The 63,112-nt window shown below is 39.7% G+C and overlaps 5 protein-coding genes across 8 annotated transcripts; 4 read left to right on the top strand and 1 right to left on the bottom strand.

The window, feature by feature from the left end:
* The first annotated feature begins 6,037 nt into the window (after positions 1-6,037).
* Positions 6,038-8,574, top strand: LOC132849121 (nuclear factor 7, brain-like). Of its 2 annotated transcripts, XM_060875322.1 has the most exons (4): positions 6,038-6,339; positions 6,435-6,582; positions 6,754-6,780; positions 6,886-8,573. In XM_060875322.1, the coding sequence occupies exons 1-4, from the start codon at positions 6,067-6,069 to the stop codon at positions 7,428-7,430; spliced, it is 993 nt and encodes a 330-aa protein (XP_060731305.1). In that variant the 5' UTR covers positions 6,038-6,066; the 3' UTR covers positions 7,431-8,573. The 2 variants fall into 2 exon arrangements, with proteins under 2 accessions (XP_060731305.1, XP_060731306.1); XM_060875323.1 differs by lacking the exon at positions 6,754-6,780 and having other exon boundaries at positions 6,886-8,574.
* Positions 8,575-9,080: 506 nt separating this feature from the next.
* Positions 9,081-13,320, top strand: LOC132849113 (zinc finger protein RFP-like). Of its 2 annotated transcripts, none has more exons than XM_060875309.1 (7): positions 9,081-9,207; positions 9,788-10,371; positions 10,472-10,567; positions 10,676-10,909; positions 11,005-11,152; positions 11,347-11,373; positions 11,479-13,320. In XM_060875309.1, exons 2-7 carry the CDS (start codon positions 9,790-9,792, stop codon positions 12,009-12,011), a joined length of 1,620 nt encoding a protein of 539 aa, XP_060731292.1. In that variant the 5' UTR covers positions 9,081-9,207; positions 9,788-9,789; the 3' UTR covers positions 12,012-13,320. The 2 variants fall into 2 exon arrangements, with proteins under 2 accessions (XP_060731292.1, XP_060731293.1); XM_060875310.1 differs by having other exon boundaries at positions 9,106-9,214.
* A 3,335-nt stretch (positions 13,321-16,655) lies between these two features.
* Positions 16,656-23,230, top strand: LOC132849115 (zinc finger protein RFP-like). Of its 2 annotated transcripts, none has more exons than XM_060875315.1 (7): positions 16,656-16,759; positions 20,299-20,882; positions 20,989-21,084; positions 21,193-21,426; positions 21,522-21,669; positions 21,846-21,872; positions 21,978-23,230. In XM_060875315.1, exons 2-7 carry the CDS (start codon positions 20,301-20,303, stop codon positions 22,505-22,507), a joined length of 1,617 nt encoding a protein of 538 aa, XP_060731298.1. In that variant the 5' UTR covers positions 16,656-16,759; positions 20,299-20,300; the 3' UTR covers positions 22,508-23,230. The 2 variants fall into 2 exon arrangements, with proteins under 2 accessions (XP_060731298.1, XP_060731297.1); XM_060875314.1 differs by having other exon boundaries at positions 16,659-16,752; positions 20,293-20,882.
* Positions 23,231-26,959: 3,729 nt separating this feature from the next.
* LOC132849267 (uncharacterized) lies at positions 26,960-31,234 on the bottom strand. The gene is made up of 7 exons (XM_060875519.1): positions 31,150-31,234; positions 30,293-30,450; positions 29,852-29,988; positions 29,639-29,735; positions 28,544-28,745; positions 28,158-28,222; positions 26,960-27,301 (listed from the first exon to the last, which is right to left on the bottom strand). Exons 1-7 carry the CDS (start codon positions 31,232-31,234, stop codon positions 26,960-26,962), a joined length of 1,086 nt encoding a protein of 361 aa, XP_060731502.1.
* A 7,504-nt stretch (positions 31,235-38,738) lies between these two features.
* LOC132849111 (E3 ubiquitin-protein ligase TRIM39-like) lies at positions 38,739-41,947 on the top strand. The gene is made up of 7 exons (XM_060875305.1): positions 38,739-38,841; positions 39,431-40,014; positions 40,118-40,213; positions 40,325-40,558; positions 40,654-40,801; positions 40,976-41,002; positions 41,108-41,947. Exons 2-7 carry the CDS (start codon positions 39,433-39,435, stop codon positions 41,650-41,652), a joined length of 1,632 nt encoding a protein of 543 aa, XP_060731288.1. The 5' UTR covers positions 38,739-38,841; positions 39,431-39,432; the 3' UTR covers positions 41,653-41,947.
* The last annotated feature ends 21,165 nt before the right edge of the window (positions 41,948-63,112 follow it).

The raw sequence follows: 63,112 nt of genomic DNA, 5'->3' as shown, positions 1-63,112 counted from the left end.
TATACTGTAGGACTTTTTTGTTTGCAGCTGTGAGACATATTTAAGTCTCACACTCTCCTATATTGTCTTGACATCAACGTGTCAAAGCGGTACAAGAGGCACATCTTCTCTAAGGACCAAGAACCCAGCTGCTGTACAGTTGGGGATCCAGGACAGGATGTCACCTTGTGCGCCAGCACGCCAGGTAAGCGTCTCTGAGCATGTACAGTACACCAAGTACTGTACAGTGGAGTACGTTTATGAATGTATGTTGTTTGTGTCTTGGGATCAGCAATAAAACACACTAATCATCATGCTCTTCTTTCCAGGTTGTTACTGGGGGAAAAGAAAGAGGAAGAAGCAGCCAGGTCTGCAGCCATCTGACGATGGCAAGACTAACATGTGAACCACATCACAGCGTGGTCTGTACAAATGACCATTCACAGGGACCACACTGTGATACCATGTCCCTCATATACTGTGTAGATGCCCACATATGCACCATCTTCATTTCTACCTATAAATGTTTGTATTTCTGTACATTGTGTCATGTGCATAGTGTGTATGGTGAGAATGTAAAGATACATCACATGTGCGCTGTGGCGACCCACATATAAATATACATGTGTTCATATTGTCAATATTTTATAGTGGTTGTCTGTTGTGTTCATTTTTGGTTTAAAAACAATGCTCAAATAAAAGTTACTTTCATTTGTCTTGATTTTAAGTCACCGGGTCAATTTGACAGACTCGTTTCCCAGCACTGTGACTTTCTACATGTATTGTAGAAAGATGTGGCTCAGCGCAATGAATGGTTCCCATCACTACATTGTAGATGTTAAGATCATTACATCTACATGTTAATGGCCTGGCATTGATACAATAGACAAGCCAGGCTTTGTCTGTGACTTAATGGCACCTTGGAATTTGTGTATTGGCTCACAGTGGCTGCACGATGTGTCTCTGTGCCCTGTGAAAGCTGGAATGGGACCTGCTCCCCAACGTGAAATCATTCCCCAGACATGGAGCTTTATGGGATGTTTGGGCTTTGGTTTGGAAACAAAGTGTTGTTCCTGTAAAAACTTTGCCAAGCAAAGTGTTCCAGTGCAACTGTTGTTTCGTCTGTAAATAGTAGGTCATGCCATGTCTCCCCAGACTCCATCCACTGGAGAGCTTACATTAGTCTGGCATTCTTGTTCCGATCCCTTCTCATTGGACTAAAGCGAGTTTTTCCAAAGTTTCCTACGTACAGAGCGAATTGTAGACAAACTTCCTTGGACAGTTGCGACGTGGCTCTTTCTCCTTGAAATGATATCTCACAGTGCTCAGGGACTCTCTGATACCCATGTTTTCAAATCTGTGATCTGTGGCGCTGTTTTTCCATTTGCGTGCATCAGGCGAATCTGTCGGGAGCTGTCTTTATTGGTGCGAGTCATGCTTGCTCTCTGGGTGATTTGATGTAAACAGTAATACATTGAGATACTAGCATAATCCGTTCCAGGGTTTCCCGCAAAAATTTTGTTAGTTAAAGTGACATTACCTCACGGCCAAATGACAGCCGTGATCCGACTCATGACAGATCCCAGATCAGTGAACAGGAGAGCACGCGTGGCATCTTCATCGGAGCTTGGAAGGAAAAGGGTAAATGCTTTTTAAATATTACTTTTGTACATGTTAAATCTACTTTATTATAAATGATTTCTGTGTTAGATACGGTTTTGATACGGCAGAGTTTACTTGATGGTAACGTATTTTGTTAGGACATCCAAATTCCTGCTCTGCTTCTACATTTTGTTTAACTTTGCTGTAAGGTCCATTCAACAGCAAACGAGATTCATTCACAACGAGTATACAACCTTATATAGTTTTTTTTTTTCAAGATTAAATTTAATTTCCTATACTCCTGTACAGCCCATGGTTAGTTTGAAACAAGTGGGAATGTCCACGCCAGCAGTAAGAGTTTTGCAAGCATTCATTTTTGCAGACAAACTGTAACTTATTATTATTATTATTATTATTATTATTATTATTATTATTATTATTTTATTAATTAAACTGTATATAGTTAATAAACTTTTATTATTATTACTGTGACCTGCTGCTTCATTGTATTCTGTGTTCTTTAACTTGTACACTGTTACATGAAATGTTTTCATATTTCACACACATTTAATTGGAAGTAAATTTTTCTGACTGAAGTCAGTGATGCATTTACTGTGATATTTGATACATTTTCATAGAATGCAAGCGTTTTACGTTATGACGAAATCAGCTCCGTATATTAGACATATTAAATATTAGATTTAAGGTTTGCTATTTTAGACTAGACATCCTTTACAAAAATAAGAAAATGTGTATTAATAAAATGAAGGACATTTTATTTAGATCACCTAAATTGCCTCCACATACTTCAGTGTTTCCCATGGGTGGGGTTGGATGCGCATCCCAACTAGCTGGTGTGTTCACAGACATTTTCAACCTCTCCCTTTGTCTGTCTGTGGTCCCATCGTGCTGAAAAAAATCCACCATTGTGCCCATACCAAAGAAAAATAAAATCACATGCCTAAATGACTGGAGGCCAGTTGCTCTCACACCCATCTTCAGCAAGTGCTTTGAGAGACTCATCAGAGAATACATCTGCTCTGTGTTGCCTGCCTCGCTTGATCCGCTACAATTTGCATTTCGTAGCAACCGTTCCACAGATGATGCTATCGCTTTCACCCTACACACTGCTTTCTCCCACCTGGAAAATAAGAACACCTATGTGAGAATGCTGTTTGTGGACTACAGCTCAGCATTTAACATTATAGTGCCTGCCACACTTGTTGTGAAGCTCCAGACTCTGGGACTTAACAGATCTCTGTGCAGCTGGATTCTGGACTTCCTGACAGGCAGGAGTCAGGTGGTAAGAATGGGCAGCAACACTTTCTCCCCACTGATCCTCAACACTGGTGCTCCTCAGGGCTGTGTCCTCAGCCCACTCCTGTACTCCCTGTACACACACGACTGTGCAGCCACACACAGCTCCAACGTCATCGTCAAATTCGCTGATGACACAACGGTGATAGGCCTGATCACTGACAACGATGAGACGGCCTACAGAGAATAGGTGAACACACTGACTACATGGTGTCAGGAGAACCACCTCTCACTCAACATTGACAAGACCAAGAAACTGGTGGTGGATTTCAGGAGACAGAGGAGTGAATACAAACCCATCACCATCAACAAAACACCTGTGGAGCGGGTGAGCAGCTTTAAGTTTCTCGGCGTCAACATCAGCGAGGATCTCACCTGGGCCATACACACTGACGCAGTACTGAAGAAGGCACATCAACACCTCTTCTTCCTGAGACGGCTGAGGAAGTTTGGAATGAGCCCCAGCATCCTCAGAACATTCTACACCTGCACTATAGAGAGCATCCTGACGGGCTGCATCACTGCCTGGTTCGGAAACAGCACAGCTGGCAACCGTAAAGCTCTGAAAAGGGTCGTGCAACAGACAACCTCCCCTCTGGTAAAATAGTCTGGAAAAAGCATCTCCAGCCGGGCCAAGGTCATGGTGCTCCTGGATTTGATGAGGACACAGACTAGTGTGGGGTTAACCTTTTCAGTGACATTTTACAGTATGTGCCTTGGTGGAGGTGTGGAAGGCACTGCTGGACAGCCTTTTTGGCACTGCAGCTCATTAAATGGTCCAGCTCAGTCATCATAGGCTTATCTGTAATTGGTTAGGGTTAGAGCACGTCCTCTTTGCACGGAGGTCTGTGTCCAGATGACGGAAATGTTGAGGTTGGCACGGGGAAGACTCGTTCACTTGTCAATCTCCCCTGCCAGTCATCAGGGTGGCCAAGGCACAGACAAGGGCCTCCATTATTCCTCTGGAGTCTGTCAGCCCAATGGTCTTGCAGTCCTATGGTGGCAGATCTGCGGAGAAGATCATTGGAGACTCTCTTCGCTCTCTTCCCATCTACACAACATGCTGCATCCATAAGGCCAACACACTCTTCACCCTTCTGCCATCTGGAAAAAAGTACCGAAGCATTCGGGCCTTCACGACCAGACTGTGTAACAGTTTCTTCCCGCTAGCCATCCGCATAGTCCCGCATAGCACGATATGCACACACACATACACACACACACACACGCACTGCAATGACCCACACCAAATACACACTCTTCCAATTTACATTCATGATTATAGCACCATCAAATCAAACTGTTTATACACTGTTTTTGCTCTTTGCACATGCTGTCTCACATTTCAGTTGATTGCTGTTTTGCACAATACTTTACAATACGACATGTGACTGCTGCTATAATACTAATGTGTTCATTCCAGTATTTCCACAGACATAATATAGATACGTACAGTATATGCAGTAGGTAGATATAGTATATGTCTTTTGTGTATTGTCTCGTATTTTTGTTTGCACTTTCTTTTTTTGTCTTGCACACTTTGCTCCTAGTTGCACAAATGCACTTTATGTTTTTAAGACTACTTACTAAGTCTTTAACTCTGTCTTTGTTTTATGTAGCACCATGATCCTGGAAAAACGTTGTCTCATTTCACTGTGTACTGCAACAGCTATATATGGTTGAAATGACAATAAAACCTTCCTGACTTGACTTGAAGCAAGAGATCTTGTAGGGTGCAGCAAGTTTAGGGAGTGTTGTCCATACTTTTGTCAGTAGGTTCTGGAAATCAGTGGAAAAAATGTCATATTTCACTTTAATGCTGACAGCAACCCTTTATCTCCCTGTGTGTGCTGTACCTCATGATATTCCCTTTGCTTCTCACTGAGGGTGAGAGGTCTGTGCCACAATAGGGGTGATGAAGCATCGCTGTACGTTTTAGCAACCGGGCAGTAGTTTTGAATCTAGGAGTGTTTTTAGGCTGCTTGTGGGCTAATATGTGGGCTCCACTGTCACAAAGGTAATAATACACAGGTATTAGAATTGTACCATGAGACCGGCCACCATTACATCTTCAGCCAAAGCTCGGCCATATGTATGTAGTGTTGTTCCAGATGGTCTCCAGCTGAGAACTGCTGCTGCTCCTCCACTGGCAGCATTCAAAGTTCATTAACTACCGAACAACCACTTCTATATGCTAGATGATGCATTTGTATGTTGCTCTGGATAAGAGCGTCTGCCAAATGCTGTAAATGTAAATGATGTGGACCTGAAAATTAAATGAAGTGTCACAATTTATTAAACAGGATGGAATCTCTGTGTCTCCTGTGTCAGTCATGGCTTACTCCAGCAGTATCCTGTGTGAAGATCAGCTCCAGTGTCCCATCTGTCTGGATGTGTTCACTGATCCAGTCTCTACTCCGTGTGGACACAACTACTGTATGTTCTGTCTCAAAGAGTTCTGGGACAGCAGTTCACACTGCCAGTGTCCAGTGTGTAAAACCAGTTTCCCAAAAAGACCTGAGTTATGTGTGAATACGTTCATCTCTGCATTTGCTGCTCCATTTAAGAAGTCTTCTGAAGTTCCAGTGGGGAAAAACACGCAATCTCAGGTGTTCTGTGAGGTCTGCTGTGAAAAGAAATGTGCAGCTGTGAAGTCCTGCCTGATCTGTATGGCCTCTTACTGCAAGACTCACCTGGAACCTCGTGAAAGAGTTTCTTAATTAAAGAAACACAAACTGATCGACCCTGTGGAGAACCTCGAGGACACAATCTGTCGGAAACATAAGAGACCCCTGGAGCTGTTCTGTAGAGACGATCAGACGTAAATTCTGTACTGAGACAGAGCACAAAACACACAACACTGTTCCTCTAGAGGAGGAGAGCAGAGAGAAGAAGGTGAGAGACTGAAAATAATAGTAGATAATTAAAAAAATGTTTGCAAATAGATTATAATGAAAAAAGAAAATGGAAGTTTAAACAATGATAAATATTTGTCTTAGATCCAGTTGGGAGAAACACAAGCAGAAGTTCAGCAGATGATCCATGAGCGACTGAAGAAGATTGAGGAAATCAAACACTCTGTAAAACTTAATGAAGTGAGTCTCTTAACTAATATACATCATAGTTCCTTTATAAAAAAACACTTTATTAGAGTCATGATATAATCATATGGAACAGAATGATTTTGTTCAAATTGAATCCTATAAGAAAACCAGACAGAAGGAGAAAACAGACTTTGTGGAAATCTTCAGTAATCTGATGAGCTGCATTGAGAGAAGCCAGGCTGAGCTGTTTAAGGTGATGGAGGAGAAGCAGAAAGCAGCAGAGAGGCAGGCTGAAGAGTTCATTAAAGAGCTGGAGCAGGAAATCACTGAGCTAAAGAGGAGAAACACTGAGCTGGTGCAGCTCTCACACACTGAGGATCACCTCCACCTCCTACAGGTCAGAGTGTCTCTGTTTCTCAATATCAATGCAGCACATGACAGGACAGCAGTCCCCATGCTGAGGGATTTCTCCTCTCTCCTGCTGTACTGTAGATTTACCCGTCACTGTGCAGCCCTCCACACACCCAGGACTGGACTGATCTCACAATTAACACTTATGTGAATGTGGAGACTCTGAGGAGAGCTCTGTCTCAGCTTCAGGAAACTCTAAGGGAGGAAATGGAGGAGATTCCAGAGATCAGTAAGTGTTTAATGATATGAAAGAAAATGTTTTTGTGGAATAGATTAATTATTAAAAATTACTATTATTTCACAATAAATACTTGTTTAAAAAAAAATCTACAATATACCAATCAATGAAGCAAAATAAAATGTTAACAGTTAATTATGTTTAATATCATTTTCCAAACAGAACTGAAGAGAATTCAACAATATGCAGGTTTGTGAGCTCTTATTGATCACATGACTAAATGTATTTAGATTTCTTCACTGTTCCACACTGTGCAGTAATAAAACTGATGTATTCTGTGTTTCTGTCTCTCAGTGGATGTGACTCTGGATCCTGATACAGCTCATCCTGACCTCATCATGTCTGATGATGGGAAACAAGTTACATGTGGAGACAAGAGACAGAAACTCCCTGATAATCCAGAGAGGTTTGATGATTGTGTCTGTGTGTTGGGAAATGAGGGATTCACCTCAGGGAGATTTTACTATGAGGTGCAGGTCAGAGGGAAGACTGAGTGGGATTTAGGAGTGGTCATAGAGTCTGCTAACAGGAAAGGGGAGATTACAATCAGTCCTGTGGATGGATATTGGCTTTTGTGGCTGAGGAATGAGACTGAATATGAGGCTCTGGACTCTCCTTCTGTCTCCCTCTCCTTGAAACAGGCTCCTCAGAAGGTGGGGGTGTTTGTGGATTATGAGGATGGTTTGATCTCCTTCTATGATGTTGATGTAAAATCTCATATCTACTCGTTCACTGGTCAGACTTTCACTGAGAAACTTTATCCATATTTCAGCCCCTGTCCCAATGACGGAGGTAAAAATTCAGCACCATTGGTCATCTGTCCATGTAATCAAATCTAATATATGGTTCTTAAAGTTTATGTATATTTAAAGAGTTTAAATAATCACCACTATATATTTTCTCTCTTTACTATGGGTCAAATGTTATAATGAAAGCTTTTTTTTCTAATCATTAGATGAATAAGTAAAAGTTCAGTTTCTAAGCTTTTGGGCCAAAAATAACATCCACACTGAGTGAACAGTGGATTTATTTAACTGGTATCTCTTGTATAGACAGTTTTACTTTGTGTGAGGAATAACTGATGACTGGACATTGAATTATTGCACAAATCAAATAAACACTTATTCCACTTGTACCACTATTACCACACCTCACTGCTAGTGCTGGTGAATACTCTGTAACTGCTGCCTCCATGTTCACACTTAAAGTTCACTTAAAACCTGTTCCTGAAAAGACATGATTTACTGCTGTGTCCTTACAGCTAAGTTAAATACTTCTGATGGAGCTTTTATTATAACTTCATGTTAAACAAATGGAGGCAGTTTAGAGATTATGACTCATGCCTCAGGTGCCAATAAAGAGGAAACTCTGTTTCTCTGTTTACCCACAATCCATTTTCAATCAGCTTGATGACTAGAGATTTATTTTCAGAAATACCTCAATCGCTCCATTCATTCATGAGGCAGAGTAGATGTTCTCACAGCCGACTTGCTCTCAAACCTCTAACAGCACCTCCTCCACCTGTGCTCCACTCTCAGGTACAACAAACCTGATACTATGTCAGAGAGACAGCGTCTGTCCACTGACCTCAGGGGCCATGGCGTCCCACTCACACTCAACTGGTATCAGTTATATAAATTATAACTTAATAATCACTCTTTTAACTAAAGATAAAGGAAGAAAAAGAACAGGTTAAAGACCAGAGCACTTTTCACATGTTCCCTCAATACTGAGTGTATGACGTCATTGTGAGAGAGAGAGAGAGAGAGAGAGAGAGACACAGCGAGAGTAATGTAATTTATGACATGATCCTTTTTTTAATATTAATTCTTCATATGTTCTTCAGTCACAGCATTTTCTGTACATTCTACTGTTTGTTTAAATAATGAAGAATTTTTAAAAATATTGTTTCCTTATTAAACATAATTCTGTGTCTTGGGCCGTTCTTTGCTTTACTGCTGTATTTCTCTTTTACTGGATCGTAATAGAGTCAGATTTCATAAAAATCTCTAAATCATTCTTACAAAAGTTTGTGGATTTACTTCTGTTCTTTGGCACAGCAACAGAAAAAACAATCATTTACATTTTCTTGGTGTTTAAATAAAATAAAAAAATAATTACATAAAAACACATTTTTTCGGCAACTTTCAAACTTTTTCTTTATATCTTCACTCCTCTTCCCTACTTTTCCACTTCTTTGAGAAAGCCCTAAGTAAGAAAAAATGACAGAGAGTTCAAATAACCTGATAAGTTGTTTTGTTGAGATTGTGTCTCTAATACATTAAGAATATATAAGAACATTGAACTGTCGATGAGTTTATACTTTCCTGATTTGTAAAATTCATTTTATTGCACTGAGCAATAACAAGAAATTAGAAGTATAAGAATAAAGAGGTTGAATAGTTCTGTGCAGGTTATTTGGTGAATATATCCGCCATCTAGTGGCCACAATGTGTAATTGTAATAAGTGAACCTCGGTTAGGGGCGTGGCTTATTACGTCACTCTACAGAAACGAAAGTAAGGTGTGTAAGTTTCCTGATCAGGATTCAACACAGGACACAATCTCCAGTTTGAAGCGTTTGCAGTTTTCCTTCAAGGAGCTAAAACCACAGCAGGTAAAGTGTAAGTGAGCAGGAAAAGTGAAAGACTAACAAAATGATGTTAAATAGACAGTAACTGTATTTTATTTCTGTAAGAATTTTTACACACCGGAAATGAAAATGTGCAACGTAAAATATCATTTAAATTCATTTTATATATATTTTATATAATAGCTTTCAGAGTAACTATAACAGATGATAAAAATGCAGAGAATGTATTTACCAGTGTGTGTTTCTTTGTGTGTGTGTGTGTGTGTGTGTGTGTGTTTGTGTGTGTGTGTGTGTCTGTGTGTGTATTTACACTGTTTTTGTTAATACATTTATCATTATTAAATCTAAACAATATAAATATTATTTATGAATATTAGTTCCTACTGTAACAACTGTTTATAATTTACAACATTATAACGATTACAAAATTATCACTTTTTGGCTGATTACAGTGTAAAGTGTTTTTTTTTTTTTTTTCTTTTTTTTTAACATTACAACACTGAGTATTTTGTTCAGATAATTAAAATGTACACAGTGTGTAAATATTGCAGTGTTTAAAGTTTTCTGTGGTCTAAATCCACTCTCATTGTGTCTCCTGTGTCAGTCATGGCTTCCTCCAGCAGTGTCCTGTGTGAAGATCAGCTCCAGTGTCCCATCTGTCTGGATGTGTTCACTGATCCAGTCTCTACTCCGTGTGGACACAACTACTGTATGATCTGTCTCAAACAGTTCTGGGACAGCAGTTCACACTGCCAGTGTCCAGTGTGTAAAACCAGTTTCCCAAAGAGACCTGAGTTATGTGTGAATACGTTCATCTCTGCACTTGCTGCTCCATTTAAGAAGTCAGTTCAGGTGAAATCCAGCACTGCTACAGAAAAACCCACCCAATCTCAGGTGTTCTGTGACATCTGCTGTGAAAAGAAATGTGCAGCTGTGAAGTCCTGCCTGATCTGTATGGCCTCTTACTGCAAGACTCACCTGGAACCTCATGAAAGAGTTTCTTCATTAAAGAAACACAAACTGATCGACCCTGTGGAGAACCTGGAGGACTACATCTGTCAGAAACATGAGAGACCCCTGGAGCTGTTCTGTAGAGACGACCAGACGTGTGTGTGTCAGTTCTGTACTGAGGGAGAGCACAAAACTCACAACACTGTTCCTCTAGAGGAGGAGAGCAGAGAGAAGAAGGTGAGAGACAGGAAATGAATAATGATAAAAACAAAGATTTCAAATTAATTTCATTGAGTAATATAATGAAATTGTATTCAATGCTAAATGTTTGTATCAGATCCAGTTGGGAAAAACACAAGTAGAAGTTCAGCAGATGATCCAAGAGCGACTGAAGAAGATTATGGAAATCAAACACTCTTTAAAACTCAATGAAGTGAGTCTCTTAACTAATATACATCATTGTGCCTTCATAAAAACAATATTAAAATCATGATATAATCATATGGAATAAATTAATTTAGCTCGATTTATCTCCTGTTAGAAAACCACAGAGAAGGAGAAAACAGACTTTGTGGAGATCTTCAGTAATCTGATGAGCTGCATTGAGAGAAGCCAGGCTGAGCTGTTTAAGGTGATGGAGGAGAAGCAGAAAGCAGCAGAGAGGCAGGCTGAAGAGTTCATTAAAGAGCTGGAGCAGGAAATCACTGAGCTAAAGAGGAGAAACACTGAGCTGGAGCAGCTCTCACACACTGAGGATCACCTCCACCTCCTACAGGTCAGAGTCCCTCTGTTTCTCAATATCAATGCAGCACATGACAGGACAGCAGTCCCCATGCTGAGGGATTTCTCCTCTCTCCTGCTGTACTGTAGATTTACCCGTCACTGTGCAGCCCTCCACACACCCAGGACTGGACTGATCTCACAATTAACACTCATCTGAATGTGGAGACTCTGAGGAGAGCTCTGTCTCAGCTTCAGGAAACTCTCAGGGAGGAAATGGAGGAGATTCCAGAGATCAGTAAGTGTTTAATGATTTGTAAGGGAAGGTTTTTGTGGAAAAGATTAATTTTACTATTTATACTAAATTACTATTATTTCATAATGAATACTTTTGTTGTTGTTTTTTTAAACAAAAAAACCCACAATCTAACCATCAATGAAGCAAAATAAAATGTTAACAGTTAATTACGTTTAATATCATTTTCCAAACAGAACTGAAGAGAATTCAACAATATGCAGGTTTGTGAGCTCTTATTGATCACATGACTAAATGTACTTAGATTTGTTCACTGTTCCACACTGAGCAGTAATAAAACTGATGTACGCTGTGTTTCTGTCTCTCAGTGGATGTGACTCTGGATCCTGATACAGCAAATCCTTATCTCATCCTGTCTGATGATGGGAAACAAGTTTCATGTGGAGACACAGAACAGAATCTCCCTGATAATCCAGAGAGGTTTGATTATTGTGTCTATGTGTTGGGAAATGAGGGATTCACCTCAGGGAGATTGTACTATGAGGTGCAGGTCAGAGGGAAGACTGAGTGGTATTTAGGAGTGGTCAGAGAGTCTGTTAACAGGAAAGGGCAGATTACAGACAGCCCTGAGAATGGATCTTGGTCTCTGTGGCTGAGGAATAATACTGAATATGAGGCTCTGGACTCTCCTCCTGTCTCCCTCTCCTTGAAACAGGCTCCTCAGAAGGTGGGGGTGTTTGTGGATTATGAGGAGGGTTTGATCTCCTTCTATGATGTTGATGCAAAATCTCATATCTACTCTTTCACTGGTCAGACTTTCACTGAGAAACTTTATCCATTATTCAGCCCCTGTGATAGTGATTCAGCACCACTGATCATCTGTCCTGTTAATCAAATCTAATATACATTTCTAAATTCTTCTTTATTTCTTAATAAAAAATGAGAACAATGTTAGTATTATCTTGATTTCTTTTTGTGACTGAGATTAATAAGAACTTTAATCAATTATAAATAAATCTGTTTTAATGTTGGTCTCATTAAGATTATTTTTCATGTTAACGTGATATAATCCCCAGCCCTATAACTGACCTTTAAATTATATTCACCAGAATATATGGGTATATAGGAATATATAGAATATACAGGATCTATCTTTTAAATCTTATTAAACTTTTGGCCCCCAAATAATATCCTCACTGACTGAACAGTGGATTCATCAGTCCTAACTGGGTTCTTGAATCGCTGTACTTTTTTGTAATGGTCAATGTTCTAAATGTTGTTTATATATAAAATGAGTATTAGGACTAAATAAATAAATACTGTTTATTTATTTATTATTTAATTTATTTATTTTTAGCCTTTGCATTTAGCTACATCAGTCCCACACACAACATGAATCTAAGTAAATACTCACTCACTCACTCACTCATCTTCTACCGCTTATCCGAACTACCTCGGGTCACGGGGAGCCTGTGCTTATCTCAGGCGTCATCGGGCATCAAGGCAGGATACACCCTGGACGGAGTGCCAACCCATCACAGGGCACACACACACTCTCATTCACTCACGCAATCACACACTACGGACAATTTTCCAGAGATGCCAATCAACCTACCATGCATGTCTTTGGACCGGGGGAGGAAACCAGAGTACCCGGAGGAAACCCCCGAACATGCAAACTCCACACACACAAGGCGGAGGTGGGAATCGAACCCCCAACCCTGGAGGTGTGAGGCGAACGTGCTAACCACTAAGCCACCATGCCCCCCAATAAGTAAATAAATAAATAAATAAATACATAAATAAATACAACTATAGACATACTGTATGTCCTATAATGTACAGTTAATGTTATTTTATTAATATAAAATATCTTCACTGGAATTAATGTTTCTCTGTCATGTTGGTTTTAGATTTCGTTACATGTTCTGGTTTTCATGTCTTTAATTGTGCAACCTGCCTTTTATTTTGTGTGTCTTGCTTACTTTGCCCTCATGTTCTCTGGCCTAGTGTATGTGGCATGTTCTGATTGGTTGTTGTTAGTCATGTGTTCCTGTTCTCATTTGTCATTGGTTCCCTGTATGTATTTTACACTAAGTGTTTCCCATGTTTTTGGTGGGTTGTTATGTGTTTTCATGGTTCTCCTCATGTTTGTTATTGCCCTTCCCTGGATTACTTTGTGTTTTTGTTTAATAAATCTTCTTCCAGGACTTGGATGTCTGAAATCTTTCTTCAGATAATCAGAATCTTTGGATTAGTGAAGTAGATGCCCTTTTATTGTCTTGCTATTTCACACAGCTATATCACCTGATCCCCTCAGCCAATAAAAAGGTTGGCGTGTGTTCACACATGCTTCAAACACCAGCCCCACAAAGACTGTTCCCATAACATCAAACCATGACACAACTTCTCATTCCTTTCTAAGGGAACCAGGTATCAAAGAAAAATGTCTGTATTCTGAATCCACCCACATGATGTCTTTCTGTCAGTCATGGCTTCCTCTAGCAGTGCCCTGTGTGAAGATCAGCTCCAGTGCTCCATCAGTTTGGATGTGTTTACTGATCAAGTCTCAAAGAGTTCTGGGAAAGCAGTTCACACTGCCAGGGTTCAGTGTGTAATGAAAAATCCCCTATGCTGAGGGATTTCTCCTCTCTCCTGCTGTATTGTAGATTTACCCGTCATTGTGCAGCCCTCCACACACCCAGGACTGGACTGATCTCACAATTAACACTTATCTGAATGTGGAGACTCTGAGGAGAGCTCTGTCTCAGCTTCAGGAAACTCCCTGGGAGGAAATAGAGAAGCTTCACAAGATCAGTAAATGATTAACGATTTGTAAGAGAAGAATCATTATTTAGATTACTGTTGTTTATATTAATTGCTTCATTATTTTGTTTAAATTGATAAAATTATGTGCTCGTCTACCATCTAACCATTAATGAAGTACGTTAAAATACTTTTAGTTAACAATTTTCAATATTATTCTCCAGGGGGGCACGGTGGCTTAGTGGTTAGCACGTTCGCCTCACACCTCCAGGGTTGGGGTTTGATTCCCGCCTCCGCCTTGTGTGTGTGGAGTTTGCATGTTCTCCCCGTGCCTCGGGGGTTTCCTCCGGGTACTCTGGTTTCCTCCCCCGGTCCAAAGACATGCATGGTAGGTTGATTGGCATCTCTGGAAAATTGTCCCTAGTGTGTGATTGTGTGATTGTGTGAGTGAATGAGAGTGTGTGTGTGCCCTGTGATGGGTTGGCATTCCGTCCAGGGTGTATCCTGCCTTGATGCCCAATGACGCCTGAGATAGGCACAGGCTCCCTGTGACCCGAGGTAGTTCGGATAAGCGGTAGAAGATGAATGAATATTATTCTCCCAACAGAACTGAAGAGAATTCAACAATATGCAGGTTTGTGAGCTCTTATTGATCACATGACTAAATGTATTTAGATTTCTTCACTGTTCCACACTATGCATTGATAAAACTGACATACACTGTGTTTCTGTCTCTCAGTGGTGTCGTTGTATGTTGGGAAAGGAGGGATTGACTTCATGGAGATTGTACTATGAGGTGCAGGCCAGAGGGACTGAGTGGGATTTAGGAGTGGTCAGAGTGTCTGTTAACATGAAAGGGTCACATTTTGCCATCCCTGAAGGAAAGTGGTCTCTGTAGCTGAGGAATAAAACTGAATATAAGTCTCAGGACTCTCCTCCTGTCTCCCTCTCCTTAAAACAGCCTCCGTATAATGTGGATGTGTTTGTGGATTATGAGGAGGGTTTGATCTCCTTCTATGATGTTGATGCAAAATCTCATATCTACTCGTTCACTGGTCAAACTTTTAATGAGAAACTTTATCCATATTTCTGCCCCTGTCTCAATGATGGAGGTAAAAATTCAGCACCATTGGTCATCTGTCCTGTTAATCAAATCTAATATACGGTTCTAAAAGTTCATGTATATTTAAATAGTTTAAATAATCACCACTATATATTTTCACTCTTTACTATGGGTCAAATGTAATAATAAAAGCTTTTTGTGAATAAGTAGAAGTTCAGTTTCTAAGCTTTTGGGCCAAAAATAACATCCACACTGAGTGAACAGTGGATTTATTTAACTGGTATCTCTTGTATAGACAGTTTTACTTTGTGTGAGGAATAACTGATGACTGGACAATGATATATTTCACAAATAAAATAAACACTTATTCCACTTGTACCACTATTACCACACCTCACTGCTAGTGCTGGTGAATACTCTGTAACTGCTGCCTCCATGTTCACACTTAAAGTTCACTTAAAACCTGTTTCTGAAAAGACGTTTAACTGCTGTGTTCTTACAGCTGAGTGAATTACTTCTGATGGAGCTTTTATTATAACTTCATGTTAAATGAATGGAGGCAGTTTAGAGATTATGACTCTTGCCTCAGGTGATTTTCAATCAGATTGATGACTAGAGTTTAATTTTCAGAAATACCTCAATCTCTCCATTCATTCATGAGGCAGAGTAGATGTTCTCACAGCCGACTGGCTCTCAAACCTCTAACAGCACCTCCTCCACCTGTGCTCCGCTTTCAGGTACAACAAACCTGATACTATGTCAGAGAGACAGCGTCTGTCCACTGACCTCAGGGGCATGGCATCCCACTCACGCTTAACTGGTATCAGTTATATAAATTATAACTTTATAATCACACTTTTAACTAAAGATAAAAGAAGAAAAAGAACAGGTAAGAGACCAGAACGCATTTCACATGTTCCCTCAATACTGAGTGTATGACGTCATTGAGAGAGAGAGAGAGAGAGAGAGAGAGAGAGAGAGAGTAATGTAATTTATGACATGATCCTTTTTTAAATATTAATTCTTCATATGTTCTTCAGTCACAGCATTTTCTGTACATTCTACTGTTTGTTTAAATAATGAAGATTTTTGAAAAATATTGTTTCCTTATTAAACATAATTCTGTTTCTTGCTTTACTGCTGTATTTCTCTTTTACTGGATCGTAATAGAGTCAGATTTCATAAAAATCTCTAAATCATTCTTAGAAAAGTTTGTTGAATTACTTCTGTTCTTTGGCACAGCAACAGAAACAAAACAATCATTTACATTTTCTTGGTGTTTAAATAAAATACAAAATAATTACATTAAAACACACATTTTTTCTGCAACTTTCAAACTTTTTCTTTATATCTTCACTCTCTTCCCTACTTTTCCACTTCTTCGAGAAAGCCATAAGTAAGAAAAAATGACAGAGTTCAAATAACCAGATAAGTTATTTTGTTGAGATTGTGTCTCAAGTCAAGTCTTACATTAAGAATATATAAGAACATTGAACTGTTGATGAGTTTATACTTTCCTGATTTATAAAATTCATTTTAATGCAATGAGCAATAACAAGAAATTAGAAGTATAAGATTAAAGAGGTTGAATACTTCTGTGCAGGTTATTTGGTGAATATATCCACCATCTAGTGGCCACAATGTGTATTTGTAATAAGTGAACCTCGGTTAGGGGCGTGGCTTATTGCGTGGCTTATCACTTTACAGAAACGAAAGTAAGGTGTGTAAGTTTCCTGATCAGGATTCAACACAGGACACAATCTCCAGTTTGAAGCGTTTGCAGTTTTCCTTCAAGGAGCTAAAACCACAGCAGGCAAAGTGTAAGTGAGCAGGAAAAGTGAAAGACTAACAAAATGATGTTAAATAGACAGTAACTGTATTTTATTTCTGTAAGAAGTTTCACATACCAGAAATGAAAATGTGCAACGTAAAATATCATTTACCGTATTTTCCACACTATAAGGCTCACCTAAGAGCCTTAAATTTTCTCAAAAATCGGCCGTGCGCCTAATAATCCGGTGCGCCTTGTGTGTGCAATGAGTTCCAAAAATCTGTAAAAATGTTGTTGTGTGACTTTGGTAAGCGCTCCGCTTGATTGACTGTCGGATCATTTCCTGCTGACACAGGGACGTAATACATACTCTACGTATGCTGGCAGCAATAAACCAATCAGAGAACATTACGTAATACGTACAGTATGTACGCTTACCTCCGACACGCCTCTGGTAGGTATACTACCGGTATGTTGCAAAACAACTTTTGTTTCTTCCTAACCATTATGCGCGCCACACTCCAGTCCAGCAGGTGGTGGTAAATGCACCTTAAGTTGGTTTGCCATCCGAAGAAGACAATATTTGTTTGTCTAAGGACCCCTGAAAATGGCACCAATGAAGAGACATGTTTACGAGGCACAATTCAAACTACAGGCTATCAGTTACGCGGTTGTAAATGGGAATAGAGCAGCTGCAAAAGAATTCAACATCAATGAATCTATAGTTCGGAAGTGGAGGAAGCAAGAAAATGAACTGCGCCAAGTTAAGAAGACACAGTAGATGAGGACTTTGATGGATTTGTGGGAGAAGATTGATTAAAAAATAATGTTTGTGTATTGTTAAATAGTAGAATAAAGTTCAACTAAACTCACTGTTTTGCTTCCGTTACCTTTTTTGTAGACCGTATGTTTTAGGGTGCGCCTTATGTATGGGTTAAGTACAGAAATAGACCCCGTAATTGAGACTGCGCCTTATAATTCGGTGAGCTTTATAGTGCGGAAAATACAGTAAATTGCTTTTATATATATTTTATAATAGCTTTCAGAGTAACTATAACAGATGATAAAAATGCACAGAATGTACAGTATTTACCCGTGTGTGTGTTTGTGGGGTGTGTAAGTGCGTGTGTTTGTTTGTGTGTGGGGTGTGTGTGTTTTTGTGTGTGTATTTGCACTGTTTTTTGTTCATATGTTTATCATTACAACTAAGCAACAATATAAACATTTATGAATATTTGCTACTGTAACAACTGTTTGTAATTTTACACCATTATAACCTTCAACTGAAAAAAAAGAAAGAAAAGAAAAACAGAGCGAAAAAAATTAATAAATCACAACTATTAATTTCAAGCCCAGAAACATTTACCTTTTATTTACCTCACAACAATAATTGAGTGACAACAAATAATTAAATAATTCAGATAATTAAATGCAATACAATAAATCTTATGCAGGAACAAAAATGAATCAAAATGCAATAGGGCAGCCGTGCATAAGAGAAAAACAGGCATAAGAAGAAAATATCATCTGGATCCAAAGTTCAAAAAAAGAAGAAAAACAAATTTGCTCACCATGTCACTCATTAAACTACTGGGACTGAAACATAATTTATAACATCAAACACAGTTTTTACAACATAATCTGGCAACTTGAGCCCCAAAATAAACCCCAAAAGAATAACCTCCCTACACAGAAAACCCTCCTCAAAACATACTAACGTTACATATAATGCCCTGATTTAGTGTCTAAACCACAACATAGCCAGATTGGAAAAAACTCTCTCTTAAACGCTCCATTTTCACGCAAAACGGAAAATCGCTCATCACAACTTCCCAATACTTTCTGAAATTCAGTGAGGGAAATATATTTCTCAAAATATGAATCGTAAGCATTAAAAGCAGAAAAAGACCGCAGCATTAAATGTAGCATTAACACATTAATGCAACGTGCGCTATAAAGGCAATACTCACAAGCCTACAACTTCCTACCTGGTTCCCTGTATATTCACTCAACAGCACCACCCCAATACGGAATAGGAAAAGCACAAATCGTTGACGACTGTCACAAAATCACTTTTTGGCTGATAACAGTGTAAAACTCTGCTTTTTACTTTCCTTGATTGGATAATAAAAATGTACACAGTGTGTAAATATTGCAGTGTTTAAAGTTTTCTGTGGTCTAAATTAGGGATACAGCATTTTGAGTGGATCGGGTATCGGTGGAGTGTGACTGATCCAAATCCGATACTTGTGGTCATGGGCGTTGGAACCATTATATGTGGGTGGGACAGGACCCACCCACTTTTTAAGACAATTAATATTGGACCCACCCACTCTTACCGTCTCTATTCAGCGCATATGTCTTTTTTCTGTCGCCACTTGAATCCATTCTGCTTGAGGAATGCCCTAATAAATTAAACTCCATTCCGCGTTTTACCTACGGCATTGACCTCCTGCTTCCTGAAATCCATGGGCGTCGGAACCATTACATGTGGGTGGGACAGGACACACACACTTTTTATTTACTTCCGACGCCCATGCCTGTTGATTAATGAACAGCAAACATCATAGACTATTAGTTAAACTTATAAGAAAAATACACTCATATAGTAAATTACATTAATGAAAATAAATATAATAAATTTTACGGGAAATATGTTACACAACCGCCTGCAACAGACAGGCAAGTTTAGCAGGCACCCTTTCTATTTACCTCAGTGTGTTAAATATGTCGCTCATTTGGGTGCAAGGTTTACTGTTTAATGCACTTTGCATTGTGTTTCCATCCATCCATCCATCCATTTTCTACCGCTTATCCAGGGCCATTCTAATTTAAGATTCACTTTAAAATATTGCATTTTCTTCAGAAAATAATTTAATTTAATAATTGCAGTATTTGCAGGGCACGGTGGCTTAGTGGTTAGCACGTTTGCCTCACACCTCCAGGGTTGGGGGTTCGATTCTCGCCTCCGCCTTGTGTGTGTGGAGTTTGCATTTTCTCCCCGTGCCTCGGGGGTTTCCTCCGGGTACTCCGATTTCCTCCCCCGGTCCAAAGACATGCATGGTAGGTTGGTTGGCATCTCTGGAAAATTGTCCGTAGTGTGTGATTGCATGAGTGAATGAGAGTGTGTGTGTGTGTGTGTGCCCTGCGATGGGTTGGCACTCCTTCCAGGGTGTATCCTGCCTTGATGCCCGATGACGCCTGAGATAGGCACAGGCTCCCCGTGACCCGAGGTAGTTCGGATAAGCGGTAGAAGATGAATGAATTGCAGTATATAAGGTTTAGATTGTTATACCACTAACTGTTGAAAGTACTGTTTAATAATTAATATTTTTTTTAAGGTTTCTTGTGTTTTAATTTTTCATCCAGTAAAGGGCATTTTTGTATTTCTTTGCCAGAAACAAATAAATCTTATTAACTAAGCGAGTTGTATATATTCTTTAGTTTTAAAGGTAGAAAAGAACACAGATATCGGATCGGTATCGGCCGATACAGGCAAACGCTGGTATCGGAATCGGATCGGAAGAGAAAAAGTGGTATCGGTGCATCACTAGTCTAAATCCACTCTCATCGTACCTCCAGTGTCAGTCATGGCTTCCTCCAGCAGTGTCCTGTGTGAAGATCAGCTCCAGTGTCCCATCTGTCTGGATGTGTTCACTGATCCAGTCTCTACTCCGTGTGGACACAACTACTGTATGATCTGTCTCAAAGAGTTCTGGGACAGCAGTTCACACTGCCAGTGTCCAGTGTGTAAGGAGGAATTCCCTAAACGTCCTGAACTACGTGTCAATACGTTCATCTCTGCACTTGCTGCTCCATTTAAGAAGTCAGTTCAGGTGAAATCCAGCACTGCTACAGAAAATCCCACCCAATCTCAGGTGCTCTGTGAGGTCTGCTGTGAGACAAAATGTGCAGCTGTGAAGTCCTGCCTGATCTGTATGGCCTCTTACTGCAAGCCTCACCTGGAACCTCATGAAAGAGTTTCTTCATTAAAGAAACACAAACTGATCGACCCTGTGGAGAACCTGGAGGACTACATCTGTCAGAAACATGAGAGACCCCTGGAGCTGTTCTGTAAAGACGACCAGACGTGTGTGTGTCAGTTCTGTACTGAGACAGAGCACAAAACTCACAACACTGTTCCTCTAGAGGAGGAGAGCAGAGAGAAGAAGGTGAGAGACAGGAAATGAATAATGGATACTAGAAAAAAACAGATTTCAAATGAATTTAATTGAGTAATATAATGAAATTGTATTCAATGTTTAATATTTGTATCAGATTCAGTTGGGAAAAACACAAGTAGAAGTTCAGCAGATGATCCAGGAGCGACTGAAGAAGATTGAGGAAATCAAACACTCTGTAAAACTCAGTGATGTGAGTCTCTTAACTAACCTACATCATAGTTCCTTTATAAAAACACTATTAAAATCATGATATAATCATATGGAATAAAACAGTTTAGCTCGATTTATCTCCTGTTAGAAAACGACAGAGAAGGAGAAAACAGACTTTGTGGAGATCTTCAGTAATCTGATGAGCTGCATTGAGAGAAGCCAGGCTGAGCTGTTTAAGGTGATGGAGGAGAAGCAGAAAGCAGCAGAGAGGCAGGCTGAAGAGTTCATTAAAGAGCTGGAGCAGGAAATCACTGAGCTAAAGAGGAGAAACACTGAGCTGGAGCAGCTCTCACACACTGAGGATCACCTCCACCTCCTACAGGTCAGAGTCCCTCTGTTTCTCAATATCAATGCAGCACATGACAGGACAGCAGTCCCCATGCTGAGGGATTTCTCCTCTCTCCTGCTGTACTGTAGATTTACCCGTCACTGTGCAGCCCTCCACACACCCAGGACTGGACTGATCTCACAATTAACACTCATCTGAATGTGGAGACTCTGATGAGAGCTCTGTCTCAGCTTCAGGAAACTCTCAGAGAGGAAATGGATAAGCTTCACAAGATCAGTAAGTGTTTAATGATTTGTAAGGGAGGTGTTGTTTGAGATTTATTCTTTAGATTACTTTTGTTTCATAATCTATGCTATCATTCTGTGTAATTTATAAAAATCTTCAATCTAACCATCAATGAAGCAAATTAAATGTTAACAGTTATTAATGTTCACTATTTATTTTCTCAACAGAACTGAAGAGAATTCAACAATATACAGGTTTGTGAGCTCTTATTGATCACATGACTAAATGTATTTAGATTTCTTCACTGTTCCACACTGTGCAGTAATAAAACTGATGTACGCTGTGTTTCTGTCTCTCAGTGGATGTGACTCTGGATCCTGATACAGCTCATCCTAATCTCATCCTGTCTGATGATGGGAAACAAGTTACATTTAGAGACAAGAGACAGAAAGTCCCTGATAATCCAGAGAGGTTTAATTGTTTTTATAATGTATTTGCAAAGGAAGGATTCACCTCAGGGAGATTGTACTATGAGGTGCAGGTCAGAGGGAAGACTGAGTGGTATTTAGGAGTGGTCAGAGAGTCTATTAACAGGAAAGGAAAGATTACAGTCAGGGCTGAGAATGGATATTGGTGTGTGTCTCTTATGAATAAGACTGAATATTTGGTTCAGGACTCTCCTCCTGTCTCACTCTCTTCGAAACAGGCTCCTCAGAATGTGGGGGTGTTTGTGGATTATGAGGAGGGTTTGATCTCCTTCTATGATGTTGATACAAATTCTCATATCTACTCTTTCACTGGTCAGACTTTCACTGAGAAACTTTATCCGATATTTAACCCCGGTGATAGTGATTCAGCACCACTGATCATTTGTCCTGTCATTTGTTAAAATTTAATATACTTTTTTTAAAACCTTTTTATTTCTCAATAAATTATAGTGTTAGTATTCTGAGGTATTTACTTCATTCATTCATTCATCTTCTACCGCTTATCCGAACTACCTCGGGTCACGGGGGGCCTGTGCCTATCTCAGGCGTCATCGGGCATCAAGGCAGGATACACCCTGGACGGAGTGCCAACCCATCGCAGGGCACACACACACTCTCATTCACTCACGCAATCACACACTAGGGACAATTTTCCAGAGATGCCAATCAACCTACCATGCATGTCTTTGGACCGGGGGAGGAAACCGGAGTACCCGGAGGAAACCCCCGAGGCGCGGGGAGAACATGCAAACTCCACACACACACAAGGCGGAGGCGGGAATCGAACCCCGACCCTGGAGGTGTGAGGCGAACGTGCTAAACACTAAGCCACCGTGCCCCCCGAGTCAAATTTCATTTACTTTAATCATTTTCCTTCCCCTTCTGTGTTAGTTTTAAGGTTATAATACTAATACAGCTGTTGTATGGATGTGTTTATTTGTAAAGTGATTTCTTCTTTAGGCTTTTATGTTTAGTTATGTTGCTGCGGTATACATCATTATGTTTACTGCATAACTTTACAATTTTTACAAGTGTCCGATCCTGCTACTAAACTGTGGTGTGGTGGATACATTATTACTACTCATTACAATATAAGAAATAAACTGTAATTTATTTTTATGATATGATGCCACAGAGATTCTAACTCCATGTGTTCTTTTGCATCAATACAACATTTGTTAGACTGTATATTTATAATCACACTCTCCAGTGTCACCCACATGAGGATGAGGTTCCCCTTTGAGTCTGGTTCCTCTCAAGGTTTCTTACTTCTATTCAAGGGAGTTTTTCCTCCCCACAGTCACCCGAGTCACCTCAGACTTGCTCATTGGGGATAAATACAAACACATTTAAATATATCTAATATTAATCTTGAATTTTGTATTATATAATCTTTATATTATTCTTTATAATAACCTTTTGTTGTTTGTTCTGTAAAGCTGCTTTGAGACAATGTCAATTTTAAAAAACACTATACAAATAAATTTGAATGAAACAATATAAAATATGTAAAGAATTGACATCAAATTTGTTGAACCTAGGAACATGCAGTGTAAAATATACAAAGTTTAATAATAAGAATAATAAAATAATGTTCCTGTCACATTTTTACAGGAAACATCACAAACTAAATCTAGATGCAGGAGACAACTACATACATTTATTTAGACATGACGTTAAAAAACAAAACCTTACAATATCCTAGGACAATAACGAACAGAAACAAAACGTGACATAAAAACAATGATGAACAAGACAGGTACACAAGGGCAGGTATAAATAAGGAAGCACATAAGGAATAACTAGCAACAGGTGGGAAAAACATGTGACCTTCAATAAACAGAATTCTGCCAGGACTCCCTCTGGTGGCTTGGTCAAGAATTGTACCTGTATAATCCAAAATATACAGAAACAAAGAATATATATGAAGTAAGTTGAAGTACTAAATAGAAAATTGGATAATGATCACAATCTTAATAAAAGACATACGTACTGAGTTAAGACAGATGTTTAAGCTTTAGGTGAAATGAGTAAAAGAGTATCACGTCTGCTTCTGTGGGAATCGGTTAAATACACAGAGACCATAGACAATCTTCACTGAAGGTGTCTAGAGACATAAACTGGGACAGATGTGGTTGCAGGTTTTTATTGGGAAACTGCACAGCAAAAACATCAGTGTTATTTCAACTCCCATAGTGTTAAATTTAACACTTTCCCAGAGTTTATATAATCGACACCAGTTCAGAGTTAAATTAACACTTTGGATAGTGTCAATATTTTAACTCCATAATAGTGTTAAAAATGTAACACTCAGAGTGTTGTTTCTTAACACATTTAAGAGTATTTTTTACACTAAACGTGTTATTTCTTTTCACTGGGGGTGTTAATTCCTAACATTCACAGTGTTATTTTATGACACTTTAAAGTGTATTTTAAACTCTATATCGTGTTACTCCCTTACTCTTAAAGTGTTAATTTAGATCATTCAGTGTTATTAACACTTTACAGTGTATTCATGACAGTTGTGTTACATTCAATGTTCTGAAAATACTTTTTCACTACAAGAAAAAAGAAACATACGAAGAATTCAACTTTTTTAATAAAGACAAAAATATCCAAGCACCATACAACTTGCACATTTACAGAGAAAATAATGGTACAATATAAAGGCTGTCAACTCCACCATAAGCACTTTGTAAGTCAAAAGGCTTGTAAATTTGAAGACAATCTGCTTTTATCACATCTTTTTCATCACTTTCAAACACGTTGTAGGCATGAAAATGCTCACTGAAATGGTCAACCGTAAGCTTGTTCACTATGAAGTAGATCACACTGTTGACTAAAAGCATTTTTTTTATTCTGCAAAACACAGGCATTTCCTGTTCTGTGCCACTGCAAATCACTAACCCGGCTCTGTACTCTACCCCACTGATCTTTACCCAGTTAGTAGAGAAGATGTCTTTTGCGACATCGGGCAGGGCTTGGGCAAACATTTCACCATTTTCCTCATTGTCCACATTAAATGTTTTCAAAGGTCCATACTCAACATGGTTCAAAGGAGATGTTTCCCAATTGGATGCTATGGACATTTGATGTTTTTTGGCAAGTGATACTGTGATGTTCTTAAAGTTTTTAAGTGTGCTTTTGAAAACCCTGTGTTTTGCCTCAAATCGCATACTCCACATATGTATTAACGGTCCAATTTTTTGAATACAAGACGGGTAATGTAACATAAAATGATGTTTAGGAATCAGGTTTCTACCTGGTACAAGTGTTTGAACAAGTCATGATGTTCCATTATTAAATGCTTCAAATGCACAGTCATGCCTAGTGTAACAGATGGAGAGAATATGATGTTAATTATCTGCAGTAAGAGCAACAGCAAAGTCCAGTTCTGGTTTCCTTCTGGCACAATGTCACCAAAAATCAAAGGAATGTTTCTTACCAGACAAAGAGTCTGAATAGAGTTGAGTCCTATATTATTGCCTATACTGTCCAAGTTGACCCTTGTCGGACGATTTTTGCGCTCCAAGTAGCCATAGTCAAAAGCATAGATTCGTGACAAAAGACCAGGTTTTGACAAAACATTTTCAGAGAGATATTCTAACAGTAACTTTCTCTCATACTGAGCCACCCCTTCAAGTATGTCATGCATTATGTCCAAAGAAAAGTTGTAGCAAACATGAAAGTACTGTAGGCTGTTAAGAGTTGAATTCTTCTTTAGACCAAACACACATAGCTTTTGTGGATTTGATTGCAACTCACTGCAGTGCATTTCAAAAAGCTCTTTTCCACGCAAAATTATCTTTGGGTCATCCTCTTTGTAAACATTCTGAGAATCATCTTTTTCAATCAAACACAAACGACAGAAGTGACGTCCACTGAAAGACTCTGCAAAACCCATTATCCCATGCATCCCCAAGTTGTCCCCAGTTATCTGACATATAGTGCCATAGACCTTTTCAGATGAAAAAGGCAAATGAATGCCATGACTCTCCAATATTTTGATGTCATCAATCAGAGGCTGTAAAATAGGATCAAAGCCATATTTTTTCACATCTTCTGTGCGAAACAATGCAACCAAATGAATGTTCATCAATATAGAGTTTAACTTTGGAGGCAGATTTCGGAGGACAAAATAGAGAGCACCAACTTTGTGAACACCACGTTTTGAACCCAGTGGGTTAGCAGTCTCAAAGTCATCATAGTAAAGCTGAATTTGTAAAGAAGTCTGTGTTTTTGAGAACAATGGATGTGACTTAAAATAACTTCCATCACAAAAGTCTTCATATCTGTCTTTTGATACACATGGTTTTGCAAGTAGTTCACAAATATAAGAATTGCGGCAGATAAATTTAATGGTTTCCAAAATTGGAATGTAAACAAAAGTGTCTTTCACTGGGACCTGATCATAAGTACCTGTATTTTTATTTTTCCTTGTATCAAATTGAACTCCTAAATTTTTTTCCACTGGCTCCACAATCCCCCATTTCTTGTTGAAATACTTCATTCTTTTAGTTTCAGTATTAAAACTCACAAATGGGTTTTCAAAATTCTCAAAACCCTTTTCCAATGTAGATCTTACAGGGTTATCTTTTGGCACAGTGGACAGTATTTCTTGCTTTACTTGGGAGTGCAGTCCACCAGCAAGTTCTTCCAAATCACTAACAATTGATGTAACTACACTATTTGCCATACCACTACCATGGAGTTTGGCAATAATTGTAGCACAGATATCTTTTGTGTTTTCTGTGATACTTTGACCAGATCCATTGTTGTCAAAATACCCAGCATCAGGGCTCTGCACAACACTTGTTCCTGCAACTTCTGTACTATTTCGTAAACTGTGAAAATCAGCCTGAAATGACTCTGAGGTTATTGTCATTCAAAAGTTTTGCCCGCAACTCACGAACTCTTGGAGACTCATCTGTTGTGGTAACATCAATGTTGTAGACAGTTGTCTGCAGAAAAGTGTAGAAATGGACCAGGGACTCATCATAAGACATGTTGAACACGTAGTGGGATTTAAACAGTTCATCAAAAGCACCCAATGAGCTGGTGGCTTGGCAGAGGATGAGCTGTTTGTCAACAGCGATGTAGAAGGTATCAATCTTCTTCTGGGTTCGGCCAACTGCAAGGATGTATGGTTGTTTACCCTCTCTTTCATGCACATATTCAGTGATGCTGCAGCATGACTAAAAGAAGAAAAAAAATTTTATAAATGTGTACACCTTCAAGTGAATCTGGTACTTGCTGGTCCATGTTAATGTAATAGACTTTGTAAACTGACCCTGTGATTTGAGATTTGCTTCACTGGATAAAACATCCCTCCCAAATAATTGGGACATACTGGTCAGTAATACCCATTCATTTGAAAGGAACTAGACTTAGTCGGTTTTACCGGTGTTCAGCCACAACACCGGTTACGTGCACTTGACCACCGCGGCCCTCACCGTCGTTTTGAATTTGTATAGTAATAAAAATCATTTAGTTCAGTTAGAACTTACACTACAATTAAAAACTGTACGTGTCTGCTCCATACAGTGTAAGATGAACGAGAGTCGCAGCACAGATCAACAGCAGGAGTTAGATTTCACCTCACAGTCTGACAAGACGATGGTGGAAGATTTGGTTTCAAAGCGAAACATTAAAGCGCATATTTAAGCGAGTTTGTCTTTATACTTTAAGAATAATAATTAACCCAACATTCAAGCATATGATACGCAATGGGTAGGGGTGTGGGGTAGGGACGTATTATATGTACGCCACAAGTGCATATGCAAAAGTGCATTCAGAAGTGCAAGAAAAGTAATTTCTGAGGATCAATAGAACGCCACATAGAAACCGAAAATCGTGCTATTGATACGCACTTTCATGAGATCGGGATCTTCATTCTTATGAAAGTTGAGCTTCACGCTCACATGCAAGCGAAATGGGCACTGTTATGAATGTCCATGCGGCCATGCTCATTTTACTTTCTAGTAAATCTAGCAAGTGCATATAACTAAAAAATTGTCTCGTGGAATTTACAAATGAGGCATAATAGTGTACCTTATGAAAGTGCACCATTTTGTCCACTGCATCACTTGGACTTATTTTGGTCCTCTTCCGTCCAGCTGTGGGTGGCAAGAGATAGAGAAGAAGCAGCAAGAAGCGATGTCACTGTCCCAGTCTATCAGGAGGAAAAACAAGGCATTAATGTCTAATAGGAAAAGATAAAACTAGCTAACTAATTTGTATTATGAACCAGCGTTTCCGCTACATTCATTCTGCCATGGTGGTCCACCACACCAAAAATCATAACGCCACGGCTGCAGCTTCAAAGCGAGGTCCGATATTGTGCATTCTATTGTGTTATGTTTAAGCCCCACTAAAAGCATAAAAAACATTCTTGCTGGAGTTTATTGTGCTTTCTAAATCATATTCCTTTCCACAACACTGTGAACCATGCATGCTGTGTAGCTTACCCGTTTCATAGTTCTCTGCGAGTTTCTCAGCAGATTTTAGAAGTCGGCACAGCTCAGTTGTCTGAGTCAGTTTTTTGGCCTCTTTGATGACCTTGGGCTTGAATGAGGTGTCCCACTTCTCAAGCATCCTGGAGGCTGTTTCAGCACCAAACAGCAGCAGGAAGTCTTGATTCACCTGTTGATTATACACACAAGCATATATATATGATGGCAGGGCTCAGTGCATTGTTAGTGGTGCGCGTAATGATTTTTATCAGCGTGTGGTATATTAAACCAGTGTAAATCAGAATAAAGATTTTGGAAAAAAGAATACAGTCAATTAGACAGGAATATACATGATTAGGTGTTTTCATGGCTAACATCCAGCAAAACACTGGATATTAAAGACTTCATTTTAATAAAAGAAATATACAACTCACCAGTCTTTTGACATCTAAAAAACGTGGAAATGTTTTGAAGACATCTGTGCTTCTTTGTGGGTCATGCACTAGGTCCTGACGGTGTTGAAACGTCATCTTCATCTTCTGAAATACACTTGCTTCATCAGGAGAGTGAACAAGAAATGAAATGGCCTCCCTGCAGGCATCTCCATCAAGCTGCTGAGGCAGTGTGTTTGCTGATCTTCGGCGCTTTGGTCCTTGTGCTTGATGCACTGAGGCTTCCTTGACTGGCCGTTTTCCTGAAGTCCTGGAAATGGTTTTGAGGTGCCACGCTAAATATCCAGTGCCCTTTTCCCCATCATAGAAATGCTCCTGTTCCATTTAAATGAAAAAACACAAATACTCACAAAATTATCTTACAGAAAGTACAGATGCAGCATTGTGAAACAAAAGAACAATTAATTATTTAATAGATTTTCTTTTTTTCAAATTAATGTGCAATATCCCTATAACCCAAGTAATTTTAAAAATAAGGGCACTATCATCGATATTATTGTTGATTATTGTTGAATTTTGAAATCATTTCACTTTTATAAGTAACTGTAGTTATTTTATAATGAAAACTACAATGCCAAAGCCCTTTTCTGTAAATCTGGTGCTGTTTTCTTAATAAGGTTGTAAAACTTATATAGCCCTTTGGAGAAAAAGGATCCTTCAGGGAGGGAAAGAGAGTAATAATTCCCAGGGCATACTTCTCCTTCTGCTGATGGGAAGGAATCCTACTATAGAGTGAAGAAAGTCAATCTTTAATAATTTTTCTTTATAGAGTACAAGAAACATTAATAATATCATTACAAGATTACAGCTTACAAAAAGATCAAACCTTTTTAAATCTTACCCATGTTTCTCAGTAATATCACTCGCCAATATGTTGACAAGCTGTCTCCGAGTGCGGTGCATTAGTGAATTTTCTGCCTTGTACTCTTCAAGAATATCCTCTCCTCCAGGCTTCTTAAGCAAGGCCTTTTCTACCATCTATTCTCATAACAGGAAAAGGAAAAATAAGTTTTAGTGTTCAATTCTTTCTATTAGATAAAATCTTTAGAAAAAACATACCACAACATGTCTGTATAAACTAAGGCTGAAAGTTCAGATGAATCTCAAAAAACAGCAGTGTTGTCAAAGGTAAAATTCTATGAAGGGGCAAATTAATTACATTTTCTTTGATAAAAAGTGAGTTTGAAACCAGATGCTTCGATTGGTGATAATCTCAATTTAGTGTGACACCTTATAATTGATGGTAAATCAAAATAATAAGTTGTTTTCAGCTCTCAATTACCTCCTTTGCTGCCTCTGACATGGAAGCCTTTGTTGCAGAACTGCTCGTGTCTTCTTTGCTGGATCTATTTCTGCCTGTGGGAATACCCAGTTCTCTAAGGTCACTGTCACTTGAAGAAAGTGATATGGTATCCGTGAGGGAAGATGGTGTTGAATAATCTAAAGGAGAAAGCTCTTTAAAAAGAGAGAATTTGATTGACTTAACCTTTTGTGGCTTTATCCATTTTAGTATAAACATTTTAAGTAACCCTAAAGTATTCAGAATATATTTTTAGTAATCAGTAACAAACTTGACCCAACCTTGCCCACTGCCATGTTCGTTCCATAACGAAAGGTCAATGTCAGCTGCATCAAAGAGCATGGGTTTTCTTAATGACACCTACCTTCATCTGAAATGCTGTCACATACTGTCAGGCATATGTCTGGATTGGCCTCCAACAGCTCTAGAAGAATGTGTTCCTCTGCTGCTGTGTCAGTTTCATCAAAATGTCAAGTTGAGCTGCATCAGGAAGCCCAAACTTGTTTTTGACTATCAAAAGAGGTAATGTAACCAGATAAAGTCACCTGGAGCAAGTTTTAAATCATTCCGCTTAACTCTATTTCCTTGTCTTGTAAATGTTAAACTAAAGGAATCTGCAGCAAAAGTATACTGCCATGTACTAACTAATGTTGATGATTCCACTAACTGTCATTAAAAGTAAAGCTCTGCAATTAAAAAAAAAATATTATGACAAAATTTGAATAAACTGTTAAATACAGCCAAAAGTATTTAAATACACACACAATCTTGTGCTGTGATTTGTCGCTAAAGTGGCTACATATTTTGTTTGGCCTTTAAAGGATGGCTATTTACAGTACCTTCCCTGATGAATTCTGAATAGGTGAAGCCTGAGTGCAATTTGATGTACTTCTTGATACTATGGTATTTCACCTTCAGCAGCATGGTAACATCCTAAAACTGCACCTAGTGAAGAAAAAGCAATAAGTGGTTCAATCTTAACTGCAAGGAGATGTTAGCTTGTTTAAGTGGCAAACAAACAGTGAAGATTGCTTATCATATGCAGGAAAAAATTTTAAAAAATATTCTGTTTTGCAACATGATGCTCAGGCAATTTTTTCATTTTTCAATTTTCAATTTTTCAGGCAAAAGTATTATTAAAAGTTGAAAACTTGTCATTTTGTGGACACTTGTCATTTTTCATACTTTTTATCTTTTTAATCTGTATCATGATGTTGCTGTTCCGGCATACTTTTTAACCATTTAAGCAAGTAAATCACAGCAGAATTAGTTTATTTTGGGTTCATACCACTTGTACTGTATGCATCCACCATAGACCAAACTATTTAGAGAACGAATATTTTAAAAGTTGTTTGCTTGTCTTGCGGAGGGAACTGATATACTGTAGTATGTACGTTTTTCAAATCTTCATCACGATGTTTGTATTTCGGCTTAGTTTTAACCAGTTTATTGTTATTAAAAAACAGTTAAATCTGAACCTCAAGTAACGTTGGCGCTGGAAGCAGCAGACGAGAAGGCTGGTTCATTCCACCAGATGATGTTAATAATTCAGACATTTGATTGCCCAACCTGGGTCTTGCACAGCGAAACAAAGCAGTCGGTATTTCTGCCATATTGATGGCGGAAATAAACGCTGGTGGGGCGTACAAATCTACACCATCGGGCATGGGCGTAAATTTAATTTAACAGTAGGGGCGGGGACAATAAATATTAATTTTCTCATGAGCAATTTTTGAAGGGGGACAAATAATACAGTGTAATTGTACTTATAAAGATATAAAGATATAATGTCGCACAGTGAAAAACTTTGCTTTTATCATTATTATTGTTGCATGGAGACTGCGTCATTATGGTTATTTTCAAAGTTTTTCTCGACGGCTTTGGCGTGTTAGTTGCAGTGCACTATGCAACAAGCTATTGTAAACAAGCTAACGTTAACTAGATAAGACATATTTTAATCGCTAATATAGCAGATTCATGGAAAATTACATCATCAGCATTTTTGCCGCAACTAATTTATGAATGAGTCTGCATCAACTACATTAAAGAGAAACGCTTTATTTAAAGTGAATAAAATCCCCTACTTAATGGAGTTGAACATTAATTGAGCCGCAGCCACACACCTGACTCGTGTGTGCAGAGTAGGTGATGAACTGGGAAAGCAGGCAGTGGGTCAAACCACTGTGAGAAAGGGGAGGGGGAACTCAACTGTTTATAAATGCATTTTTGCGTTTTTTTTTCTACTTACACAATTATTTAGGTATACATACATATATTTTTCACAATAGAGTGTGCGATATTTTTAATTTTTTTTTTTTTTGGGGGGGTAACAATCCTCGGATGGGGGGGACATGTCCGGGATTTACGCCCATGCCATCGGGTAATGTTAAACGCGAGTAAAGTTAGCGGGATTAAACATGAAGGCCGCGAACGGTGCGAAGCGAAAATGGCCAGTGTGAAGACGCCAAAAGCCTTGTTTAGGCCATCATCACGATGAAAAATTTGTATTTTCCCTGCGTCACTGCTCGCGGACGTGCACCAAGCATTTTGAAACTGACGACGACATCACATAAAATGGCTTTCATTAAACGTTAGTGTAAAACAATGACTAGACAGTGATTTTCTTAAATGTACTAACACCGTTAAGCACATGTTGTTATATTAAAACACGCTAACGTCATTTTACCGTTTTACAGTTGCTGCACTAACTTAGACTGTTAAAGACTAACATTCTTTATAAATTGGTAAATGTGGTTCTCAACCTTTAAACCGAATATTCCTGACAGAAATGTGCTCTCTCACATCCCTTAACCGTCCGGAAAATTTAAAAAAAAAAGCGACGAACGACTGCATCACACCCCACTTAACGTTAAAACTTGGTTTAATAATGACTAACAACCTTTATAAATTGATAAATGTGATTCTTACCTTTTAAACCGAATATTCCTGACAGAAATGTTCTCTCTCACACCCCTTAACCGTCCGCAAATTAAAAAATAAAAAGCGACGATTGCATCACACCCCATTTAACATTAAAACTTGGTTTAAATAATGACTAACAACCTTTATAAAATTGATAAAAGTGTTTCTTACCTTTTAAACCAAATATCCCAATCCCACACAGTTTTCTTCTGGGCGTTAAGTTCACTGCCTCGGTAGGTGTCGTGAAGACAATTTCCCGCTCGTCATTGAGCACGAAAAAAAGTAACTCAAAATTAGTGTATGCTCCTTACTCCTTGAAATGACGTCCCCCACAGAGCTTTTTCAGCACTGCAAGTGTTAAAATAACACACAAATCAACACCCATTCACTCGGAATAATTTACACTGGGAATTTAACTCAAATTAACACTACAGATTTTGTTGTGTGGAGAACAAGAGTCAACTAACCCATCAGCAAAATATTCTCCAACCAGAATCTGTGTGGAAAAATCTTTTTGTGACTTTTGGAGATCTCATACTGCTGCCCACAGCACGAGGCTCACAACTAGGAAAATGAACAAACACAAGGTACATGCAACATGCACAGAGTCTTGAAGAGTTGTGTTTGAATTGTTTGAAATGAGTTTCTTGCCTAGAAAATTGTTTGAAACTCTGGCAACCGTGTATAGACCCCCAGGGCCCTACACTGAAATTCTTAGCTAATTTGCAGATTTTCTTTCAGAGCTATTGGTTAATTTTGATAAAGCGTTAATTGTAGGAGATTTTAACATTCACGTTGACGATACAAACAATGCTTTAGGACTCACAATTATGGACCTACTAAACTCATTTTGACTTAAACAAAACGTCACTAGAGCACGTTTTCGACTAGCTAGATCGGTGAGTGGGATTTAGAAGTGAGTGGCATTAGATATGCAAAATCTCATATCTACTCGTTGTCGTGGAAGTTTTGAGGTTTGAGAGAATTAAAGTATAAAATATTACACTGGTAGGCACGGGCAAGAGTAAAAAAAGGTTTCACAATTTATTGTGTTCAGCTGCGTGGCAGGACCCAACACTCCACATGCAGTATGATAGAGGGAGGGCCCCTATCATTGATAACATCAGGATTTTATAGCCAGGATTCAAATGAAACAGGACATGTAAAAGCAAAACATCATCAACCATTGGCTTAGAAGCATCGCCTGCTCATCTCCATCCATCCATCCATCCATCCATCTTATCCGGGGCCGGGTCGCGGGGGCAGCAGTCTGAGCAGAGACACCCAGACTTCCCTCTCCCCAGACACTTCCTCCAGCTCCTCTGGGGGAATACCAAGGCGTTCCCAGGCCAGCCGAGAGACATAGTCCCTCCAGCGTGTCCTAAGTCTTCCCCGGGGCCTCCTCCCGGTTGGACAGTCCCGGAACACCTCCCCAGGGAGGCGTCCAGGAGGCATCCGGAACAGATGCCCGAGCCACCTCAGCTGACTCCTCTCGATGTGGAGGAGCAGCGGCTCTACTCTGAGCTCCTCCCGAGTGACCGAGCTCCTCACCCTATCTCTAAGGGAGCGCCCAGCCACCCTGCGGAGGAAACTCATTTCGGCCGCCTGTATCCGGGATCTTGTCCTTTCGGTCATGACCCAAAGCTCATGACCATAGGTGAGGGTAGGAACGTAGATTGACTGGTAAGTAGAGAGCTTCGCCTTGCGGCTCAGCTCTTTCTTTACCACAACAGACCGGTATATCGACCGCATCACTGCAGAAGATACACCGATCTGCCTGTCGATCTCCCGCTCCATCCTTCCCTCACTCGTGAACAAGACCCCAAGATACTTAAACTCCTCCACTTGAGGCAGGAGCTTTCCACCAACCTGAAGGGGGCAAGCCACCCTTTTCCGGCTGAGAACCATGGCCTCGGACTTGGAGGTGCTGATTCTCATCCCCGCCGCTTCACACTCGGCTGCAAACCGTCCCAGTGCACGCTGAAGGTCCTGATTTGAAGAAGCCAACAGGACAACATCATCTGCAAAAAGCAGAGACGAAATCCTGTGGTCCCCAAACTGGACTCCCTCCGGCCCCCGACTGCGCCTAGAAATCCTGTCCATATAAATAATGAACAGGACCGGTGACAAAGGGCAGCCCTGCCGGAGTCCAACATGCACTGGGAACAGGTCTGACTTACTGCCGGCAATGCGAACCAAACTCCTGCTCCGGTCATATAGGGATCGGACAGCCCTTAGCAGAGGGCCCCGGACCCCATATTCCCAGAGCACCCCCCACAGATCATAGACTTTTCCGGGGACCCTGAGGAGTGTGATCCCCCTGTAGTTGGAACACACCTTCCGGTCCCCCTTCTTAAACAGAGGGACCACCACCCCAGTCTGCCAGTCCAGAGGCACTGTCCCCAGTTGCCACGCGATGCTGCAGAGGTGTGTCAACCAAGACAGCCCCACAACATCCAGAGACTTGAGGTACTCAGGGCGGATCTCATCCACCCCCGGTGCCTTGCCACTGAGGAGCTTCTCAACCACCTCAATGACCTCAGCTTGGGGGATCAACGAGTCCTCAAATGAGCCCTCTGCCTCTGCTTCCGCAGTGGAAGTCATGTCGGTGGGGTTGAGGTGATCCTCGAAGTACTCCTTCCACCGTCCAAGAATGTCCCCAGTCGAAGTCAGCAGATTCCCACTCCCACTGTAAACAGTGTGAGCAGGGCACTGCTTCCCCCTCCTGAGGCGCTGGACGGTTTGCCAGATTTTCTTCGAGGCCAACCGATAGTCCTTCTCCATGGACTCACCGAACTCCTCCCAGACCCGAGTTTTTGCCTCTGCAACCACCCGGGCTGAGGCTCGCTTGGCCCTCCGGTACCTATCAGCTGCCTCCGGAGTCCCCCGAACCAATCAGGATCGATAGGACTCCTTCTTCAGCTTGACGGCATCCCTTACTTCCGGGGTCCACCACCGGGTTCGGGGATTGCCGCCACGACAGGCACCGGAGACCTTACGGCCACAGCTCTGCGCGGCCGCGTCGACAATAGAGGTGGAGAACATGGTCCACTCAGACTCAATGTCTCCAACCTCCCTCGGGATCTGGTTGGAGCTCTGCCGGAGGTGGGAGTTGAAGATCTCTCTGACCGGAGACTCTGCCAAACATTCCCAGCGGACCCTCACAGTACATTTGGGTCTGCCAAGTCTGTCCAACTTCCTCCCCGGTCATCGGATCCAACTCACCACCAGGTGGTGATCAGTTGACAGCTCCGCCCCTCTCTTTACCCGAGTGTCCAAGACATACGGCCGGAGGTCAGATGAAACAACCTCAAAGTCGATCATCGACCTCCGACCTAGGGTGTCCTGATGCCATGTGTACTGATGGACACCCTTATGCTTGAACATGGTGCTTGTTATAGACAAACTGTGACTATCACAGAAGTCCAATAACAGAACACCACTCGGGTTCAGGACGGGGGGGCCATTCCTCCCAATCACGCCCCCCCAGGTGTCACTGTTGCTGCCCACGTGGGCGTTGAAGTCCCCCAGTAGAACGACTGAGTCCCCAGTCGGAGCACTTTCCAGCACCCCTCCCAGAGACGCCAAGAAGGTCGGGTACTCTACATTGCCATTTGGCCCGTAAGCACAAATAACAGTGAGAGACCTCTCCCCGACCCGAAGGCGCAGGGAAATGACCCTCTCGTTCACCGGGCTAAACTCCAACACATGGCTGCTGAGCTGGGGGGCAATGAGCAAGCCCACACCAGCCCGCCGCCTCTCACCGCGGGTAACTCCAGAGTAGTAGAGAGCCCAGCCTCTCTCGAGGAGTTGGGTTCCAGAGCCCAAGCTGTGCGTGGAGGCTATATCTAGTCGGTATCTCTCAACCTCCCGCACCAGCTCAGGCTCCTTCCCCCCCAGCGAGGTGACATTCCACTGCGAGGTGACATAACACTGAAATAACAATCCTCACTGAGTGAACAGTGGATTTATTTAACTGCTATTTCTTGTATAGACAGTATTACTTTGTATGAGGAATAACTGATGACTGGACATTGAATTATTGCACAAATAAAATAAGCACTTATTCCACTTGTACCACTATTACCACACCTCACTGCTAGTGCTGGTGAATACTCTGTAACTGCTGCCTCCATGTTCACACTTAAAGTTCACTTAAGACATGTTCTGAAAAGACATGATTTACTGCTGTGTTCTTGCAGCTGAGTGAATTACTTCTGATGGAGATTTTATTATAACTTCATGTTAAGCGAATGGAGGCAGTTTAGAGATTATGACTCATGCCTCAGGTGCCAATGAAGAGGAAACTCACACCAGATCTCTGTTTGCCCACAATCCATTTTCAATCAACTTGATGACTAGAGTTTGATTTTCAGAAATACCTCAATCGCTCTATTCAGTCAAGAGGCAGAGTAGATGTTCTCACAGCCGACTTGCTCTCAAACCTCTAACAGCACCTCCTCCACCTGTGCTCCACTCTCAGGTACAACAAACCTGATACTATTTCAGAGAGACAGCATCTGTCCTGCGACCTCAGGGACCATGGCGTCCCACTCACGCTTAACTGGTATCAGTTATATAAATTATAACTTAATAATCACTATTTTAACTAAAGATAAAAGAAGAAAAAGAACAGGTAAAAGACCAGAGCACTTTTCACATGTTTCCTCAATACTGAGTGTATGACGTCATTGAGAGAGAGAGAGAGAGAGAGAGAGAGAGAGAGAGAGAGAGAGAGAGAGAGAGAGAAAGAGAGAGAGAGAGAGAGAGATGTAATTTATGACATGTTCCTTTTTTTTATATTAATTCTTCATATGTTCTTCTTCAGTCACAGCATTTTCTGTATATTCTACTGTTTGTTTAAATAATGAAGAATTTTGTAAAACATTCTGTCCTTATTATTTCCTTATTAAACATAATTCTGTGTCTTGGGCCGTTCTTTGCTTTACTGCTGTATTTCTCTTTTACTGGATCATAATAAAGTCAGATTTCATAAAAATCTCTAAATCATTCTTAGAAAAGTTTGTGGAATTACTTCTGTTCTTTGGCACAGCAACAGAAAAAAAAACAATAATTTACATTTTCTTGGTGTTTAAATAAAAGAAAAAAATAATTACATAAAAACACACATTTTTTTCTGCAACTTTCAAACTTTTTCTTTATATCTTCACTCCTCTTCCCTACTTTTCCACTTCTTCGAGAAAGCCCTAAGAAAAAATGACAGAGTTCAAATAACCTGATAAGTTGTTTTGTTGAGTGTGTGTCTCTAATACATTAAGAATTTCTAAGAACATTGAACTGTCGATGAGTTTATACTTTCCTGATTTGTAAAATTAATTTTATTGCACTGAGCAATAACAAGAAATTAGAAGTATAAGAATAAAGAGGTTGAATAGTTCTGTGCAGGTTATTAGGTGAATATATCCGCCATCTAGTGGCCACAATGTGTAATTGTAATAAGTGAACCTCGGTTAGGGGCGTGGCTTATTACGTCACTCTACAGAAACTAAAGTAAGGTGTGTAAGTTTCCTGATCAGGATTCAACACAGGACACAATCTACAGTTTGAAGCGTTTGCAGTTTTCCTTCAAGGAGCTAAAACCACAGCAGGTAAAGTGTAAGTGAGCAGGAAAAGTGAAAGACTAACAAAATGATGTTAAATAGACAATAACTGTATTTTATTTCTGTAAGAAGTTTCACACACCGGAAATGAAAATGTGCAACGTAAAATATCATTTAAATTGATTTTATATATATTTTATATAATAGCTTTCAGAGTAACAGATGATAATAACGCAGAGAATGTATTTACCCGTGTGTGTGTGTGTGTGTGTGTGTGTGTGTGTGTGTGTGTGTGTGTGTGTGTGTGTGTGTGTGTGTGTGTGTGTGTATATTTACACTGTTTTTGTTAATACGTTTATCATTATTAAATCTAAACAACAATATAATTATTATTTATGAATTAGTTCCTACAGTAACAACTGTTTATAATTTACAACATAATAAAGATTACAAAATAATCTTTTTTATGATAACAGTGTAAAGTTTTTTTTTTTTTTTTTTTTTTTTTTTTTAAACGTTACAACACTGAGTATTTTGTTCCTTGTTTGGATAATTAAAATGTACACAGTGTGTAAATATTGTAGTGTTTAAAGTTTTCTGTGGTCTAAATCCACTCTCATTGTGTCTCCTGTGTCAGTCATGGCTTCCTCCAGCAGTGTCCTGTGTGAAGATCAGCTCCAGTGTCCCATCTGTCTGGATGTGTTCACTGATCCAGTCTCTACTCCGTGTGGACACAACTACTGTATGATCTGTCTCAAAGAGTTCTGGGACAGCAGTTCACACTGCCAGTGTCCAGTGTGTAAGGAGGAATTCCCTAAACGTCCTGAACTACGTATCAATACGTTCATCTCTGCACTTGCTGCTCCATTTAAGAAGTCAGTTCAGGTGAAATCCAGCACTGCTACAGAAAAACCCACCCAATCTCAGGTGTTCTGTGACATCTGCTGTGAACAGAAATGTGCAGCTGTGAAGTCCTGCCTGATCTGTATGGCCTCTTACTGCAAGACTCACCTGGAACCTCATGAAAGAGTTTCTTCATTAAAGAAACACAAACTGATCGACCCTGTGGAGAACCTGGAGGACTACATCTGTCAGAAACATGAGAGACCCCTGGAGCTGTTCTGTAGAGATGACCAGATGTGTGTGTGTCAGTTCTGTACTGAAGGAGAGCATAAAACTCACAACACTGTTCCTTTAGAGGAGGAGAGCAGAAAGAAGAAGGTGAGAGACTGAAAATAATAATAGATAATTAAAAAATGTTTGCAAATGGATTACAATGAAAAAAGAAAATGGAAGTTTAATCAATGCTAAATTTTTGTCTTAGATCCAGTTGGGAAAGACACAAGCAGAAATTCAGCAGATGATCCAGGAGCGACTGAAGAAGATTAAGGAAATCAAACACTCTGTAAAACGTAATGAAGTGAGTCTCTTAACTAATATACATCATAGTGCCTTTATAAAAACACATTATTAGAGTCATGATATAATCATATAGAACAGAATGATTTAGCTCAGGATTGTATATTATTAGAAATCCACAAAGAAGGAGATAACAGACTTTGTGGAGATCTTCAGTAATCTGAAGAGCTGCATTGAGAGAAGCCAGACTGAGCTGTTTCAGGTGATGGAGGAGAAGCAGAAAGCATTAGAGAGGCAGGCTGAAGAGTTCATTAAAAAGCTGGAGCAGGAAATCACTGAGCTAAAGAGGAGAAACACTGAGCTGGAGCAGCTCTCACACACTGAGGATCACCTCCACCTCCTACAGGTCAGAGTCCCTCTGTTTCTCAATATCAATGCAGCACATGACAGGACAGCAGTCCCCATGCTGAGGGATTTCTCCTCTCTCCTGCTGTACTGTAGATTTACCCGTCACTGTGCAGCCCTCCACACACCCAGGACTGGACTGATCTCACAATTAACACTCATCTGAATGTGGAGTCTCTCAGGAGAGCTCTGTCTCAGCTTCAGGAAACTCTCAGGGAGGAAATGGAGAAGATTCCAGAGATCAGTAAGTGTTTAATGATTTGTAAGAAAATGTTTTTGTGGAAAAGATTTTTTTTTTTTAAATTACTATTATTTCATAATGAATACTTGTTGTTTAAAAAAAATCTACTATCTGACCATCAATGAAGCAAAATAAAATTGTAACAATTAATTATTTTCAATATAATTTTCCAAACAGAACTGAAGAGAATTCAACAATATGCAGGTTTGTGAGCTCTTATTGATCACATGACTAAATGTATTTAGATTTCTTCACTGTTCTACACTGTGCAGTGATAAAACTGATGTATGCTGTGTTTCTGTCTCTCAGTGGATGTGACTCTGGATCCTGATACAGCTCATCCTAATCTCATCCTGTCTGATGATGGGAAACAAGTTACATGTGGAGACACAGAACAGAATCTCCCTGATAATCCAGAGAGGTTTGATGATTGTGCCTGTGTGTTGGGAAATGAGGGATTCACCTCAGGGAGATTTTACTATGAGGTGCAGGTCAGAGGGAAGACTGAGTGGGATTTAGGAGTGGTCATAGAGTCTGCTAACAGGAAAGGAAATATTACAGCCAGTCCTGAGAATGGATATTGGTCTCTGTGGCTGAGGAATAAGACTGAATATGTGGCTCTGGACTCTCCTCCTGTCTTCCTCTCCTTGAAACAGGCTCCTCAGAAGGTGGGGGTGTTTGTGGATTATGAGGAGGGTTTGATCTCCTTCTATGATGTTGATGCAAAATCTCATATCTACTCGTTCACTGGTCAGACTTTCACTAAGAAACTTTATCCATTATTCAGCCCTTGTCTCAACGACGGAGGTAAAAATTCAGCACCATTGGTCATCTGTCCATGTAATCAAATCTAATATATGGTTCTTAAAGTTTATGTATATATAAATAGTTTAAATAATCACCACTATATATTTTCGCTCTTTACTATGGGTCAAATTTAATAATAAAAGCTTTATTTTTAATCATTAGATGAATAAGTAGAAGTTCAGTTTCTAAGCTTTTGGGCCAAAAATAACATCCACACTGAGTGAACAGTGGAATTATTTAACTGGTATCTCTTGTATAGACAGTTTTACTTTGTGTGAGGAATAACTGATGACTGGACATTGAATTATTGCACAAATAAAATAAACACTTATTCCACTTGTACCACTATTACCACACCTCACTGCTAGTGCTGGTGAATACTCTGTAACTGCTGCCTCCATGTTCACACTCAAAGTTCACTTAAAACCTGTTTCTGAAAAGACATGTTTAACTGCTGTGTTTTTACAGCTGAGTGAATTACTTCTGATGGCGCTTTTATTATAACTTCATGTTAAACGAATGGAGGCAGTTTAGAGATTATGACTCATGCCTCAGGTGCCAATAAATAGGAAACTCTCTTTCTCTGTTTACTCACAATACTCTTTTAATTAAAGATTAAGAAAGAAAAAGAACTTGTAAAAGACCAGGGGTCTCATTTATAAAGCGTGCGTACGCACAAAACGGGGCTGGAAACGTGCGTACGCCAGTTTTCACGCAAAGCTTGTGATCTATAAAAAACAAACTTGACGGGAAAATGTGTGCACCTTTAAGCAAACTTTGAGACGTGCGTACGCACATTCTAGAGACAAAGGGAACTGGCGACAGAGATGGTGAGGTCGTGAACTGAAGTTAGATTGTAGAAAATACATGTGAGAAGAACGATTATAAGAATTAATGACATTTAATTTTCACCCCATTTCATACATTATATCCACATTATCATGAGGATTAAATCCAACAGTGTTATTTGTGCCGATTGTTTTAGGCTATATACATCTAGTAAAATCCAAACGTAATTCAAAATGTATTAAAAATAAAATAATAATAATAATAATAATAATAGTAATAATAATCAGCGCTACTCCGTCCAGGGTGTATCCTGCCTTGATGCCCAATGACGCCTGAGGATAGGCACAGGCTCCCCGTGACCCGAGTAGTTCGGATAAGCGGTAGAAGATGAATGAATGAATGAATAATCAGCGCTGCCTTACAGTCACATTGTCCACAACGGGAGCGCAGGAGGAGAAGGCGCGACTACATGTGATACAAAATAGCATGAAATACCCTTTTATTAGAGAACTGCAGAACACAGTGTAAAAACGAAATATTTTCCTTAATGTACATATAGCTATCATAAAATGTCAAAGTCTGCAAATACAGTCATGAAGCACAATCGCTACTCATCATCGGTCCTAACTGTTACGGTGTTCATTACAAAACCATCATGAAGAAGCATGTGTTCACTATAACATTTTCGTCTTAAATTTTCGCCCACAAATTAATTCTGTGATTTTGTCAAGGTGATAACAATCAGTCTAATTGCTAGAAACATATAAATCCTCCGGTGACCCGGGTATGTAATGCTTCATTATGGCACTGCTGGAGGATTACGCCAATGGCAGAATAAGGAGAGAACGAGTTTTCAGGGACCATGATGATTTCCTGGCCCATTATGATGACTGGCTAATAAGCCGATTTAGATTCCCTAGAGCTGTGCTCTTAGAACTATGTGCTGAATTGGGTCCAGTATTAGAGAGGGCAACACGCCGGAACCATGCATTCCCAGTCCAAATACAAGTCCTCACCACTCTGGGGTTCTTGGCAACCGGCTGTTTCCAGCGGGAATTGGCAGACAGGTAAATTATTTATATAAAAAACTATAAGTAATCCTCAACTTTGTGTCTAAGACTTTTTTGTACATGAAATAATTCTATTGGAATCTATCATCTCACCCTATAGGTCTGGTATATCACAGCCGTCCCTGAGTGCCATAATATCTGTCGTTTTGAATGGTATACTTAATATGGGTAGTCGATACATCAGGTTCCCCTACACTGTGCGAGAACAGGCCGGAATTAAAATGCAATTTGCAATTAATGTCTGGCTTCCCAAATGTAATCGGTGCAATTGAATTTGATGAATTTGCAAAATGAATTTGCTTATGTTAATAGAAAGCATGTGCATTCTATTAATGTGCAAATCATATGTGACTCCAACATGACCCTCACAAACATTGTGGCACACTGGCCTGGTTCAACACATGATTCCTTTATCTTGACACATAACAGTGTAGGGAACAGACTAAATGCAGGCGCAGTACGTGATGGCTGGCTTCTTGGTGAGTTTAACAATATTAAAAAGTAGAAACTGTAACAATTTTGTTTTTAATATAATTATAACAATGTTGCTTTTAATATGATTATAACCTGCAGGCGACAGTGGCTACCCCCTGAGACGCTGGCTCCTCATCCCATTTTTAAACCCGCAGAGCGCAGAGGAAACTCATTATAACGAGGTCCACTCTCGTGCCCGCGCAGTGATTTGCATTGACTATTTATAGTTAAAAATGGGTGTGTACAGGGCGGGATTTGAGGCTGGTTCATGTACGCACATCTGTGGGTGATCTGTGACTTATAAAGGGAACATTGCTTACAGGAGTGCGTACGCACGGTTTTATAAATCGGAATTTTTTTGGCATACGCCATTTTTGGCTTTTGGGCGTACGTAAACTTTTAGTAGGGATCCTAAGCACAGTTTTATAAATGAGACCCCAGAGCACTTTTCACATGTTCCCTCAATACTGAGTGCATGACATCATTGAGAGAGAGAGAGAGAGAGAGAGAGAGGGAGAATTGCTTACTGCTGTACTGCTGCATTTCTCTTTTACTGCATCGTAATAAAGTCAGATTTCATCTCTAAATCATTCCTAGAACGGTTTGTTGAATTACTTCTGTTCTTTGGTACAGCACCAGAAAACAAGCATCATTTACATTTTCTTGGTGTTTAAACCTCCGTCTTGTGTTAGGGTCGGCACTGACCCGTTTTTAGGATTTAAATGCTTAAAAGTACCACATAAATTTGTTAATTGCATCAAGGCTTTTTGACTTTGTCAGGAACCTCTTATTAAACAAAATTAAACAAAACAAACAAACAAAAAAATACTAAATTAGAAAATGCTCTGGTGAAAATTATGACCTTTGTGTTGTTATGGTCGGTTTAGACCCAGTTATAATATAAGATTGTAATACAATAATTAGTGCCAAATCTGAAATCACAGCTCACTAACACTGCCAGCCAACAGCCCACTGACAGTCAGCTTCTGTTCCAAACCTGTGAGCTTTAGTTAGGGTTTTCTCTCTTTGCCTGTTTGTCACCTTCCCTGAACAAACAAAACAAACAAACAAACAAAGACGGATATGTCCAAACACATAAGGCATGCATAAGTCCAATTCAGTTTATAGTTAGTGACTTGCAATGTACACATCTCCATCTTGGAGCATGCGAAAATGAAAAGAAGATTTACAACAAGCCAAGCTCTGGATCATACAGTATCTTTGCTGAATATGAGGCAGAGGGCAGAGAACAGCATAGTGATATGGACGAGCAGGTTTCTGATGACGAAGATGATGTAAAGTATCAACAGAAGACACAGACGCCTCTGATGAGTCTGATAAGGTGGTTGCCAGTGCTGACGTAACATCTATTGGAGCTCAGTACCTCCTGACTTTCATGGCAGTGCAGCTGCTGTATATGTCATCAAAATCTACAGATTTACACAAACAAAACTGCAAGTGGCATCCCTGATGAAAAAAAAAAAGAAAAACATGTAGTCCTCGATATGACTACTGGACTGAGGGATCACAATATCACGTGTGACAATTTGTTTTACCAGCTATGACCTTGGACAAGAACTTCTTAGAAGTAAACTTACCATAGTGGGCACAAAAAAAAAAATAAAAAATAAACCTGAGTTGCCCATTGAAATTTTGCAGGTGAAGCCCAGGGCTCCTCTTTCTTCAAAATTCACTTTTACAGATTCATATTGTCCAAAAAAAATGGAGGCTTGTACTTATGTCCACTTTACACAAAGTTGCAGCTGTGTCATCAGAATGTGAGAAAAAGCCCATATTAATACAGGACTATAATAAAAACAAAGGAGAGGTGGACAACCTGTTCAAGCTGACTGCCACCTAGACTTGCCAGCGAAGGACCAGGAGATGGCCAATGGTTGTGTTTTATAACATGCTAGATGTGTCAGCATACAATGCATTTGTGTTGTGGACCCACATCCACCTAGGATGGAACCAAAAAAACAAGCGAAGAATGTTTCTTGAGGAGCTAGGAAGTTCCCTTGTGAAGGCGTACATTGAGCGAAGGGAACGGGTGCCCCGAGACCCAGCTGCCACAGCCTTGGTCAGACAGCTACAGAGTTCACCTACTGTAGCACCACATCCATGCCATCAGCAACACAAAACCCACTGAGCCCACCAGCAGAGCCACAACCCACTGAGGCCACCTGATTCTAAAAGAAAGCAGTGTCAGGTCTAGCCTACCAATAAGCAGTGTTGGGCAGTAACCAACTAATTTAAAAAAGTAACGAACAACCGCACCATATGGTAACTGTAACACAGTTACTTTTGACAGTAACTGATACTCTAACGCATTACTTTTTAAATAAAGTAACTCCGTTATCGTTACCATACGGTGCGTTTGTCCCTTTTTTAAATTAATTCATTTTGGCTGAAGTTTAGCCTACAGACTAACCTGTTTACAGCAGCGACTCATTGTAGGATTGGTGGATGCCAACCTGTAAACACAAAGAAGATGCCGCACTGTGGGCGTGTTTCCGTTTATTCAAGTATGTACGGCAGTAATGGCGAGTAAAGGTGAGAGCAAGACGAGTTTCTCAAAGTGGAAATATGTTCATTATTTCACTTTAGTTGAGCATAAAGACAAAAACCTTTTAGTCAAATGTAAGCTTTCTGGTTCGAAGGTCCTATCTATTGCGATAAACAGCAACTCCAATCTGTCAAAGCACCTCCAGAAACTACATGCCTTGACGTGGTTAGGTTCAAAATTGCTCATAGATTTCATTTTTAAACAGCTTTTAGAATTTTGTTGTTTTTTTAAATGCATATTATTTATGGATGTCAACAATAGCAGTTTTTTGGTGCTGAGTTTCTCCAAATTGATTCTGAATAATTCAGATTGCTTTCATTTATTTATTTTAAAATGTTTTGTGTTTAGTTGTACATTGTTGATAGTTTCCATACTGTACTTAAGCTTTGAAAGGAACATTTTAAAGGGCTCAACACAACAGCTTTTATGATGCAGAAGCCACTTTAGTTTTTGATTCTGAATATATTATTCAGCTTGTTTTGTTATTTATTTTAGAAATCCTTGTGATATATTCAGTTTGTGCTCATCTGAATTAAATAAAATAGTGTTTAAAAATTACTTTGTGTTTAAGTCAGTTTTGTGTTTGTATAGACCATAACGCATAAAAGGGCATTAATGGGAACATTAAAGAACGTTATTTAAAAAAGTAACTAAAAGGTTACTTAACAGTGACGCGTTACTTTTTGGTGTAACTAATCAACAAAGTAATTGAGCTACTTTGTAAATGAAGTAACTAGTAACTGTAACTAGTTACTATTTCTTAGTAACTAGCACAACACTGGCAATAAGGACAGTAAGACAAATATATTGTGCTTCTACTGCAAAATATATCCCTGCAAAGAACACACTAAATGTGTCACTTTTTGCCACACACACACATACTCATGCATGTTTTTGCACACAAAGACTTTTTATGGATTTAGAAGTAATAGATTTCCATTGGTTTGATTTGCTTGATTGGTTGTTGTATGTTTTACCTTGCAAATCTACATGTTGTATTATTACTTGTTCTGCTTTTCATTTTGTATTTGTATTAATGTTATATTTTTGACTTTTCATGAACTAAAATATATAACACCATAGATACTATATTTAATAAAATTAAAATAAAAAAAAAATATAAAATAAATTTATTTAAGAGATGTGTCCTAATACCCCTCAGTAATAGTCAGGTAACATAACAAGCTATGTAATTCTATGTAATTATGTAATTCTCTTGAGGTTAGTTTTACCATTTTTTGGAATTGAAAACAAAAAGTATGCTGCCAAAAGAAAGGCCTAGGGGCCACATCAAAAATATTAAAACCAATCTTTTTATGGATAAGGAAGCCTAACATGGTATCTAAGAGGTAAGAAACAAATTGGACCATAAATAATTGTTTTGAGGCTATTTTATGACTGATTTAAGACACGGGTCAAAACCGACTCGTTAACATAAGAGATAGTAACAGAAAGCTAACATAAGAGGAAGGTTAAATAAAATAAAAAATAATTACATTAAAACACACATTTTTTCTGCAACTTTCAAACTTTTTCTTTATATCTTCACTCTACTTCCCTACTTTTCCCTACTTCCCTACTTTGACAAAGCCCTAAGTAAGAAAAAATGACAGAGTTCAAATAACCTGATGTTATTTTGTTGAGCGTGTGTCTCTAATACATTAAGAATATATAAGAACATTGAACTGATGAGTTTATACTTTCCTGATTTGTAAAATTCATTTTATTTGCAGTGAGTGTGACAGTCTTGCTCGGGCAGTCCTTTCTGCTGAGCTGCACAATAGAGAACACAGGAAATAAGGGAACCCGCATGGAGAATTAAAACAAAACTTCTACATAAAACAAAGGCAATGCACAAATCAATTACGATTAGGCCTCATAACAAACTAAAAATAATTCAATATAAAACACCACATTCGACGGCAAACACATATCAACAGTTCCACCAGTAACTCATTGCAAGGTAAATTCGCAATACATCAATTAGTTGTGCGTTTTTATTCATTTTAACATTTAATTCTGGGGGGCACGGTGGCTTAGTGGTTAGCACGTTCGCCTCACACCTCCAGGGTTGGGGGTTCGATTCCCACCTCCACCTTGTGTGTGTGGAGTTTGCATGTTCTCCCCGTGCCTCGGGGGTTTCCTCCGGGTACTCCGGTTTCCTCCCCCGGTCCAAAGACATGCATGGTAGGTTGATTGGCATCTCTGGAAAATTGTCCGTAGTGTGTGATTGCGTGAGTGAATGAGAGTGTGTGTGTGTGCCCTGCGATGGGTTGGCACTCCGTCCAGGGTGTATCCTGCCTTGATGCCCAATGACGCCTGAGATAGGCACAGGCTCCCCGTGACCCGAGGTAGTTCGGATAAGCGGTAGAAGATGAATGAATGAACATTTAATTCTCCGCTGCTGAAAACGTGCGACTTACCCACAGCACAGTCTCATTATCTCTGCTATGGGCAGTCCCTATTTCACGTGCTAAATGCCATCACGCAGCAGGCAGATGGCGCTGTCCCCATTTATGCATCAATTTAACTATTTTACACACGTTACATGAGCAATAACAAGATATTAGAAGTATAAGAATTAAGAGGTTGAATAGTTCTGTGCGGGTTATTCGGTTGAATATATCTCCAATCTAGTGGCCATAATGTGTAATTGTAATAAGTGAACCTCGGTTAGGGGCATGGCTTATTACGTCACTTTACAGAAACGAAAGTAAGGTGTGTAAGTTTCCTGATCAGGATTCAACACGGGATCTCCAGTTTGAAGCATTTGCAGTTTTCCTTCAAGGAGCTAAAACCACAGCAGGTAAAGTGTAAGTGAGCAGAAAAAGTGAAAGACTAACAAAATGATGTTAAATAGACAGTAACTATTTTATTTCTGTAAGAATTTTTACACACCTGAAATGAAAATGTGCAACGTAAAATATAATTGAAATTGATTTTATATATATTTTATATAATAGCTTTCACAGTAACTATAACAGATGATAAAAACGCAGAGAATGTATTTACCTGTGTGTGTGTGTGTGTGTGTGTGTGTTTGTTTGTGTGGATGTTTGGTTTTGTGTGTTTGTGGGGTGTGTGTTTGTTTGTGTGTGTGTTTGTGGGGTGTGTTTGTTTCATTGTTTGTGTGGGTGTTTGGTTGTGTGGGTGTTTGTGTGTGTGTGCTTGTGTGTTTGTTTCTATGTTTGTGTGGGTGTTTGTCTGTTTGTTTGTGTGTGTTTGTGGGGTGTGTGTTTGTTTGTGTGTTTGTGTGGGTGTTTGTGGGGTGAGTGTGTGTGTTTGTTTGATTGTGTATGTTTGTTTGTGTGTTTGTGTGTCTATGTGTCTGTGTTTATTTACACAGATTTTTTTGTTAAAACGTAAATCATTATTAAATTTAAACAACAATAGAAATATTATTTATGAATATTGAAGTAATTTATACTGACGTACTTGTCCCTTAGTGACACATGTTTTCGGATTGTGTAGGAAACCCTTCCACAATCCCACTAAAGGATGTGTCTTTGTTTGCACGGGTTAGTGTTGAAAACACAAGATCAACTATCAAAGTTGGTTCAAACTTGAACGCAGGTGTCCTTCGAAGTCCCTTCGGTCTTTGAACAAAGGTTCCTCTTCAAGGTCTTTTACCTAATCTATTGTTTGAATCTTTAAATGAAGGAGGCAGACGTAGAGCTTTTTGTCTTTTCAGGATCCTCACAATGGGAGGCCTTGTTTTTATTAAATGTAGTGTAATACAAATAGGTGTGTGTAATATATGTAAAATAAAAAGAAAATTACAAATAAAAACTCCTTCAAATAATCAAACAGTACTAGAATAAGTAAAAGGTATTAAGATGCAAAGATTATAACAAACCAAGAAACACTCTCCAAGTGTAAGTTTGTGTTTGTTCCATGATGCACCTAAAGTATAACATGCACTAAGGCTGTCTACAATGGAATGCACAAACAATGTGATTCAAGGCGGACTTTTATACATTCTTTATAATTACTGTGGCCAATTGGATTTGGCTGTTGGGTTTGGTCGGATTTGTGCCTTTTAGACGGCTACCATCTTATCTCACAAACATTTCTCGCTTTCCCAAACATATCTCGCCATCAACTCTGTGTGCTACTAATGTCTTTTTTCTCTATTCTCAAGGTTAACACTTCTATATATGGTCATATGGTTGCAGTTAACTTTCTGCAACTTGTCAGGCTGTGATTATACAGGACTGAAGATTTCTCTCGCCGTGGAATTCGACGTCACGTGACGTCACGTGACGTCACGTGAAAATCAAAAATTTGCACAACATGGACATGTGACATATCAATACACTCAGCACAATGAGGGGAACTGCCTCACGGGTATTCGGATCACGTCACATGCTCATGTCCGCTTGCCTCCAAAAGTATTGGCACCCTAGCGGTTCTGTAGCTTTCACAGTCTTTCTGTCCACTTGCCTCCAAAAGTAACACTGACCCTTATGTCCAATCACCTCCAAAAAGCACCGGCCTTTGCGAATACTTGCACCGTCAAAGCCAACATCAAAGTTTGTCGCGACGAACTTTACAAATCTAGTTTAAATTTTATCATTCATTCATTCACCGCTTATCTGAACTACCTCGGATCACGGGGAGCCTGTGCCTATCTCAGGCATCATTGGGCATCAAGGCAGGATACACTCTGGACGGAATGCCAACCCATCGCAGGGCACACACACACACACACTCATTCACTCACACACTAGGGACAATTTTCCAGAGATGCCAATCAACCTACCATGCATGTCTGTGGACCGGGGGAGGAAACCGGAGTACCCGGAGGAAACCCCCGAGGCACGGGGAGAACATGCAAGCTCCACACACACAAGGTGGAGGTGGGAATCGAACCCTGACCCTGGAGGTGTGAGGCGAACGTGCTAACCACTAAGCCACCGTGCCCCCCTAGTTTAAATTTTATATTTAGTGTTAAATAAATAATTGTTAAATGTTGTACAGAGTCTGTGGTCTATCTTACAAAGAAGCACCGCCCCGCCCCTAGCTCCGCCCACCCACCGCCCCTAGCCCCAACCACCCCTGACCCCTACCGCCTTAACTAACAAATTTTCTGCGTTAAACCCTGGACCTGTCAGAGTTCATGGACCTCTCCATACAAATAGATAATTTAATGCGAATCCGTCGAGCATCCGCGTGCGCTTCCCGACCTGAGACCACGCGCGTTCCGACCTGAGAATCCTGAACTTACGCAGCTTGACTTTACGCACCTCACGCCCGAGGTGTGAGCACGGCGCTTTCGTCTCCAACTCTGCCTGTACTGCGGAGAACCCGGACACCGTCTGTCTGCCTGCCCCACCAGGCCGCCTAGCAGGCGGAACACTCCAGTGAGTTCAAATCTCCTCCCTCCTCAATTGCTAAGCTGTGCTCAGATTCAAGTGCAAGTCGAGATACGGGGGGAGAAAATTAACCTGGAAAATTAACCTGGAAAATTAACCTGGCCACCGGCCTCACTCCATTCCAGTGCGTCCTGGGCTTTCAACCTCCATTGTTCCTGTGGTCTGACGCTCCCTCCGACCTACCGGCCGTAGACGAGTGGTTTCGCCGGAGCGAAGGAACGTGGAGCGCAGCTCATCGGCACTTACGGAGGGCCATCCGGAGGCAGAAAGCACAAGCCGACAAACATCGCAGGGCGGATACGGACTATCAACCCGGGCAATGGGTTTGGCTTTCCACCCACGACATCCGTCGCCACCTGCCCAGCCGAAAGCTTAGCCCCAGGTATGTGGGTCCGTTCCATATTGTAAAGCAGATAAACCCAGTATCTTATCGTCTGGCACTAGCTCCCACCTATCGCATCTCGCCCACCTTCCACGCCTCACTACTGAAACCCGCTAACAGGCCGGCAAGGGACTCTGGAGGTGTCTTTTGTTTAAACAAAAAACCTACAATCTACCAATCAATGAAGTAAAAACAATTAATTATTTTCAATATAATTTCCCAAACAGAACTGAAGAGAATTCAACAATATGCAGGTTTGTGAGCTCTTATTGATCACATGACTAAATGTATTTAGATTTCTTCACTGTTCCACACTGTGCAGTTTTAAAACTGATGTACGCTGTGTTTCTGTCTCTTAGTGGATGTGACTCTGGATCCTGATACAGCTTATCCTGAACTCATCCTGTCTGATGATGGGAAACAAGTTACATTTGGAAACACAGAACAGAATCTCACTGATAATCCAGAGAGGTTTGATTGTTTTTATTATGTATCTGCAAAGGAAGGATTCACCTCAGGGAGATTTTACTATGAGGTGCAGGTCAGAGGGAAGACTGATTGGCATTTAGGAGTGGTCAGAGAGTCTGTTAACAGGAAAGGAAAGATTACAGCCAGGCCTGAGGATGGATATTGGTGTGTGTTTCTGATAAATGAGACTGAATATTTAGCTCTGGACTCTCCTCCTGTCTCCCTCTCCTTGAAACAGGCTCCTCAGAAGGTGGGGGTGTTTGTGGATTATGAGGAGGGTCTGATCTCCTTCTATGATGTTGATGCAAAATCTCATATCTACTCTTTCACTGGTCAGACTTTCACTGAGAAACTTTATCCGATATTCAACCCCTGTAATACTGAGTCAGCACCACTGATCATTTGTCCTGTCAGTTAAAATTTAATATACTTTTTTTAAAACTGATTTATTTCTCAATAAATTATAATTTTAGTATTCTGAGGTATTTACTTGAATACGTTTAACAAGACTTTTGTTTAAAAATTGTGAATTTAATTTGCTTTGTTGTGATGATCCATCACGTTAAAGCGGTCTGGATCCACCGCCAGGATTCATCATTACTCTCATTGATCTCATTAACTTCAAATCACATCCACCAGAATATCTTCTCAATTTTCAATATATTTCAGATGTAAAAGTGCAAGCAATTTTCTCTTATTTTCAGTAATTTGGTAATCATTAATGAGGATTTGCATATTTTATTATGCCTAAAATATGAAAATATGGTACTAGTAGGCAGAGCTTGCAGCTCTGCAATATTTTGTGCTTTTACAACCTGCAATGTCACGATTGACCAATAGAGTCATATCTCAGTCTTCTGAGTCAAATCTCATTTACTTTAATCATTTTCCTTCCCACTCTGTGTGAGTTTTAAGGTTATAATACTAATAAAGCTGTTGTATGGATGTGTTTCTTTGTAAAGTGATTTCTTCTTTAGGCTTTTATGTTTAGTTATGTTGCTGCGATATACATCATGTTTACTGCATAACTTTACAATTTTTATAAGTGTCCGATCCTGCTACTAAACTGTGGTGTGGTGGATGAATTATTACTACTCATTACAATATAAAAAATTAACTGATTTGTTTTAATGATATATGATGCCACGGCGATTCTAACTCCTTTTGCATCAATACAACATTTGTATGAGAATTTACAGTATACGAGGATGAGGTTCCCCTTTGAGTCTGGTTCCTCTCAAGGTTTCTTACTTCTATTCATGGGAGCTTTTCCTTGCTACTGCTGCCTGAGTCACCTCAGACTTGCTCATTGGGGATAAATACAAACACATTTAAATATAGCTAATATTAATCTTGAATTTTGTACTCTAAAATTCTTTATATAATTCTTTATAATTTGTTTTATGTTAATGTTCTGTAAAGCTAATTTAAGACAATGTCAATTGTAAAAAGCACTATACAAATAAACTTTAATTGAAATTAATGAAACAATATAAAATATGTGAAGAATTAACATCAAATTTGTTGATGCTAGGAACATGCAGTGTAAAATATACAAAGTTTCATAATAAGAATAATAAAATAATGTTCCTGTCACGTTTTTACAGGAAACATCACAAACTAAATCTAAATGCAGGATACAACTCCATACATTTATTTAGACATGACGTTAAAAAACGAAACCTGAAATGACAAAATGTGAAATGAAACAATGATAAACAAGACAGGTACACAAGGGCAGATATAAATAAGGAAGCGGATTAAGAATAACTAGCAACAGGTGGGAAAAACATGTGAACTTAAATAAACAGAATTCTGCCAGGACTCCATCTGGTCTCTTGGCTAAGAATTGTCCCAGACGTTAATGACAGATCCTGTATAATACAAAATATACAGAAACAAAGAATATATATGAAGTAAGTGGAAGTACTAAATCTTAATAAAAGACATACATACTGAGTTAAGACAGATGTTTAAACTTTAGGTGAAATGAGTAAAAGAGTATCACGTCTGCTTCTGTGGGAATCGGTTAAATACACAGAGACCATAGACCAGGGGTCACCAACCTTTTTAAGACTGAGGGCTACTTCAAGGGAACTGAGTAGTACGAAGGGCTACCTGTTTGATACAAACTTCCTCAATAGCGAAATTGCACAGATCACTTTTTAATAATAATAATAATAATAATAATAATAATAATAATATGGTGAAGAGACTGCTCACATGTCAATGTTAATTATTCCACACAATTATTAACAATGATTTATACAATGACGGTAGGAATATTTAAACATGCAACATTTATTTATGTTTATCGGTTCCAACATTTGAAAGTCAGGATGTAATGTCAAGGAAATCATTAATCAAGTCACAAGTTATCTAGTCTTTTTTGAACAATTTTTCACATTTCTGTGCATCATTTTTAGTTTAATGTTATGGTGTTTTCAATGAACACATGTTATCTCTTCTTTGTCTGTAAATGTCTGTTAGTGGGAAGCCTGGCACTGCATTCTGCACACCAGTGTACTGTAATCTGGTGAATAATTTGACACTGCAACTCTGAGTGAGTCTTGTAAATGTGCATCAGTAAGGCATGTTCTGTGTTTGTTCTTGATAAAGTTTATGTTAGAAAAGGCTGATTCACAGAGATAGGTTGAACCAAAAAGGCAGGCAACTTTCATAGCTGCAGTGCATACTGTACACCACTGTACTTTTCTGTGTCCACAAGGCACAAAAAGTTTGATGCAGACTGATGGGCTTTGAGGTGAAGGTCATTTTGCAACTTTAGGATCTCTACCTGTCCAGCATCCAAGTTGAACAGAGCACTTAGTTGCTCAGCAGTGCATGTCATGTCCACTTTCATGAAAGGATTTTTAACGTCTTTTTCTGTCCTTAATGCGCTGCCGGGTGGGTAGTTAGCATTGAAACTTTCGTGACACGTACTGAAGTGTCTTGCCACATTGTGCCGCTTTGTCGTCCCGCAAATGAGACACACACACTTTTCTTTGACTGGCGTAAAAAAGAACTCTTCCTCCCAAACACTGTGAAAATGGTGTGTTTTCTGTCGCTTTTCTGCCATGTTTTTGGGGGTAAATCACAACTAACTCCTCATTGTTGCTGCACCGCTTCCGTGTGTCAGGAGTCGGACGTGACGTGCGCGCAATATTGACATTTGACTTCAGAAAAGGCCAGAGTTCGTTATATACATCAAACATTTTTGTTTTATTTTTTTTTTAAATGAAATAAAATGAAATTAAATATAGTCATCTACATTAAGGCAAGCATTTTATATTCACAAACTACAGCAAGAACATTTTTTTAAACGGAACTATATTTTGACCAGTGCTATTTTTAGAACATGCCTTGCGGGCGCCTTAAATGCTCCTTGTGGGCAACCAGGTGCCCGCAGGCACCGCGTTGGTGACCCCTGCCATAGACAATCTTCACTGAAGGTGTCTAGAGACATAAACTGGGACAGATGTGGTTGCAGGTTTTTATTGGGAAACTGGAGAAAAAGAGTCAACTAACCCATCAGCAAAATATTCTCCAACCAGAATCTGTGTGGAAAAATCATTTTGTAACTTTCAGAGATCTCATACTGCTGCCCACAGCACAAGGCTCACAACTAGGAAAATGAACAAATACAAGGCACATGCAACATGCACAGAGTCTTGAAGAGTTGTGTTTGAATTGTTTGAAACAACTTTCCTGCCTAGAAAATTGTTTGAAACTCTAGCAACCGTGTAAAGACCCCCAGGGCCCTACATTGATATCCTTAGCTGATTTGCAGATTTTCTTTCAAACCTATCGGTTAATTTTGATAAAGCGTTAATTGTAGGAGATTTTAACATTCACGTTGACGATACAAACAATGCTTTAGGACTCACATTTATGGACCTACTAAACTCATTTTGACTTAAACAAAACATCACTAGAGCAACTCATCGTCTTAATCATACGCTAGATTTAATAATATCACACGTAATAGATGTCACTGATATTCAATTCAATTCAATTCAATTCAAGTTTATTTGTATAGCGCTTTTTACAATGGACATTGTCACAAAGCAGCTTTACAGAACATAAACATAAAACAAAAGATAAACATAAGGAGAAGTATAAAGAATTAATATAATAAAAATTCAAGATATATACAGTTCACAGTGTGTATGTATGTATGTATGTGTGTATGTGTATTTGTCCCCAATGAGCAAGTCTGAGGGCTCAGGCAACAGTGGCAAGGAAAAACTCCCTTAGATTGGTAAAGGAAGAAACCTTGAGAGGAACCAGACTCATGGGGAACCCATCCTCATATGGGTGACACTAGATGGTGTGGTTACAAATATACAAGTATCACAGAGTCCAACTGGAGCCGGTAGATCTGTAGATGTCTCAGGGTTCTCACAGAGTCAGCCTTGTCTCAGTGGAGGTCCAGAAATTTCAACGCACGGAAGACGATCTTAGCATGGGTGTCTCGGCATGGGTAGAAAAAGAGAAGAGAAGAGCAGTGCAGAGGGATTAACATATCTGCTGTTCATAAGAATGTGCAAGTCTAGTGTGATGGTGCACAATATTTATTTATGGGATGTATTATGTGTGTGTACGCCTGACTAAAGAGATGAGTTTTCAATCTACATTTAAACTGTGAAAGTGTGTCTGAGCCCCGAACACTATCAGGAAGACTATTCCAAAGTTTGGGAGCTAAATAAGAGAACGCTCTTCCGCCTTTAGTAGACTTAGATATTCTGGGGACTACCAGAAGTCCTGAGTTTTGTGATCTCAGAGAGCGTGAAGGATTGTAACGTGTTAGAAGACTAGTTAGATACATGGGAGCTAAACCATTAAGAGCCTTGTACGTAAGTAGCAGCAGTTTGTAATCAATTCTAAACTTAACAGGTAGCCAGTGTAGAGATGATAAAATTGGGGTTATATGGTCATACTTTCTTGTCCTAGTGAGAACTCTGGCTGCTGCATTTTGGACTAACTGTAGCCTATTTATTAAAGATGCAGGACAACCACCTAGTAATGCATTACAATAGTCCAGTCTAGAGGTCATGAAAGCGTGAACTAGCTTCTCAGCATCAGATACAGACAGGATGTTTCTCAGCTTGGCAATATTTCTGAGGTGGAAGAAAGCTGTTTTTGTGGTTTGCGCGACGTGATTTTCAAAAGACAAGTTACTGTCTAATATAACACCCAGGTCTTTCACTGTCGAGCTACTAGTAACAGTACATCCCTCTAAATGGAAATTAAGTTGTGAGAGTTTCTGTGTACTAGTTTTTGGGCCTATAAGTAGTGTTTCTGTCTTATCAGAGTTTAACAACAGAAAGTTACAGCTCATCCAGTCTTTTATCTCTCTAAGGCATTGAGTTAATTTCAACAATTTAGTTATTTCATCTGGTTTTGAGGAGATGTATAACTGTGTGTCGTCGGCATAGCAATGGAAGCTAATCCCATGTCTTCTAATAATGTTCCCTAATGGAAGCATGTATATCGAGAAAAGCAGAGGTCCTAGAACTGATCCTTGAGGGACCCCATAATTAACTGGTAATAAGCTGGAGGATTCACCATTTAATTCTACAAAATGGTATCGATCAGAAAGGTAGGATCTAAACCAACTTAAAGCCTGTCCATGAATACCTGTGTAATTTTGTAAGCGATCTAGGAGAATGTTGTGATCTATAGTGTCGAATGCAGCACTAAGGTCAAGTAGAACTAATAGTGACATACAGTCTTGGTCCGAAGCTAAGAACAAGTCGTTTGTAACTTTAACAAGTGCAGTTTCTGTGCTATGATGGGGCCTGAAACCTGACTGAAACTCCTCGAGGATATTGTTCTCCTGTAAGAAGGAGCTCAGTTGAACAGACACAACCTTTTCTAGTATTTTAGACATAAACGGAAGGTGTGAAATCGGTCTGTAATTTGAAAGTCCATTAGGATCTAAATTAGGTTTCTTAATGAGTGGCCTAATAACTGCCAACTTGAAGGATTTAGGGACGTGACCTAAAGATAACGAGGAGTTAATAATATTAAGAAGAGGCTCACCGGCTTTATGTAACACTTCTTTCAGTAGTTTAGTTGGAATGGGGTCTAGTGAACAAGTTGTTGATTTAGCTGTAGTAATAAGTTTAACTAACTCTTCCTGACCTGTACTTGTAAAGCAATGTAGTTGTGTGTTTAGAACCTTAGGTGAGGCCGGGATGCTAGTTGCTCTTATGTGTTGAGCGTCGCCTATTTTATTCCTGATACTTTCGATTTTATCAGTGAAGAATCTCATAAAATCGTCACTACTGAACTGTGATGGAATTGTGTGTTCAGATTTTTGGTTTTTTGTTAGTCTAGCTACTGTGCTAAATAAAAACCTGGGATTGTTCTGGTTATTTTCTATGAGTTTGCTCAGGTGCTCAGCCCTGGCTGCTTTTAGAGCCTGTCTATAGCTGGACATACTTTCCTTATATGCAATTCTAAAAACCTCTAATTTAGTTTTTCTCCACTTTCGCTCGAGGTTACGGGTCTCTCTCTTGAGGGTGTGAGTATGACTATTATACCATGGTGCAAGCGTTTTATCTCTAACCTTCTGTAATCTGATTGGGGCAACAGTGTCTAGTGTGCTAGTGAATATAGCGCCTATGCTGTTAGTAATTTCATCTAGGTCGTCTGTGTTTAAGGGTGCAGTAAGAAGTCCAGACAGATCAGGCAGGTTATTTGTGAATCTGTCTTTAGTGGTCGGAATAATAGTTCTACCGAGACGATAACGTGGTGAAACACGATATAGATATCATACCTCAAAGCGATGACATCACAAGCCATTACCTCATACTGTACTCACTACCTATAGAACAGACTAACCGTGTCTCACCACGTTATCGACTCGGAAGATCGGTGAGTGGGATTAAGGAGCGGTCTAGAGTCTATTAACAAGAAAAGGAATATTACATACAGCCCTGAGAATGGATATTGGTGTGTGTGGCTGAGGAATGAGTTTAAATATAAGGCTCAGGACTCTCCTCCTGTCTCCCTCTCTTTGAAACAGTCTCCTCAGAAGGTGGGGGTGTTTGTGGATTATGATGAGGGTCTGATCTCCTTCTATGATATTGATGCAAAATCTCATATCTACTCGTTGTCTCGTTATCTACTCTGGAATTTTTGAGGTTTGAGAGAATTAAAGTATAAAATATTAAACTGGTAGGCACAGGCAAGAGTTAAAAAAAGGTTTCACAATTTATTGTGTTCAGCTGCGCCGCATGACCCAACACTCTGCGTGCAGTGTGATAGAGGAAGGGTCCTGATCATTGATAACATCAGGTTTTTATAGACAGGATTTAAATAAAACAGGACATATAAAAGCAAAACATCATCAACCATTGGCTTAGAACAGACATGGGCAAACTACGGCCTGCGGGCCATATACGGCCCGTTGGGCTTTTTAATCCGACCCACCGAACTCATCCACGTTATATTATTAAATGAAATTTTATTATAAAAACACCACAATCATTTTACCTAGCTGTAATTCCCATCTTTCCCCAGCAGATGGCGCACCCCGAAGACATTGACCCTTGAGTGTGATGAATTACGGTTACTCTCTACTTCATTTTGTCGCTTTGCACTTTCAGCCCTTCAGTAAAAATGAGAGGACCGAAGAAAAGAAAAGTAGACAGTTAGTGCCGAGTGTTCAATAAAGAGTGGACAACAAAATATTTTTTCACTGAAGTCCGATCAACAGATGTATGTCTGATATGCCAAGAAACTGTAGCAGTTTTTAAAGAATACAACATCAGCCGTCATTTTGCCACAAAACATGCTAACTATGCTAGTAAACAGTCTCCACAAGAACGGGCGGCTACAGCTCAGAGATTGATGGCTAATTTACAGACTCAGCAAAACCTTTTTCACAGACAAACTGCGATTCCAGAGTCAAGTACTGTACTAAGGCAAGTTTTCTTCAGTCTGACTCTGTATTGAAGGAGAAGTTCAACTCTCTTAAAGTGAACGACTTTTATGCTTCACTTAACAAAGCCACGTTTCCAAATCTCCGGAGGATGGCACAGAAGATGCTGACGTTGTTTGTCTCAACATATGTGTGTGAACAGACATTCAGCATCATGAACATCAACAAAGCCCGTCACAGATCCAAGTTAACTGACCAACACCTCGGATCTATCTTGAGAATTGCCACAACAAATATAACACCAGACATTAATGCACTTGCAAAAAAAGGAGACCAACAACACTGTTCCCACTGAAACTGAATGGGAGTTTATTACTACATTATTAAATTAATAAATTTGTAAAACAATTTTTACAATAAACTAAGCACAATGGTGTTTTGCTGCTTGTTAAAGGCCAAATCTTTTCATGTAATGGTTTTTACATTTAATTTATATTATTTCACACAAACACACCAATCTCCTATTCTGGCCCGGCCCCTCTGTCAAATTTTAGAAATCGTTCTGGCCCGCGAGTCAAAAAGTTTGCCCACCCCTAGCTTAGAAGCATCGCCTGCTCATCTCCTGACCAAGCTAATTTGTACCTACCAAGGTCTCACAGGAACTACCTATGTCTCATGGGAAAGGTCTACTGAAAGCTGTTTGTGCTGATTTAGGAAAACAACTGCAATTTCTAGTCACAATAACTACCAGCGGGGGGTATGGTGGCTTAGTGGTTAGCCCGTTCGCCTCACACCTCCAGGGTTGGGGGTTCGATTCCCGCCTCTGCCTTGTGTGTGTGGAGTTTGCATGTTCTCCCCGTGCCTCGGGGGTTTCCTCCGGGTACTCCGGTTTCCTCCCCTGGTCCATTTACATTACATTTACATTTACATTTACAGCATTTGGCAGACACCCTTATCCAGAGCGACGTACATAAGTGCTTAAATCTCTAGCATTGAATACATCAATGCTGGCTCACTAAGTTACATACTTAAGATACCATGAGTTTAAAACATTTGTTCAAAGTTACAATGAAAAAGTGTCAAAGTTTTTTTTTTTTTTTTTTTTTTTTTTTAATGCAAAAGATAAGGAAAGAAGTGCTAGTTGAAGTGTTTCCTGAATAAGTAGGTCTTCAACCGCCGCTTGAAAATATCCAGTGACTCAGCTGTCCGGACCTCTAGGGGAAATTCAGTCCACCACCTTGGTGCCAGTACAGAGAAGAGTCTTGTAGTATACTTGCCTCTTACCCTGAGAGATGGTGGAACCAGTCGAGCAGTGCTGGTAGATCGGAGGGTGCGGGGTGCAGTGCGAGGAGTGATGAGGGCTTTGAGGTAAGAGGGAGCTGGTCCATTTTTGGCTTTGTAGGCCAGCATCAGTGTTTTGAATCTGATGCGTGCAGCTACCGGAAGCCAGTGGAGGGATCGCAGCAGCGGGGTGGTATGAGAGAACTTTGGCAGGTTGAAAACAAGCCGGGCAGCTGCATTTTGGATCATTTGCAGAGGACGGATTGTGTTCATAGGTAGACCTGCCAGCAGTGCATTGCAGTAATCCAGTCTAGAGATGACAAGAGACTGAACAAGTACCTGAGCAGCCTGTGTGGACAAAAATGGCCGAATCCTTCTAATGTTGTAGAGAAGAAACCGACATGAGCGAGTCACATTAGCAACATGAGAGGAAAAGGACAGTTGATTGTCCATGGTTACCTCAAGGTTGCAAGCTGTGGCTGAAGGAGAGATCAGATCATTGTGCAAGGATATAGCAAGATCATGACCTGGGGATGAATCACCTGGGATGAACAGCAGTTCAGTTTTGCTAGGATTGAGCTTTAACTGATGAGCAGTCATCCATGAAGAAATTTCTGCCAGACATGCTGAGATCTGGTCAGAAGCTGTGGCATCTGAGGGTGGGAAAGAGAAGATAAGTTGTGTATCATCAGCATAGCAGTGGTAAGAGAACCCATGTGAGGAAATAACTTCACCAAGAGAGTGAGTATACAAGAGATTTAACTAAATGTATATATTAAACAAAGTTAAATCTACAGTATTTATGGACTATGAGAGTTTTATTTGCAACAAAAAATGATTATATGCATGTATTTTTAAAAGGTGTGTACATACAGTACAGGTGAGTTGTAAATACAATAAAAATCTAAAAATGAATAAAAATCAAAACTACAAAGCCTAAGATGTAAATGTAACTGAAAGAAGGCCAACATCATGAAAAGTTGAAACAGCATGAAAAGTTGAAAAGTTTCAATATGCCTCAAACATGGCAGAAGACCATGGAAAAGTATATATAAAAAAGTACAATGGTTTCTTTGCAACCACATGGCATTTTTTGAACAGGCATTCCCTGAGAGAGAGAGAGAGAGAGAGAGAGAGAGAGAGAGAGAGAGAGAGAGAGAGAATTGCTTTTATGAGCTGCACCATTCGTTGCCTTTTATATCTCAGTTATT

The sequence above is a fragment of the Tachysurus vachellii genome, chromosome 7 (assembly GCF_030014155.1).
Source record: "Tachysurus vachellii isolate PV-2020 chromosome 7, HZAU_Pvac_v1, whole genome shotgun sequence".
In the NCBI taxonomy this organism is placed as follows: Eukaryota; Metazoa; Chordata; class Actinopteri; order Siluriformes; family Bagridae; genus Tachysurus; species Tachysurus vachellii.
The sequence above is the reverse complement of the archived record's forward strand: the minus strand, read 5'-3'. Positions and strand labels throughout refer to the sequence as shown.

What these genes read in the sequence shown, in the direction of transcription:
- LOC132849121 (XM_060875322.1), top strand. Translation starts at nt 6,067, where the DNA reads ATGGAACAGAATGATTTTGTTCAAATTGAATCCTATAAGAAAACCAGA. An exon ending in GGAGGAGATTCCAGAGATCA is followed by an intron (nt 6,583 to 6,753) that starts GTAAGTGTTTAA and finishes TTTTCCAAACAG; the next exon opens with AACTGAAGAGAATTCAACAA. An exon ending in GAGAATTCAACAATATGCAG is followed by an intron (nt 6,781 to 6,885) that starts GTTTGTGAGCTC and finishes TCTGTCTCTCAG; the next exon opens with TGGATGTGACTCTGGATCCT.
- LOC132849113 (XM_060875309.1), top strand. Translation starts at nt 9,790, where the DNA reads ATGGCTTCCTCCAGCAGTGTCCTGTGTGAAGATCAGCTCCAGTGTCCC. An exon ending in ACTCTTTAAAACTCAATGAA is followed by an intron (nt 10,568 to 10,675) that starts GTGAGTCTCTTA and finishes ATCTCCTGTTAG; the next exon opens with AAAACCACAGAGAAGGAGAA. An exon ending in GGAGGAGATTCCAGAGATCA is followed by an intron (nt 11,153 to 11,346) that starts GTAAGTGTTTAA and finishes TTTTCCAAACAG; the next exon opens with AACTGAAGAGAATTCAACAA.
- LOC132849115 (XM_060875315.1), top strand. Translation starts at nt 20,301, where the DNA reads ATGGCTTCCTCCAGCAGTGTCCTGTGTGAAGATCAGCTCCAGTGTCCC. An exon ending in ATCACCTCCACCTCCTACAG is followed by an intron (nt 21,427 to 21,521) that starts GTCAGAGTCCCT and finishes GCTGTACTGTAG; the next exon opens with ATTTACCCGTCACTGTGCAG. An exon ending in GGATAAGCTTCACAAGATCA is followed by an intron (nt 21,670 to 21,845) that starts GTAAGTGTTTAA and finishes TTTTCTCAACAG; the next exon opens with AACTGAAGAGAATTCAACAA.
- LOC132849267 (XM_060875519.1), bottom strand. Translation starts at nt 31,234, where the DNA reads ATGCTGCTGAAGGTGAAATACCATAGTATCAAGAAGTACATCAAATTG. An exon ending in TTCAGAATTCATCAGGGAAG is followed by an intron (nt 30,451 to 31,149) that starts GTACTGTAAATA and finishes TTTCTCCTTTAG; the next exon opens with ATTATTCAACACCATCTTCC. An exon ending in AAATGGTGCACTTTCATAAG is followed by an intron (nt 27,302 to 28,157) that starts GTACACTATTAT and finishes TTCTTCTTTTAG; the next exon opens with TCATGCTGCAGCATCACTGA.
- LOC132849111 (XM_060875305.1), top strand. Translation starts at nt 39,433, where the DNA reads ATGGCTTCCTCCAGCAGTGTCCTGTGTGAAGATCAGCTCCAGTGTCCC. An exon ending in ATCACCTCCACCTCCTACAG is followed by an intron (nt 40,559 to 40,653) that starts GTCAGAGTCCCT and finishes GCTGTACTGTAG; the next exon opens with ATTTACCCGTCACTGTGCAG. An exon ending in GGAGAAGATTCCAGAGATCA is followed by an intron (nt 40,802 to 40,975) that starts GTAAGTGTTTAA and finishes TTTTCCAAACAG; the next exon opens with AACTGAAGAGAATTCAACAA.